Raw genomic sequence first — 72,089 nt, forward strand, 5'->3', positions numbered from 1 at the left:
TAGAGGTGGGTGGGAGACGACAAACTAAAACTTATATGCCCCTAGATGGAACTTGAAGGGAAAAAGTAGTAACGACTTAAGTGTGCATTTATATTTTTCTCAAAGTACCATCATATAGATTTTTTATTTTATTTTTATGACAACCATAAGAGGTAAATTGGAAAAATATTATTATCCCTGTTTGCCAGGCAAGAAACCTTAGGGGGTGATAGGAGGAGCATAAAGCGACTTGCCTTAGTAAGACCCTGCCTTATATGCCCCATGGCCTTGTCCCCATCCCTTGTCTTTCCTTTGCAAGCTTCCAGTAAATCACTTTTGGATGTCCCACACTGACATAGCAGGACAAATATCTACGGCAATCCCAGACTCCAGCAGTTACCTAAAGTAAGTGATAGGAAGTCATGCCCCAGAAGGTTGAGGCTCTGTAAGTTATTTCATTCTTCGTATAATTTTATTCTCAAACTATTTTCTGGGAACAGTTCCTCAAGTAAATGGAGCAAAAATACCCTGGAGGAAGATAAAAAACACACACACAAAACTTTAGTGTGAAATCTATTATATTTTTTCTTAAAGTAAAAATGAGCAAAGTTCAGACAGAAACAGGGAAATTGAGCACCTGGGATGAGGAGGGGAGGTTTCTTTAGTTGATCGGTTGTCTTATCAGGACCAATGCCAATAGGATAGAGTTTGGGATATTCTCAAAGACAAGATGCAGCTTTTCTGGGATTTTAAGGGAGAGGCATTTGTGAAATTTTGCTTTCAGAGTTTTTTCTAAGCTCGGATCAGTGTTATCAGTCCACCCCTCCCCCCTCCCCTTCACTTCCTTGATCATTGAGCAGTATTTGCGGGTAAACACACATGGATTCTAGAATAAAGAACAAGGGAGGTAAACCAGTGGTTCTCTGGGTGTGTGCTGCAGGCACTACAGGAGGTTTATTTAGTGCCAGCCCTACATTCCAGTGGTTCTGTGCGTAGTCCTGCAGATTCTGCTCGCAATGGGCTGGACTACTATCCTCTTTGCAGTGGGTTCCTATTCCCCTTCCTTAGCTTTTGTTTTGATTTGTTTTGCTTTGCTTTTATTCTTTTGCTCTTAATAAGAATATTTGGCAGACTGCTGGCTTAGGAATAATTTAACAACCTAAACATGTGGGATACTGAAACATTATCACCTCACAAGATTGCATTGGTATATATATATATATATATTTAGGAGAATTACATGTTGTGACGATCACAATTCAGTCCTATGTGATGTGGGTACATAGCTGTGTATTTGTCCTGCGTGGAGGAATCCATGGAAAGGAGAGTTGGACTGTATTGTAAACCAAGTCCATAGTTGTGGTACTCTTTAATAGCATTCACCAGACCTACAATATCCTTGGCAATTGCATTTCACATAAATTGCTACTCTACCTATAAGCCTGCTCAAAACTGGGCCGTCCATATTACCTACCTAAGTGCTACATCTATTAGAGCTCGGGGGAAACAAGCTGAGTGAGAAATAAATCTGCTATTTATTGAGTATCTGCTATGGGCCAGGCCCCTCCCTAGCTAGCTGCTGTATATCCACTACTTCAAATTACGCTCACATCCAGTCCGTTCGGTGAGCAGCAGCATCCTTGTTTCACCAAAGAGGAAGCGGAAACCTACATGGACCAAACGTTGTGCTCAGGAGTATCCAGTGGCAGAGCTAGGACTGAAAGCAAGGACCTGTGACCACCAAGGCCCATCATTTTGAGCAGGTGTGACACAGTTCCCACAGGAGTGCTTCATTACCTCCCCAGGGCAGCGTTTACCGGCCTACGGTCATTCCATCAAGTGGGACCTTGACATCCCAATTGCTTTGAGCAAGCAGTTTGTTCCCACCGACTCCACCAACTGCTTTTGAAATATGGGTAACCTTTGTTCACTGTGCCTACAATGCAAATGAAGTAATTAATCTGTAAAAGGCTTTGAAAGCAAGTTGTAATTAAAATTCCAGACAGCTGTATAATACAGTGGTGCTCTGTCATTCTTATCCCAGAGCACGTGAGCAGTGGGAAATGGCTGCCCTGCAATCACAGATAAACTCTGGGTCTGACAGCAGAATTGAAGCCCATTATCAACACTGAGAAAACCCGCTGTTCATTACTAGAAAGATTACAGATTGATTCTATCTGTCCTACAACCTACTTTTTTTAATTTTACATTTTAAAATAACTTGTTACACAAACACATAACAATATCGATAGAATGCAAAAGAAAGGGAAGAAAATTACCCACAATCCTGATTCATTTTAAAAAATCTATTTTCATATCTCTCTATTCCCTTCCAGCACTGCTTCATACATATAATTTTACAGTGTTAAAATCTAGCAGAGCTATAATTTTGTATTCTACTTATGCTTTTTCAATACACATTAGAGTAGAAGTTTTTCCCACGTTGTTTCAGAATTTTCCACTGCTGTGGCTACGGCATGGCAGTGCCCACTTCCAGCCAAGGCCAGGCTTCGGGCAGTATCCAGGCCCCAGGAGGGTGATGGAAATGGCTCTGGGAGGAGCACCTGCTTCTTTTGCTTCCCATTATGTTTTGATATATCCATGTGGAGAAATGTGGCAATTGTTGATTCATTTTAACTGTTGTGAAATAGTTCAAAGTATGAATATACCACAGTTTACATATGCAGGGAAGAATCTGAGCAGATGGGGAGGGGTGACTCTGCCAAGGGAAATGATTCAATACTCAACACCTGGAGTAAGGTTTCAATACTCAACACCTGGTGTCTTTGAAAGCTTCCTACAAGGGTGTTGCTGTGGAGTTGAGGGAAAAAAGGGAGCATTCAGTAAACAAGCCAGGTTGTGTGTGGTATAAAATAGGCATCTGATTGTATTTTATTTTTTCATATAGATAGACGTTTTCATACCATTTATTGCCCTCTGTTCTGTGATGCCATCTCTGTCATATACTAGTTTTGCTTCTAAGTATACATGTGTCAGGCTCTGTACTTTGTTCTATTGGTCCATTGTCTATCTAGCTCCAAAACCATACCTGTCTTTATTACTAGAACTTCATAATAAGCCTTCTTAGTGGGCATGAAAAGTCTCTCCAATGTTGTTTCTCAAAATGATCTTAGCTTTTTGTTTGTTTCTGATGCTTTGTTCTTTCCTATTAGTTTAGGGTCATGTGAATTTGAAGATTGTTTGATTTGTTCTTCCAATTCTCATACCTCTTACTTCTTTACTTTGTCTTAATAAATTTCCCAGGACCTTCTGTTTAATATTGAATAAAATTATCAATAGTGAACACACTCATGTTGAGACTGCATCTACAGTTAATATTTGATGTAAGTTTTTTAGTAAATATTATCACGTTAAAGAAATTCTATTTTTAGTTTTCTTAAAATCAAGCATGAATGTTGAATTTTGTTGAATCTTATTTATTTATTATGATTAGTACATAAAATTTCTCTTTTAATCTCTATTAATGTATTTTTGAAGCTTATTGTCATTTCATAATAGGCATTGGGCTCACAAAAGCAGAGGTGCATCAGTGCAATGTTCACAATTTAAGAAACTGATCATAAACTGGTATAGTTCTTATTTCTCCTGAATCATTTTATAAAATGTTGCAAAAAGCATTGTAAGAACTTACATTTTTCAAAACATTGAATTGAAATAATTTAGATTGAGAAGAAATTTATCATTTTAAAAGCTAAGGAATGACAATATTAACTCCACTAGTTACTTATAGAAGAGAGTCTTAATAATCGGCATTGGAAAAGGCAGCTCCCCCAATTGTGTTTGTCTTATCACTTATCACTTGGCTCCCAAATCATCACCACAGTGAGTCACTTTTTCTAATTGTAAGACATCATATCACTCAGGTATGCTGAGATCAAGAAATATTGAAGATCACATTTTAAAATGAAACGGATAATAGCCAAAAGAAAATATGAGATAATAATAAAAAAGACTCATAATACTGAGTCAAAAATAGTTATCTATACATAATTGCATGTATTAATTTAACATTTAAATAACTCAAAATCTGCACTTGCTAATAAAATCTATCCCTGACCGGTTTGGCTCAGTGGATAGAGTGTCGGCCTGCGGACTGAAGGGTCCCGGGTTCGATTCCAGTCAAGAGCATGTACCTTGGTTGTGGGCACATCCCCAGTGGGGGGTGTGCAGGAGGTAGCTGGTCGATGTTTCTCTCTCATCGATGTTTCTAACTCTCTATCCCTCTCCCTTCCTCTCTGTAAAAAAGAAAAAACCAATAAAATATATTCTTAAAAAAAAACAATACAAGAATTCTCCAAAATAAATGATTTGCTAAAAGAGTTACATACCATCTACTTAGAGCCATAGTATAGAAAGATGTCCAATGAAAAATCTATCATGATGAGTAAGAAAAGGGGAGTATCCTATCTAATAAAAGAGAAACATGGTAATTAGACGTACATCCGCTACCCTTCCCATTGGCTAATCAGGGCGATATGCAAATTAACTGCCAGCCAAGATGGTGGCCGGCAGCCAGGCAGCTTGAAGCTAACAGGGAGGCTTGCTTGCTCCAGTGACCGCGGACTCCAACGTTCCCCACCTGACTTGCTGGCCTCTCAGCTGCAACTCTAAGCAACTATGTTACAAATATAGAAGCTAAACAAAACCCCAGAAACCTGCTTTATTCAGCCGGGCTTCAGCCAGCAGGACCGCAACATTGTATCAAATACAGAAGGTAAACAAAGGCCAGAAACTTGCTTTCAGCAGCTGAGGCCTCAGAGCTAAAGCTGGCCCAGAATAAAAAAAAAAAAAAAAGGAGCAGTTGGGAGCTTCAGTCACTCGCCAGCCTGAAAACGGCCCTCAGCCCCTCAGCCAGACTGGCCAGGCATCCCAGTGGGGACCCCCACCCTGATCCAGAACACCCTTCAGGGCAAACCAGCCAGCCCCCACCCGTGCACCAGGCCTCTATTCTATATAGTAAAAGGGTAATATGCCTCCCAGCACCGGGATCAGCATGACAGGGGGCAGTGCCCAAACCCCCTGATCGCCCTGTGGCTCTGTGTGTAACAGGGGGCGGGGCCACAACCTCCCTATCCGCCCTGCTCTGTTCATGACAGGGGAAGGCGCCCCAACCCCCTGATCAGCCCTGCTCTGTGGGTGATAGAGGGCAGTGTCCCCCCACCCCCCCCACCGGCCCTGCTCTGTGTGTGACGGGGTAGAGCCATAACCTCCCCATCGGCCCTGCCCTGAGTGTGACAGTGGCGGCACCCCAAACTCCTGATCGGCCCTGCTCTGTGTGTGACAGGGTGCGGCGCCCCAACACCCCCCCTCCCCCCCAAGGGCCCTGCTCTGTGTGTGACAGGGTAGAGCCATAACCTCCCCATCGGCCCTGCCCTGAGTGTGACAGTGGCAGCGCCCCAACCCCCTGATTGGCCCTGCTCTGTGCATGATAGGGGGCAGCGCCCCAACCCCCTGATCTGCCCTGCTCTGTGTGTGACAGGGGGCAGTGCCCCAACCCCCCAATCGGCGGTACCCTGAGCGTGACTAGGGGTGGCATCGCAACCTCCAGATCCGCCCTGCTCTGTGCATGACAGGGGGCAGTGCCCTAACCCCCCAATCGGCCCTACCCTGAGCATGACTGAGGGTGGCATCGCAACCTCCAGATCCGCCCTGCTCTGTGCATGATGGGGGGCAGTGCCCCAACTCCCCAATCGGCCCTGCTCTGAGCCCGACCAGGGGCTACACCTAGGGATTGGGCCTGCCCTCTGCCACCCGGGAGCAGGCCTAAGCCAGCAGGTCATTATCTCCTGAGGGGTCCCAGACTATGAGAGGGCACAGCCTGGGCTGAAGGACCCCCCTCCCCGCCGAGTGCACAAATTTTTGTGCACCGGGCCCCTAGTTTAATATAAAATGCAATAGTCTCTGCTGTGTCTATAGAGAATCTGTGTAGAAATGATGTCTGATCTTGCAACTTTCTTTGATCCTGCTTCAGAAACTTCCAGGCTTGTAATTTACTTCCAAGATTTTTATATGGAACAAGAGTATCATTACCCATCAACATCTATGAGAGCCTTTGTAAGTTTCTATGTGAGAACTTTGAAAGATTAAAATGGTTCTTCTATTTGAAACACAATTCTAGCACTTCCCGTGTGGCCTTCATTGTATAGGTGACATAGTTAATGCCAGCAAAACTGGAGACAGGCAGAAAAAGTTATTACCACAAGTAACATGTTTCAGCTAAAGCTTTGAGATGTTCTTGGAAAAGAGCCTTACTCTTCTCACCTTTGGAACTAGTCCAACATCCAGAAGGCTACAGTCAGAGAAACAAAACCACTCAGAAAAGAGTAGACATGTTCTATCTGATACTTAGATATCAAAGTCTGTAGTTTCCAAAACAAAATTGTCATACATGATCTGATAAATATCAATGAATTTAGGGGCCCATCAGGAAAATATTTGAAGCTGAAACCAACCTGAAAAAGCAAGTGACTTTATATACTCTGGTGAGAGGACAGCTTTGTTATGGAATTTTAGTTTTTTTGTTCTCTTGGTTCTGAACTTTTAACCTATTCACTATCTTTGATTTAAATGGTGACCTATTCACTATCTTTGATTTAAATGGTGAGCACTTTAGTGAAGTGTCTTACTTTTAACAGCCCATAAAGTACTATACAAACTCACATAAGAAAATGTATACATCTATTTCTGAGGGTTAAACTGAGGGCAATTTTGCAATGTGTTCTAAGTATCCCCTCCCATTCTGTGGCTATTTAATAGAAATGGTCTTGTACAGGGACATTTCCAAATAAATACCAAATGAACTTGAAAAAAGTTAAACATAAATAGTCACTGGAGAACATTAACTTAACAACATGCGCATGTGAAGAGTCATCTGTTCTAGAATGGTAATAGCTGGAAATACCAACATGAAAAAGTAGAGCAGGATACTGTCTGGAGTTATTAGTTTTTTTAATTATTGCTTTTCTTTTCATTAAAAAGTTTTTTAATTGAATTATGAAAAATAAGTATGAAAATAAATTTTGCCAATCATCTAAAATGTAAAATTTTATTTACATTTGCTTCCATTTCTTTGTTGTCATTTTTAAAGAAATAACACCTAAAACTATATGATTTTATTAACGAACTAGAGGCCCAGTGCACGGATTCATGCACCGGTGGGGTCCCTCAGTGTGGCCTGTGGGAATTGGGCTGAAACCAGCAGTCCAATGCTGCCTGCCACTCCTGCCTGCCACTTCCGCTCATCCCGGCCCTGCTGTGCCTGCTGCAGGCTCGCACCCAGTCAGTCTCAATCAGGAAAGACTCGTGCCACCACAGCGGTGCTTGCCAGCTGTGAGCCCTGCATCTGATGCCCATCAGTTAGCTGAATGGCGCTCCTGCTATGAGAGCGCACTGACCACCAGGGGGCAGCTCCTGTGTTGAGTTTCTGACCCCTGGTGGTCAGTCCCCTAGTCTTACAGTCACTTGGTCACTTAAGCTATAATATATACAGATGTCACCCCAATAAATTTAAGTAAAAGAACTAAAGCATTATAAATATGCTTTATTCTAATTCCCTCTTCTCAATACCCAACATCCCAGTGAACATTGCTTTTCTCTCTTCTTTCTTTCTTTCTTTCTTTCTTTCTTTCTTTCTTTCTTTCTTTCTTTCTTTCTTTCTTCTTCTTTTTTTTTTTTTTTTTGCCTCTACTAAAAGCTGGGGTTTGGGGGACGGAGTGTGGATGAATAATGAAATACATTATGTAAGAATTGAGTCAGAGGAGGGATTTGTTAAGAAAGGAGGTGCAGGTGTAAAATTTGGAGGAACTGAAAAGAGAGCAATCCTTTTTACAAATGAAGCAAGTTTTCTTCTGCTTTCTTTTATGCTTTCCTATTTTTATATGTTATCATTGCTGAGGCTCTAAGCCATGTGTATGCTTCTTTAAATAAATCTCACAAGATAAAAACCAAGTGCATCAAAATCACCAGGCATTGATGCCTGTCTGTAAAATATAATCACATGCTAATCATGGAGCATAGATTTGCTTTCTTCCCCAAGGCAAGTCGCTCCCTGGCACCTGTGGAGGTGAGCCCCGGCATGAATGATCTGTTTTTGACAGTCTTTTCATACATGAAAGCTTATTGATAAGTCACCTAGGCACACAATTTAACAGTCTCAGTTGGCATTTGTGTTGGCTATGAAATTTTACATCCAGAAAACCTAGAGGTACTTCTTTTACCACACCCGAGTTTATTGCCACCCTGAAAAGTCTAACTCTGCTGTCTGATATAGTATCCCTGATGACATACAGGTATTTACAAATCTGGATTTTCGGTCACACTAGTTACATTTCAGATGCTCTGTAGACATATGTGACCAGTGGCTACCATATTGGATAGCATGGATATTGAACATTTCCACCACAGCAGAGAATTCCACTGGTCAGCACTGGTTCAGGAGGCAGTGGCTGGTGACATATTGCACATGATTAAGAGTCTTCTGCATGCACAGTTCTTCCTGGAAAAGGGTGGATCAGGTGACAACTATCCTTCTGGACGCTGGGGACTCTGTGGATGAGAACAAAGAAAAGATTAGTTCTGTGCTCCTGAACACATCTGATACTCTAGCACAGCCGTGGGCAAACTACGGCCCGCGGGCCGGATCCGGCCCGTTTGAAATGAATAAAACTAAAAAAAAAAAAGACAGTACCCTTTTATGTAATGATGTTTACTTTGAATTTATATTAGTTCACACAAACACTCCATCCATGCTTTTGTTCCGGCCCTCCGGTCCAGTTTAAGAACCCATTGTGGCCCTCGAGTCAAAAAGTTTGCCCACCCCTGTTCTAGCACATAATTTCTCATTTACCTGAGATAAGAAATGTAAAGGACCAGCACATATAGTTGCTCAGCAAGGGTTTTCTTGGGCACCAGATAGGAGACAGCATCCATATAAATTATAGGAACTTGGATAATTTAATACAAAGAATCATTAATAATATATAAATTTGTTAACCAACTAAATAAGAGATCATGGAGACAGGAACTAGTTTTTACTGCTAGGACTGAGAGAATGGTGGTAGAAATTGGAGTGCTAAGTCTTACAAACTTAGGGGAAGGCAATCTGGTGGGAAACAGGTAGAAAGCACGTCAGAGAGGACTAGAACGAGGAGGAGAAAAAGAGGACGAGGACTGAGAAACATGGAAGGATGCTAAAGGCTAACTTGGCTGAAATGACTACAAGGCTTTTAAAAATATGGATGCATAATATTTAATTTCGAATGTTTATGGTTCCAGATGTAAACCCCCATGCTATTGGTGAGGTCCTTGCCAATGATGTTTGTGGATGGGCGATAGTTGTTTTGTTGAAAATCAGAGTCTTTTTTCATAAGTGGATCAATAACAAGGATTTTTTTTGTCCCCTCAATCCTTGACCTGTATTTAATTTGGAGGTATATTTTGCTGAAAGATGGGGCATCAGCTAAGAAATATGGAGAAGACTGGTAGAGTCATGGAAAACCCTACGTGGTTTATTTAAAGGACAGAACTAGGAGCCATTTGAGAGGAAGTCAACTGAGGACAGGAGTCAAGTTAATCCAAATAATAGCCTTTTTGTTGTCAGGGCCATATGTGGGGTGTGTGTGTGTGTGTGTGTGTGTGTGTGTGTGTGTTTAGAGTGTCATTTTAAATAAACATAATAGCCAAAACCGGTTTGGCTCAATGGATAGAGCGTCGGCCTGAGGACTCAAGGGTTCCGGGTTCGATTCCGGTCAAGGGCATGTACCTGGGTTGTGAGCACATCCCCAGTAGGAGATGTGCAGGAGGCAGCTGATCAATGTTTCTTTCTCATCGATGTTTCTGGCTCTCTATCCCTCTCCCTTCCTCTCTGTAAAAAATCAATAAGAATATATTAAAAAATAAATAAATAAATAAACATAATCTACACTAATAAAAGAGAAACATGGTAATTGGCGTACGACCGCTACCCTTCCCATTGGCTAATCAGCGTATCCTTATGCAAATTAACTGTCAGCCAAGATGGCGGCCGGCAGCCATGCACTGAAGCGAGCAGGGAGGCTTGCTTCCTCCAGGAACTGCAGACTCCGATGTTCCCCGCCTGCCTCACTTGCCAGCCTCTCAACTGCAACTCTAAGCAACTATTACTATGTTGCAGTCAGCCCCGGACCGCAACATTGTATCGATGTTTTCAGCAGCGAGGCCTCAGAGCTAAAGCTGGCCCAGAATTAAAAAAAAAAAGAAAACAAGGAGCAGTTGGAAGCTTTTAGTCAACTGCCAGCCGGAAAACAGCCCTCAGCCCCTCAGCCAGCCTGGCCAGGCACCCCAGTGGGGACTCCCACCCTGATCCAGGACACCCTTCAGGGCAAACCAGCCGGCCCCCACCCATGCACCAGGCCTGTATTCTATATAGTAAAAAGGTAATATGCCTCCCGGCACTGGGATCAGCGGAGCAGCGAGGCTCCCGGCACTGGGATCAGCGTGACAGGGGGCAGCGCCCAAACCCCCTGATCAGCCCTGCTCTGTGCCTGATAGGGGGGGAGCTCCCCAATCCCCCGATTGCCCTGGGGCTCTGTGTTTGACAGGGTGCGGTGCACCAACCCCCTGATCGGCCCTGCTCTGTGTGTGACAGGGTCTGGTGCCCCAACCCCCCACCCCCACGGGCCCTGCTCTGTGTGTGACAGGGTAGAACCATAACCTCTCCATCGGCCCTGCCCTGAATGTGACAGTGGCGGTGCCCCAACCCCCTGATCAGCCCTGCTCTGTGGGTGATAGAGAGTGGCGCCCCAACCCCCTGATCGGCCCTGCTCTGTGGGTGATAGAGGGTGGCACCCCAACCCCCCTCCACGGGCCTTGCTCTGTGTGTGACAGGGTAGAGCCATAACCTCCCCTTTGGCTCTACCCTGAGTGTGACAGGGTGCAGCGCCCCAACCCCTGATCCACCCTGCTCTGTGTGTGACAGGGGGCGGTGCCCCAGCTCCCCTATTGGCCCTACTCTGTGAGTGACAGGGGGCAGCGCCCCAACCCCCCTGATGGACCCTGCTCTGTGAGTGACAGGGGGCAGCGCCCCAACCCCCTGATGGACCCTGCTCTGTGAGTGACAGGGAGCAGCGCCCCAACCCCCTGATTGGCCCTGCTCTGTGAGTGACAGGGGGCAGCGCCCCAACCCCCTGATCGGCCCTGCTCTGTGCGTGACAGGGGGTGGCACTACAACCTCCCCATTGACCCTGCCTTGAGTATAACAGGGGGTGGTGCCCCAACCCCCCAATCAGTCTACCCTGAGCGTGACTGAGGATGGCATTGCAACCTCCCGATCTGCCCTGCTCTGTGCATGACCAGGGGCTGCACCTAGGGATTGGGCATGCCCTCTGCCACCCGGGAGCAGGCCTAAGCCAGCAGGTCGTTATCTCCCGAGGGGTCCCAGACTGTGAGAGGGCACAGGCCAGGCTGGGGGACCCCCCCCCCGCCCAGTGCACAAATTTTTGTGCACCGGGCCTCTAGTATAGCTATAATTTACCAAGTACTTAATACTATGTTTAACCTTCAACATCTCTCTTTCTCTCTCTCTCTCTCTCTCTCTCTCTCTCTCTCATCTCAGGGTACACACTGAAACAGCTGATAGCTCAATTTTGAAAGTGAAATGTATTTTAATAAACAATGCCTTTATAATTATTCAAAATGTGTGTATACAGTTTAGGGGACACTCTATATATGTAAGTATATATATATAAAATAAGTACATCTCCTCAAGGTTATCCAGTTAGGACATAGGTTTGAACCAACCCAGGTATGTGTGATTCCAAAGAGACACTTGCATTATAGCACCTGCATGATGTCTATCTCTTGAATCTGCACCTGCAGGTGAGAGTCAGAACTAGTAAATGGCATAATATAGAGGATAACATGGCCCCATTTTAAACAGTGGTCGATGTGGCCTCTAATATTTCATCAACCTTTCAAACTCTTTCTCCTACCTATTGCAGAACAAGATCTTGTTTAAAAAAACTGTAATAACAATATCAACCTGTTCACTTAAAAATAGCAACAGCAACAAAAATAAATAAATACTTTTTTTCCCCAAGGCCTATTGACTGCTGAAGCAGAGGCTTGGCCCTCGACACTCCCAGGCCTTTTTTTATTTTATTTTTTTTGCCGTGGGCTTGGATACTCCACTTCACCATGTCCTTGGAACAGTCCTGCCCTCCTACCTGGAGGCTTTTCCTCTTCCAGCTGACCATATGGTGGCTGCCCGGCTGGCCTGCTGCTGTCCGTCCTCTGCTCATGGCCATTAGAGCAGTGCTCGTGCAAAGAGACAGCAAGGAGCCTTTTTATACTTCTCTCCCCATCTCATTAGTGTTTGCTTATATTATATACTATATTATGTACAGCATTTATAGTTATAGCTATACAATATATAAATCTTATCTATGTCTGTATCTATGTATAGTGAGAGAAGGTGGGTTCATTCATTTAAGAATATTTTTATAAATAAGGATTCTATTTGTACTTCAAATAAATAAAACACCTCTCCTCCCATGATTGTATAATTCTGCATGGGGAAAATAGTTCTGAAATGAAGAGAGAAAATAATGTATGTTTTTAAGTAGGTATTGAGCTTTGATGCTCACAGTTATCTCTCTTATTCAGCTGACATTGATTAGGCATCTGCTATAATAATAAATTATTTATTAAATTTCTACAATGTGACAGGCACTCACAACTCTACAAAGGAGAGATATTTTACAGATTAAGAAACTAGGGTTCAAATAATTTGCATAATTTATTTAATTTAGTACAGTTAGCAAGAAGCGGGGACCAGATTTGAACTGCTATCTCGATGACTCCAAATATGATGTTCTTTCTATTCTGCCTGGCGGCCTTTTTTCTGCCAGGCACTAAGTGAGGTGGGTCACAGAGATGAACACATCCCCAGAGGACACACAGCCTGGTGGGGAAGGTAGAACATGGGTCCCTCCGTTGGTATATTTTCTCCTTCGTTGGTTTAGTTTTTCTACATAGTATTTCAGACGATCAGCTGGGAAAGACACACCAGGTGCTTTTGCTCCCATTCCCTCTCGGAAGGGATGGCCCATAGAAACTAGCAGACATGGTCTGTTGGGAATACTAAATGGGATGAACTTCTTTTCCATTCTCAATCCTTAAGTTTTGTTTTTAAATGTGATCTTGCCCCCCCCTGGGGGTTCGTCAACTGCAATCTGTAGCAACAGAGGAGAAGCTAGTGAGGGTTTCGAAGAACAAAACACACAGAGCCACAGAGGAGGGCATTGTAGAGCAGGGGCTCTTTTCTTTGGGACAGTGCTCAAGGGGAAGCCGCACAAGATCAGCTCTAGGGCTGGAGGTAGAAAAGCAAAAGCAAGCCTTTCCGTGCAGATGATTCTAATTCACAGTCAGAGCTCTGCAAGCCAGGTCCCATCCCATGAAAACTAGGAGACATATCCTCTTCACTAGCGTGGTGGGGAGACAGCCCTACCCTGATGATTTCACTTGAGAGGCATTATTCTGGGTTAAGGAAAATCTCAGGATGATTGATGCTGGCCATCTTTGGACATGGCTTCTCTTGAGAACACTTCTCATATTGATTTGTCAAGACTTGCTGTGGGATCCTGTATATAATGTATATAGTACACACAATTAAATTATACAGGGTGTCCCAAAAATTTATATACACTTTTACAGATGATAGCTCAATTGATGTTTCTTTCTTTTTTTTTTTTTTAATATATTTTATTGATTTTTTACAGAGAGGAAGGGAGAGCGATAGAGAGTTAGAAACATCGATGAGAGAGAAACATTGATCAGCTGCCTCCTGCACATCTCCTACTAGGGATGTGCCCGCAACCCAGGTACATGCCCTTGACCGGAATCGAACCTGGGACCTTTCAGTCCGCAGGCCGATGCTCTATCCACTGAGCCAAACCGGTTTTGGCAATTGATGTTTCTTTCTTTTTAGACTTAACCCATTGGAATTAATAATTATTCAAAGTGTATATACATTTTTGGGAACACCCTCTATATATATTTAAAACTTTTAAAGTTAATTTTTAAAATTAGGTGTGCATTGACAGTGTTCTGGGCATTGTATTAAGCATATTGCTCACATAATTTCAGTGACTCTTCATAAGGTCTCTATGAGTGTATTATCACTGTCATCATTTTACAGATGCAGATATTGAAGCTTATGATAACTAACTTGCTACCCCTCCTTCCAGTTATAAGAGGTTGAGTCAGGACTACTTTATCTACATTCATAGCTCATGTCCACATTATATAAATGATCAGGATTGTGTAAGTAACAATAAATTCCTCTCACTAGATTGCAAACTATTCATGTTTGTATTTCCTGAACATCTTGCAGAATATTGGCACCTAGTAGGAACTCAACAAATTTTATTTTATAATTCATAATTATGAGTGAAAGAATAGATAAGTAAGTTATTGCAACTGTTGTCTTTATTAATGTTTATTTATGAACTAGAGGCCTGTTGCACAAAAATTTGTGCACATGGGGGGTCCCTCAGCCCGGCCTGTGCCCTCTCGCAGTCTGGGACCCCTTGGGGTATGACCACCTGCTGGCTTAGACCCGCTACCTGGTGGATTAGGCCTAAGCTGGCAGTCAGACATCCCTCTGGCAGCCTAGCAGACCTCAGGGGATGTCCACTTACCAGCAAGGAGCAGACCTAAGCTGCAGTCGGATATCCTTAGTGCTGCTGAGGAGGCAGGAGAGGTTCCCACCACCACTGCTGTGCTGGCAGCCATCAGCCTGGCTTGTGGCTGAGCAGAGCTTCCCCTGTGGGAGCGCACTGACCACCAGGGGACAGCTCCTGCATTGAGCATCTGCCCCCTGGTGGTCAGTGTGTGTCTTAGTGTCCAGTCGTTCCCAGTCGTTCTGCTGTTAGGGTCAATTTGCATATTACCCTTTTATTAGAGTGCCTGGCCAGCCTGGGTGAGGGGCTGATGGGTGTTTGCAGGCTGGCCACAGCCCCTTCAGAGTGGGGGTTCCCCCTGGGGTGCCTGGCCAGCCTGGGTGAGGGGCTGATGGCTATTTGCAGGCTGGCCACAACCCCCAGCCACCCAAGCTTCCAGTGGAGGTTGGCTGGAAGCAGGTATCTGGGATTTATTTGCCTTCTATAATTGAAACTTTGTTGCAATGAGCAGAGGCCACAGCCGGCTCAGGGCTGGTGGGAAGCTTGGCTTCCTCCATCGCCTGGGCAACCAAGCCTCCTCCTTGCTTCAGCTCCGTGGCTGCCAGCTGCCATCTTGGTTGGGTTAATTTGCATATAGCCATTCTGATGGGCTGGTGGGCGTGGCTTAGGGCGTAGTGAAGGTATGGTCAATTAGCATCTTTGTCGTTTATTAGTGTAGACTAGAAGCCCGGTGCACGAAATTCGTGCACTGGGGATGGGGGGGGAATCCCTCAGCCCAGCCTGTACCCTCTCACAGTCTAGGACCCCTTGCTCCTTACCGCCCACCTGCTTGCTGCTCCTTACCACTCGGCTCACTGCTCCTCAGTGCTGCTGCAGAGGTTCCTGCCACCTCTGCTGCACTCACCAGCCATGAGCCTGGCTTCTGGATGAGCAGCACCCCCCCTGAGGGAACTCATTGTAGCTCCAGGCCCTGGTTGGTGTGGATCAGTAGTTAGAGTGTCCTCCCACGCATCAAAGGGTCATGAATTCGATTCCAGGTGAGGGCACATACACAGGTTGTGGGTTGCTTGGGCAACTGATCAATGTTTCTCTTTCTCTTTCCCTCTCCCTTCCTCTCTCTCTAGAATCAATGAAAAGAACATATCCTTAGAGGAAGACTTAAAAAGAAAAAAAAAATGCTGGTTTCGTTCAGTGGATAGTGCTTCTGCAGGCAGACTGAAGGGCACCAGGTTGGACTCCAATTGAAGACATATACCTGGGTTGCCGGCTTAATCCAGGGCCCGGGTCGGGGATTCGGCAATAGACAACCATTTGATGTCTCTCATATTAGTTTCTGTCTTTCTCCCTCCCTCCCACTCTCTGTAAAAAAAAATAAATAAATAAACAACAAAAAAAAAATCAATGCAAAAATGTCCTCAGGTTAGGATTAACCAAAACAAACAAACAAACACCCATTCCCAGTGTGATTATTGAAGGAGCATATGAAGTATTTGTTGAATGAATGGGAAGGGATGAGACTTTGCTTTCTAACTGTTTTAGCAACTCTGCAAGCCAGAGGCTGTATTTTTATTTTTTAAAAAATATATTTTATTGATTTTTACAGAGAGGAAGGTAGAGGGATGGAGAGTGAGAAACATCGATGAGAGAGAAACATCGATCAACTGCCTCCTGCACAACCCCTACTGGGGATGTGCCCACAACAAAGGTATATGCCCTTGACCAGAATTGAACCCGGGACCCCTCAGTCCACAGGCTGATGCTCTATCCACTGAGTCAAACTGGTTAGGGCCAGAGGGTTTATTTTTTATTTTCATTTTTATTGATTGATTATTTTAGAGAGAGGAATGGAGCGAGAGAAACATCAGTGTGTTGTTCCACTTACTATGCTCTCTTTGGTTGCTTCTTGTCTGTGTCCTGACCAGGGATCCAACCTGCAACCTTGCTGTATCAGGAGGAGGTTCTAACCCACTGCTCAGGGTGCTGCCTGTCAGGGCCCCTCAACAAAATCCCTCTGGTGTGCCCTGGCCCCTGCTGTGGGTCGGAGCTCCTCTGCCACAGCAAAGGTTTGGGTTCCATTCTGTCAGGTTTTGGGTTTGATTCCTGGTCCAGGCTGACTGCTGCTCAGCAAGTGACCGAGGACCATTGAAGTCAATGTGCTCTAGTCATTTGGCGGGGACCCGGGGTTCCATGGCTGACTTGGCCGACTCTGATCCCTGCTACCCCCAATCCTCCATCCAGGGCCACTTCAACTATAAAAGCTGCGTGGCCTCCAGGTAGCTCGCCCTCTCCATGGCTCACCAGGCTTGGTTTCTCCACAGTTGCCCTGGGAGGCTGATTTCCAGGTTACCAGGGAGAGTGCCCTCCACTCCGAACTCCCAGGGAGAGCCGGTTGGGGGCATGAGTGCTGGCTGACCTCTGTGGTCGCCCCATCAGCCCCGATCTCCCCTGCCTGTGGCCCCGCCCCTCCCTTCATGATAGCAGATCAGAGGGCTGCAGGCACAGTTGCACCCAGGATGCTGCCATGCCTGCTGCTCCACCCCTCCCTTCTCCATTGCAGATCGGGGGCTGCAGGTACGGCTGTACCTGATGCCCTGGGTGGCGTCATGCTTGTGGCCCTGCCCCTCCCTTCGCATGGCAGATCAGAGGGCTGCAGGCAGGCTGCACCCTGGGCCTGCACCCGGTGCTCAGGGTGCTGCCATGCCTGCTAACCCGCCCCTCCCTTCCTGATCACATATCCGGGGGCCTCAGGCACGGCTGCACCTGATGCCCTGGGTGCCGCCATGCTTGTGGCCCCGCCCCTCCCTTCACGATAGCAGATCAGAGGGCTGCAGGCACATCTGCACCCTGGGCCTGCACCCGGTGCTCAGGGTGCTGCCATGCCTGCTAACCCGCCCCTCCCTTCTCCATGCCACCATTCTTCCGTCTTTCCCCTTTTGCCACCATTCTTCCATCTTTCCTCTTTTGCTTCCCATCATTGCACCTATGTATGCAAATTAGCTGCCATCTTTGTTGGCGGTTAACCGCCATCTTTGCTGACAGCTAATTTGCATATACTCACCGATTAGCCAATGAAAAGGGTAGTGGTCGTACGCTAATTATCATGTTTCTCTTTTATTAGTGTAGATAATATAACAGGAAAAGTCAGATTTCCTAGCAACTATGGTAAGTTATAGCTCATGATATATAGACCTAGAGAATATTAATTAACTATGTCACATTATTTTTCTAAAGATGAAGAGAAAAAGCACAGAGGGAATCCACATGGTAATAATAGCAGCATAATGCTCTAAGAAGATGTTATTGGATTTACTACAAAGCTGTCCCAATATATCTTAATGTTTTAGAACTTGGTCATTCAGAATTAATTAAAACAATGAACCTGGCATAAGTGATAATTTTGCAGTATAATGTATTACTATATTTTATAGAATATGTATTAGTGACATGGAAGGCTTACATACCTGTTTTTATGCCTGTAATTAGTTGTGAAACTTATGTTATTTTACTAAAATTTGTTAGTTATTTAAAAACTAAATTGTGCCCTAGCCAGTTTACTCAGTGGTTAGAGCATCGCCTATGGACTGAAGGATCCTGGGTTCAATTCTGATCAAGGGCATGTACCTCTGTTGCAGGCTCATCCCTGGCCCTGGTCTGGCCTATGTGGGAGGCAGCCAGTTGATGTGTCTCTCTCACATCGATGTCTCTCTCTCTCTCTCTCTCTCTCTCTCTCTCTCTCCCCCTTCCTTCCACTCTCTTTAAAAATCAATGAAAAAGGTATCCTCTGGTGAGGATTAAAACAAACAAACAAGCAAACAAATTAAATTGGAAATATATTTTAAAGAAAAGAATTACCTAATTTTTAAGGCAATTAGTAGAATTATATGCACACACACAAAAGTTAGAAGTGCATATGTGTGTGTACATATATGTGTGTATGTGTCTGTATTTACATATATGAAAGAAATCATATTGTGTATTTTTAAAATCTTGAATCTGTTGGATCTAATATATGTATTTCCAAGGGATTTGGGAGTAAGGAGACATAACAGCAGAATATCCATATTTAAGGTATTAGCAGAAATGTGCTTGGAATGAACAAATAAGCATATGTGCACCTGAGAGCTCCTGAGTTCACATGTGCTCTCTATACATGCGTATATCTGGGTGTCAGTTATGTGTCATGGAAAACATGAGTAGCCAGTGTTTCTCTAAGTTTAGAGGGAATATTTTGGATAGTAAGACTTCAAATAAAGGATGTATGGCATGCAAACTTCAATTTGGAATTCTGAGGGGCACCTCTAAATCAGGCAGTCACCTTCTCACCTTCTGTAGGTGACCAGAACTGAGATGGCCCATAGGTGTGAAGGCAGGATGCAAAGTCCCAGGAGCAGACCCTCCAAGGGAAGCTGATCCTCACAGGGGCAGCTCTGTGTGGCAGTTCCAGAGCTAGTAGCAGAAGAGATTTAATAAACCGATACTAGCTACTTTTCCTCCTAAGCTTAGACTGGTAGTCCAAGCAGTTTTGGATAAATTGATAGTGCTGCTCTAACAGGCTTTACTATTTGTGAAAAAATAATTGAAAAAATAAAAAGAATTCTTCAATAGGGACAGTTTTGAACCTATTTCCTTAATTCATTCTTCACTTTGGAATAATGTTGCTACTTATTTTCTCTTCCCTTTTTAGTTTTAAGAATAAAACTTTCCTATCAAATACCCTCCAAATGAGCAATTCCACTAATGCCTCATAAAATAACTGCTTCTGGGAGTCAGCCAATCAGTGGTAGACCCAGCTTCTGAGAGTCAATCAGCAATAGTTGCACTCCAGTGACAAGGCTTCTGGACTTAAAGGCCAGCAAACCTCTAACCTGTCTCTTCTGGAAGCTCACACTTCTGGTCTTTGCACTTCCCAACACACTACCCAGTATCTGTGCCCCTTCCTTCCCCAGCAAGCTACAAATTCAGCTTCTTGTTTCAGATACTGTAGTTGGGTCTGCTTCTTCCTCCATATGCTGATGGCAAGTGACACCCCTAATAAGGGGTTGCAGGAAAGAGAGTGCAGCCCTTTCCTCTTATCCACCAAAATTCAGACCTGTTATAGACGTAGCCTCAACATTAAATTAACCTTAGAGCATGTTGTGTACATATTAATTTACTATTTGCTAGCCTGTATTCTTCCTGTTTCCAAAAATGATATGCATGTACTAACTGATGGTCTGGGGAATCATTTTGCTAGTTTACAGGTAAACTTAATTTTTTTAGTATGTATGTGCAATCTTTTTAAAAAATATATTTTATTGGTTTCAGAGAGGAAGGGAAAGGGAGAGAGAGATAGATACATTAATGATGAGAGAGAATCATTGATTGGCTGCCTCTTGCATGCCCCACACTGGGGATTGAGCCCGCAAGCCAGGCATGTGCCCTGACTGGGAATTGAACGTGACTTCCTGGTTCATAGGTTGATGCTCAACCACTGAGCCACACCAGCCGGGCTGTGTGTACAATTTTTAACATGCATTTGAAAAATGTAAAACTAGTATATAAAATCAGTGACTTCAGGAATATTATTGCTTACATCAAAGCTAATATAAGATATAAATTCAAAAACTGGATCGATGTAAACACAACTACTGAATAAACAATAAAGGTGGTTGATGCAGTAAAAATAATCATGCTAGTATGCAAGTGCTTGAAGTTTGGGAAATATTGCACTATGTCTTATAAGCTCTTTGAGGTACCAGACTAGCCCCACCACTTTTTCGTAGTACAATGTCTAACATACAGAAAGTGCTAAGTGAACATTTGTCAACTGAATGGGTAGCATTGCAGATAAACCTCAGAGTAATGAACAATCACATCAGGAACACACAGTGATGGCCACAGAAGGTAAGGGTAAATGTAGAGCTCAGTATGATGCCCTTCAAGAAGACTTTCTTGAGTATTCATGCCTAGAATGAACTTCTCATTCAGACTTCTCTGAAAACCCTTAGCATTTATCTTCATTACCCATCTGACATTTAAGCATATTCTCTTTTATATTAACAGAAAGAACTTACAATTGTTTGGCATTTCAATCCACAAAACAATTTCACATATATTATTGATTAGATTATTTCAGCAACTCGACGGGTTAGGCAGGACGGGATAGGCAGGATATGCTTTGCTATTCTATGAGAAAACGAGGGCTCCTGGAGGTTAAACGACTTGCTCACCGTGAACAAGTATTTGTTAAGCAGTTAGGCTGCGCAAGGCTCACGTGGCTGGAAATTCCATAGGAAGCTCATGGGGCTTTTGGTCTTTCATTTTGCAGAGGATTCTTAGGTGTTGGGTATATCTAAATCCTGGATTTTCTTTGTGTCATAATTTTTCTGATAATATATTAAAACTAGAATTAAAATCTTTAACTCCATAGAACTACTGTACTTCAAATGTTGGGGAAAGGCTATGTGTTTTGGGTTTAAATAATAGCAGAACCAATATCTTAAGTCTCTATGTAGATAATGCTTTCTTTAATTTCTATTTTGTTTAGGTTACATCATAGGGATTGTTGACTTTTTAAAAAAATAAAAAAAAAATATATATAGATAGATTTTTTACAGAGAGGAAGGGAGAGGGATAGAGAGTTAGAAACATCAATGAGAGAGAAACATCGATCAGCTGCCTCCTGCATACCTCCCACTGGGGATGTGCCCGCAACCAAGGTACATGCCCTTGACTGGAATCGAACCTGGGACCTTTCAGTTCGCAGGCCGATGCTCCATCCACTGAGCCAAACCGGTTAGGGCAGGGATTTTTGACTTTTATCAGATAGTTTTTCAGATACCATTTGTCTGTTTATACAGTTTATTTCTTCAATTTGTTAATTCAGGGAGTTCTACTGATAGACCTCCTGATTTGAGGCCATTTTTAGAATCATGGAACAAACATCTTTAGTCATCGTATCTTTCCCCACCATCTACATTCTGTTTGATTATATCTTGATAATTTTTATGTCCATATTTGTTAGTGAAATTGGTCTGTGAATTTGTTGTTTCATATTCTTAGTAATTGGTTTTGGTCTCAAAATTATAGAATTGAGCTGCAGACCACCTTTATCTAAGAGCTGTAAAGTAGAAGGTAAGCTCTTTAAGGAGAGGAACCTTGATTTATTTAATGTTGCACCCTAGACCTTGCAACAGTGACTGCCATATATTAAGCACATCATGTGTTTGTCTAAGGCAGTGGTCAGCAAACTGCGGCTCGCGAGCCACATGCGGCTCTTTGGCCCCTTGAGTGTGGCTCTTCCACAAAATACTACGTGCGGGTGCGCATGTACAGTGCGATTGAAACTTTGTGGCCCATGTGCAGAAGTCAGTATTTTGTGGAAGAGCCACACTCAAGGGACCAAAGAGCTGCATATGGCTCGAGAGCCGAAGTTTGCCGACCACTGGTCTAAGGTATGAAGGAAGAAAGAAGGAACAGGAAAATCAGCTATAATGTTATCAGTTGCTATTTTTGAAAGAAAATATTTACACTCTTTCAACCTCTTGTAATATTACCTGGTCTATTTATATTGGGCATTTTCTCTAGGTGTTTAAATTTGTTGCCATAGAGTTGCATGTAATATTCTCTCATATTATTTAAATTTATTCTCTTTCTAGATGTGGTTATGTCTCCTTTCTCATCCCTAACCTTGTAGATATTTGCCCTGTCTCTCTCCTTTCCTCACTCCCTTTAATTTGGAATCTAAGATGTTTATTTCTTTTAGGCTTGTCAAAGAACGTGCTTTTGTGTTTATTTCTCCTACTATTTTCATTTTGTTTTGTTTTCTAGTCCATTACTTTCAGATTGCATTAAATTAATTCTCTGTTCCTCCTCTGTTTTGGTAGGTTTTACTGTTTCACATTTTTTAAGATGAATGTTAACTTTCCTAAATTTAATTCTTTCTTTTTTAATATGAAGGCATTTAAGATTATAGCTTTTGCCATGAACATTGCTTTTGCTGTTTCCCATAAGTCTTAGTATAAAATGTGTTTTATTTTCATTCCTTCTGGATAGAATGTAATTTTAGTTTGACTTCTATTTTAAGCCAAAGGTTACATAAGAAAGTGATTCATTATTCAAAGAGGATACAATTTTACCATTAAACACTTTTTCTTATTTTATTGAATTATTTTAGTGTGACTTTTATGATAAAATTTTTTTATTGGAGATGTATTTACATCCAAATATGTGATTGATTTTTATAAATTTCTATTGAATGTAAGAAAATGTTATTTATTCCTAAAATATAAGATTCACCATACCTATTAAAGTTGATTGACTATATTATTAAATTTTTTATGTCCTTGTTAATATTGTGTTATACCAGATCAGACCAATTCTGAAAATATATAAATTGAAATATGCACCATCATCTATTCTCCTGTCACTAATAGTTTTTGTTTTATTTCTTTACTAGAGGCCCATTGCAGGAAGATTCCTGTAAGAATAAGGCTTCCTGCGGCCAGAGCGAAGCAGAGAAGGGAGCGAAATCTGCCAAGGCGGGCTTTGCTCCGCCTCCGCAGCCCCACTCGCTTCGCTCCGCCTCTGCTGCCCCGCTCGCTTCCCTCTGGCCTCCACTGCCCTGCTTGCTTCTCTGCAGCTTCACTCCCTTCTGCAGCACTTGGCTTTCTTCTACGTTGTCTTCAGTCTTCGCTCCATGCCTGCGTATGCAAATTAATCACCATCTTTGTTGGGTTAACTTGCATACTCATCTGATTGGCTGATGGGCATAGCAGAGTGACACCAATTTGCATGTTTCTCTTTTATTAGTGTAGATCTTTTGTGTCATTTGGTATCTACAGATATCTGATTTGGTATCTATGATCTTTTTTAGTTATACCTTTTAATGTTATGTAAATCTTTATTTTTCTCTCTAGGGATATTAATTTTAAAGCTAATTTTTAGTCTGATATTGACTCCCTTGCTTTGTTTTATTTATATTTTTCTGGACTTTACCTACCCCTTTATTTTCAAACTTTATCACTTCTTTTTTTTTTTTAACCCTCACCATAGAAGAGGATATTGTCCTCATTGATCTTTAGAGAGAGTGAGTGAGTGGCAGGGAGGGAGGAGGGCAAGAGGAAGGGGGGAGAGAGAGAGAAAAGTAAACTCGATGTGAGAGAAACACATCGATTGGTTGACTACTGAACTCGCCCCAACCAAGACTGGGAATTGAACCCGTGACTCTTTGATCCTTGGACTGATGCTCAAACCACTGAGTGAAAACGGCCAGGTCTTTATCACTTCACTTTTAACTGTGTTTCTGGTAAATAGTTAACATGATATTGAACTCCAGTCAATATATAAAAATTGATTTCAGAGAGGAAGGGAGAGGGAGAGATAGAAACATCAATGATGAGACAATCATTGATTGGCTGCCTCCCAAAAGCTCCCTTCTGGGATTGAGCTCACAACCTGGGCATGTGCCCTGACTGGGAAAAGAAGCCAAACCTCCTGGTTCATAGGTTGATGCTAAATCACCAAGACACTCCAGCAGAGCTACTTTCTGGTCTTTATGGGAGAAGTTAGTCTTTTATGGTTTGCCTCATGACATACTTGATTTTATTCTATACTTCATATTTATTTTTTATTTTAACTTATTTTCTTTACTCTTATGTTTGTTTTATGATTAAGTTTTTAACTTTATTAATTGCTTAGTTCCCCTTATTGCATAAGTTCTATTATAATTGTATCTGTCATTAATGTTTAACTTCCTTTCCCTTATGCTCACAATTATATTCATAATTATTTAATATTATATCAAAACAAGATCATAACTCTTCCCCTATTAGTGATCTTTATTCCCTTCCTGCTTCTCTTCCTCTTCCCAAAAAGATGAGACATCTAGAATATTTTCACTTGATCATTTCCCCTACCCCATCTGTACACCATATGAGATTACTGGAATGCTTTCATTTTACTCTTCTTTTTCCCATCCAAACTTATTCTTCAATAATTTAATACTTTTAGTTTTATACAATTATTAGAATTTTCCTTGTAGTATACCTCTTTTATTTTAAGGATTTTTGTTTATCCATTAATGTGCAAATTCCCAAGTAGCTCATCATTATCTATAATAATAAAATAGTAATATGCTAATTAAACCAGACAGCCAAACGACCTTCTGGATGTCATTCTGGACATCCTTCTGGATGAAGCTGTGGTGGTGAGGGCCAAGGCAGAGGCAGTTAGGGGTGATGAGGCAGGCAGGCAGAGTGGTTAAGGGCGATCAGACAGGCAGGCGAGTGGTTAGGGGCGATCAGGCAGGCAGGCAAGCAGTTAGGAGCCAGCTGTTTTGGAGTGCAAGAGGGATGTCCGACTGCCGGTTTAGTCTCGATAAACCGGCAGTCGGACTTCCCCTGAGGGGTCCCGGATTACGAGAGGGTGCAGGCTGGTCTGAGGGACTCCTCCCTTCCCCCCATGCAAGAGTTTTGTGCTCCAGGCCACTAGTTCAATTATATTTAATTATAAATCTATTACCAATTATTTGCTCACCAGCTTCACCTATTTTTTTTTTCATTTTAACTATCATGAGGTTCATTTTATTATTCTCTGGCTTGAGTCCTTTCTTAAGGGTTTTCTCAGATGGGGTATGTGGGTGAAATAATCTGCAAATAACATTCTTGTCTAGTCCTGTATTCTAAAGCATCTGTAGGTATTATTCCATCACCTCAGAGCTTTGAAATTACACAAATTCATTACCTACCAACATAATTACTGTTCCTTTGTAAATTACTTATTTCTGTCTGGATCCATTAATTATTTATTTGTCTTTATTGTTGGAGTTCAATAATTTGATAAGGACACACCTAGGTACCATCTCTCAGTCTGATTGGAATTTGATGAGCTATTTAGATCAGCTGACCCAGATCTTCTTCAGCTCAGAAAAATTTTCTTCCATCATTTGTTTAATTATTGTCTCCTCCATTTGTTTCCTTTTCTTAATCTGGAACATATATTTTTCTCATCAATCCATTTTCCAAAATGGGCATATTATCCCTCTTATTTCTAAATAGTTTTCCCCTTTACCCTCCCTCTAATTTAACATATTCTTTCACCTGGTCTTCCAAGGCACCCCTTGAACATCAATCATGCTAACTCTCTATTTTAATTTATCTAGTCAATTTTTAAATTACAAAAATTATGTGGTTTTAGTGCCAGGAACTGTGCTGAGTGCTATATTTGGATCTCTTTCCATGTTCCTCCACTCTTTTAAATCCAATTTTAAAAGAAGCACTTCTCTTTCTTTAGTAGTCTACTCTGATTTTTCTGGTTATTCTGCTCTCTGACTTATATGCCCATTTAACAGGCTGTCATTTTTCTGTGCTCATTCAGGCACCTTACACGGGAGCCCTCCTGAGAGCTCTGGAACAGGCACTGGCCTCTACCCCGTGGTTCACTGCATGTGCAGCATACTGTCCATCGCTTTTCCCTTGGGGCTCAAAGGTAGAGCTGCTTTGCTATGTGACTTCACTGTATTCTCCAAACCTCAGTGATGAGTAAGCCCAACTATTTACCTCCTCCTCATTCTTAGGGTCAAAGAGACCCTGAAGTCAGGAGAGCTAAAATTGACTTTCTCCCCAAGAAGGACTTTTTTCAGTTCCTTGCCTTGGGCTTTTATACTGACCCCTAGATTACTGACCCAGAGGGGATAAAGTGTGGTAAACCCCTCCTGGCCCACAAGTGGCGGAGTTGGAGCCAGAGCCCTGAATGGAAGGAGATGGGATGTCTCAAGCCACCGGAGTTCACCCCGAGTTCTCTAATTTTCTCTTTTTAGGGCAGTATTTTTGAAAGCTCAGCAGCATAAATGTATTATTAGTCCTGCCTTTGCCACTGATTATCAGTGCAAGTTTGGACTACTCACTTTTTCTCTGTGGGCCTTCAGATTCCTTTCACTGAAATGGCTCGACTTGTTCCCTGAGTCTAACATGCCCTCCCTCTTCCATCATGTTGCTTGGCTCTGTTTTGTAACTGCCATATAGTCAAGTGAGAATTGCCATTCCCTGTATCAACTCTGGGTAAGAATATTATTTTGGAGTAAGACTTGGCAAAACAAGATTTTGAGTTGCCAACAAATTATTCTGCAAGATTTCAAAACATTAAGTTTTCACATTCACTCTTAAAGTCAAGCCAATTTTGCTTAAAGGAACACTATTGTTTGAGTTGAAAAAAATAAAACCTAAATTGTGGTTATGCATCTGGCATTTCTAATATAAGTATGAAAGCAATAGATTTGCCTGGTTTGTGGTTTTCTTTTTTCTTTTCTTTCTAAGTCGCATGGGCTGCAGAAGTATATACACATATGGAATTTCTTTTCACATTCAAAAGTTAAAGTCAAATGGTAACTGCAGAGATTTGTTCCTTAGAAATATGAGGGAAAATGCCTAAGGATTTTTATGGTGCATTACTCTTTTGTAGAGATAGCTTTTCCCTTTGTTTTTCATTGCCCCTTTAGGTGGTATTTAACCATAGACACTTATTGAAGAAACCACAAATCTAACTGCCAGGTGTGCGCTCTTACTGCCTCATATGGAGCACTTGAGTACAGTATCTTTTTGACTTTGCTACACTCTCTCTGCTTGAAGTGTCCTTTCTGCCACCTTCCTGTTCCTGTCGTCCCAGGGTATAATGGTCTTTCAGTTTCCAGCACTGGCTCTAGATTCCCACGGCCTCAACTGCATAATTATAGCCAGGCCAGTCAGTTCTACAGCCACTTTGAAGCATCTCGTATTTATTATAGTTGCATGTGTAATCTTTTGCTCTCTTCTATCAGATCATAAACAGCTTAAGGGTGGGATTTGTGTCTCTGTTATCTTTGATCCTAAAGGAACAGGAACAGCCCCTTATATAATAGATGTTCATTAGCTTGCATCAAAATTATTTGAATTATCGTATATTTTCTGTTTACTCACATATCCTTAATTATATATCTGAGCACACATGAACTAAGGTTAAACTCCCCCAAATTATTTATAGTTAATTAGACTAATTTCCATGATGCCCAATCAGAAGAGTAAATGACATAATCCAAAGATCATGGTAGGTAGAAAGAAGCTGCTGTTCCACAGACGCAGCTTAAGAATGCTGACCATCACCTTCACTATCACTTCATCACTGAGTGTCCTCCAACAACATTAACCTTTCTCTACCCAACAGCCAAAGACTATGCTAAAAGTCAAAGAACCAAGCCAAATTGTATGATGATGTTCCTTGACCTGGGATGGATAAAGCATTTCTTTAAAAAATTTTTAAATTGATTTGAGAGAGAGAAAGAAAGAGATAAACATCTATTTGTTGTTCCACTTATTTATGCATTCACTGATTGATTCTTGTATGTGCCCCAGCTGGGGATCAAACCCTCAACCTTGACATATCTGGACTATGCTCTAACCAAATGAGCAACCCAGCCAGGGCCAAACAAAGTGTACCTTGATTCAAAAGGGGGAGGGGGGGTTGTTGTGTTCCTTTGTCATGTGTGTGTGTGTGTGTGTATGTGTGTGTGTGTGTGTTTTGTTGTTGTTGTTGTTTTTACCTCCTGATGTCTCAGATTGTAGTTTAAGTGATGGATAGTTTGGAATCAATTGTTCACACTCTAACTATCCCTGCTATTGCTTCCACACAATTGTGCTGGAGTGGCAAATGAAGGATTAGAGGCTAACTCTCTGGGGCAGTGAAAATACCCATCAATCTGCTGCTGCTGCAGATAATATGAATGATGTAAAGCCCAGGTAGCCAAAGATCACAGTACACTGTTCTTCTGGAGGCAAGGGTCATCTTGAGGAAAAATAACAATAACAACAACTATTTTGTTTTCATCTGTGGCTGCCTAACAGCCTCTCACTCCTTTCCCAACCACACACACACACACACACACACACACACACACAGAGTGAGAGAGAGAGAGAGAGAGAGAGAGAGCAAAATATAGGCTCTTAAGAATTATATAATAAGCTTGATTGATTTCAGATTGCTTTAAAATACAGAATATGCCATTTCATCTCCACCAGCATAGAATAAGTTGGACAAGGAAGGCTTTTGAAGTTAATTCTAGGGGGTTGACATCTTGTGAAATCCCCTCCCTCGTTCACTTCTGCTGTTGAAGAAGAGAAGTGACTTTTTTCCCCTATGCAACTCATAGCAATTATGGAGGATCCACTGGGGGTGTTACCAGCAGGAATGTTAGCCAAACTAGTGAGTGCGAATTCTAGAAGAGGAATTTCCTGGGGATTTTCAGAAGTGGCAGTTGATTTGTTTGTTTGGTTTTTATTGCCATTCCTCTTGAGGAAAGAAAGAAAACAGCAGCAGGGGCTGTTTGGGAGGTGGGAGCTTCCCTCTCTTCTCTCCTTCCCTCTGCGGACTTTGGAGCACCCACGATCAGAGCTGAGACTGAGAGGGAGGTGGGAGAGCACTGCTGGTGCCTCAGTGATCGCGGAAAAACACAGCTGAGCCGTCAGGAGAGGTCCAAGAACGCAGAGCATGGGTCCCACAGAGTTAAGGCAGGGAAAAGGAAAGGAGACCTGGGGGACAAGACATTTGCTTGCCTTTTGAGCTATCCTGAATTAGCAGACACATTTAATGTTTTCTGTTTATTTTGTTTTGTTTTGTAGGCATATCTGTGTTTTTGGTCTTGGGTTCAGCTTCCATATAGCATCTTCAGATATCATATTTCTCAGTTTATTTCCTAAACTTGAGGCCCGGTGCACAAAAACTTGTGCACTCAGGGGGGTCCCCTCAGTTTGGCCTGTGCCCTCTCGCAGTCTGGGATCCCTCGGGGGATGACCACCTGCTGGGTTAGGCCCGCTCCCCGGTGACTGGGCCGAAGATGGCAATCAGACATCCCTCTGGCAGCCCGGCAGCCCTTGGGGGATTTCCACTTGCCAGTGGGGAGCAGGCCTAAGCTGCAGTCTGACATCCTTAGTGCTGCTGAGGAGGTGGGAGAGACTCCCACCAACACCACTGTACTGGCAGCTGTCAGCCTGGCTTGTGGCTGAGCAGAGCTCCCCCTGTTGGGAGTGCACTGACCACCAGGGGACAGCTCCTGCATTGAGCATCTGCCCCCTGGTGGTCAGTGTGTGTCATAGTGACCAGTCATTCCCAGTCATTCTGCTGTTAGGGTCAGTTTGCATATTACTCTTTTATTATATAGGATAGAGGCTTGGTGCATGGGTGGGGGCCGGTTGGTTTGCCTTGAAGAGTGTCCTGGATCAGGGTGGGGGTCCCGCTGGGGTGCCTGGCCAGCCTGGGTGAGGGGCTGATGGGTGTTTGCAGCTGGTCACACCCCCTTCAGGGTGGGGGTCCCCACTGGGGTGCCTGGCCAGCCTGGATGAGGGGCTGATGGCTGTTTTCAGGTTGGTCAAGCCCCCCCCAGTGGGGACCCTCACCCCATGGAGGTTTGGCCAGCCTGGGTGAGGGGCTGATGGCTGTTTGCAGGCTGGCCAAGCCCCCCGGCGACGGAAGCTCCCAGCCTCTCCTTTTTTTCTTTTTTTTAATTCTGGTATTTATTTACCTTCTATAATTGAAACTTTGTTGCCTTCAGTGGAGCTCAGAGCCGGCCGCGGCAGGTGGGAAGCTTGGCTTCTTCCATCACTGGAGCAACCAAGCCTCCTGCCTGCTCCAGCTCCGTGGCTGCCGGCCGCCATCTTGGTTGGGTTAATTTGCATATAGTCACTCTGATTGGCTGGTGGGCATGACTTAAGGTGTAGCAAAGGTATGGTCAATTTGCATGTTTGTCTTTTATTAGATTAGATACCAAGGCCATAAAAGCTAGTCAAAAGCATGAGCATTGGAGGCAAAAGGCCTGGATTCCAATCCCACCTCAACCATTTAGCTGATTTCAGTTCTCACTCTGCCTGCCACTTACTGCCTGAGTGACCTCAGGCAAGTTGCTTAACATTCCTAAGTACTAATTTTCTCATCTGTAAAATGTAAATCACAATAGTACCTAATAGCAGGGTTGCATTAAGGATTTCATTAAATAATTCATGTGCACTTACACAGCTTTTAGGACTGAGGTTTATATACAATAAATGCTCAGTAAACATTAACATTGTAAATTTCATTCTATAAGCTTAACTATGCATGTATGCCTGGGGAGAAAATTTGCCATCTACTGTAGTGTTTATTTTGAGTGACAAGTGAAGTATAATATCTCTTTCTTCCATGCCCCAAAGCACATGCATGTGCACACACACACACACACACACACCCATGTGCACACATTCTTTCTCTTCAGAAATTTCAACCTTTATAGCAGAAATGCAGATTTATGGGTTATGCCTATAACAGACCATAGTGCTGACTTCAGTACTTGAACCTAGGGATAATCAAAACCGTTCCCTAAAACTGGAATCTAGAGTAGTAAACATTGCCTTAGATGACCTCCCTCACCAAGTATTTGCATATGAAGAAGTCAAATAGTACTGTTCTCATCCTCTGTCAAATCTTGGCAGCCTACTGCCAAAACAAACATTAATTAATAGTGCCATTTGAACCCCCTCATTATGATTCTTGAAAGCCCAACTGAATGGTAATTTACTCATGTCTAAAAAAGGAGAAATAAGAGAAATGCTGATGACTTCTGTTTGCCCAGATGCTCTGGCAAACCATTTAAGTTAGGTTTTAATTACTATTGGTGACACTTCTGATCAAGCTGTAAAGAAGTATATCTGTACATATGTGAGACCCCAGGGGGGAAGAACTCTTAGAAACACTGAAGCTTTGGTCAGGCCTTCCTGGGAAACCACACTGTCTTCATGGACCACTGGGAATAGCTTTAGACTTTCACAGATGCGACTGCCTCAGAACGGTGACCTTCTCTTAGTTCATAGAATCAGTTCCAGCCAATTCTCCTTGCCTGATATTATTCCCCAGTGGGGAATATGCTTGTAAAAATCAGAAATGTCTAAACAAGAGAGGGAAGACATAGCATGAAGAGGGGACAGAGGATTGGGGAGTGAGAGAAGGAGAAGAGGAAACCATCTTGCTGTTGTTTATAACTGGCTTCTCAAAAATGTTTCAGTAAGTGCAATGTATCTGATTAATTTTTATAGTTTCTGTTCATTTCTTGAGAATATAACTACCAGTAGATCCTCAATGAAGCCTATCTCAACTGGTATATGACCCCTGCTCCTTTGTTAGTATCTGATATATGAGGACAGTGGCACTGAGCACAAAAGTTATTTGGCTTGTAATTTTATCACCCAAAATAATGTCAGCCTTTTCTACAACTGTGGCTGCAACAGATCAACTAACTGCTGTGGGCAAGTGGCAAAAATGCACAGTTTGAGTTTTAGGACTTGTTTATAACTTGTTCCAAGCAAGAGACAGGTGAGCTGTGGACAAAGGTGTAAGTGTGAGCTCTAAAAAAAAAAACAAACACAGAGAGGTTTTCTAATTATTTCCGTAGTAGACTCAAGCATGCGCAATGACATGCTTTGTGGAACTACACTCTTCGAGGCCAACTTAGCACATACGCACATTTTAATCCACACACACATAATACTGACAAGTCAAGTGGTAGAAGAGGAGATGTGCCACACAGGTGTCCCTTCCAGGAGAGACGGGTTGCCCAGCTGTGGGGAGTGTGGTCAGCCAATAGCTTCCAGCTATCAGCTCCGTCAGAATGGACGTCAGATGCAAAGATTCTCCCCACCTAAGGTCACAGCCGACACATGGTGATTGTGGTGAGTGTGTGTGTGTGTGTGTGTGTGTGTGTGTGTGTGTGTGTGTGTTGGGGGCTGGGGAGTATAAAGATCCAGCCATTTTGTCCCCAGTGCGTAGGGATAGCTCTGACAAGCAAGACATTTCCCCACTCCCACCCTGGCTTGGGTTGGCTCAGGCTTTTTGGACCTGCAAGATAGTTTGACATCTCTCTCTGCACAACTGTACTTCCTTCTCCTAATTTTCATAGGTGTTGATCCCTAGTAAACAATTTGTACCTCCAACACCCTGTTAGCATCTGCTTCTGGAGATATCAGTCTGCACCTCGACATGGTTGTCTACTAATTGCTCATTAGAATGTTGGTTTTCATTTCCTTTTTTCCGCAATTAATGTGGCCCAGGGCTCTAAGGTACATAGCTTGAAACAACTGCACTGAAAAGTAGAATTAACATGGATTCCCAATCATTCTGTTAGTATTTGATGTTAACTTAGTGAGAGCATGGTGAGTCCATACAGAATTAAGTGAGGACTGGGAAATTCATCCATCAATCATTGAAGACTTGCATGAGTATATGGAGCTGGGAGTAAAATACTGTATAGACAATATAATTCCTGACTTCAAGAGGAGCACAGTCCAGTAGAGGACAAGAGACTAACAAACCGAAGTATTTCTGGCAAAAAAGTAAAAAGATTATAAGATTTGAGGGAAAAGAGTCAGACAAAGACAGGGAGACAGTGGAGAACAGATGGCAAAAAGAGGAAATGGAATTAACATCAACTTTATATCTAAAGAACCAGATAATTCATTAGTGCAGAAACTTTTCCTTTTGAGTCAGTCTTTATATGTGTTTTGAAATTAGGTTATATTTCTTTAAAAAGTCATTAACATTGTGTATAAAAATGGGTAAAATGGGGGGAAAATTCAGGAAAATAGGAGGGGGAAACTTCTTTAGTCTCCTTTTGAGTGCTTGCAGGTGACTTTCCATCCAATTCAGAACAGCATCATTTTCTTGTGCCTCCTCAGTTACTGTTTCTTGGTTAGGCTCCCCCTACCTATTCCACCTTACTCAGCATGGAGTTCCTACTTCCACCCAAATGCATAAGCATCCCTTCTGTCCAGGACAGCCAGCTGTTGGCATTTCATCTCTCTGGCCTAGGCGGCCGGGAGCAATGTGGCCAAACCAGTACAGTCAGAGACTCCCATGAAATCTAGTTGACTGCCGGGGCCCTTGCATTTACCAAAGTGCATACTCATAATGTCACATAATAACATACAAATTAAGTGCAGACATGAGGCCCTATCAGAGGAAAAGAAGCAGTAAAACTGATTCTTTTAGGTAAGTAAACTAATTCGAAAGAATTTTATTTTAAAAGTAAGTTGGTGTTAAAGGAAAATAGCTTGAGTTAGTAAATATAGGGAAAGAGTCAGAGGGCTAATAAAGATTATGAAGTTAGACAAGAGAAGAAACAGATTGGAGAAATCTTAAAATTATTACTATAAAAGGTAGGAAAACTAAGACAGGATCTTAGGAAACTTTTATTGCTAAAGCCTTTTAAAAAAAATATATCTTTATTGATTTCAGGAGAGGAAGAGAGAGATAGAAACATCAATGATGAGGGAGAATCATTGATCGGCTGCCTCCTGCATGCCCTGCACTGGGGATTGAGCCTGCAACCTGGGCATGTGCCCTTGACCAGAATTGAACCTGGGACCCTTCAGTCCATAGGCCGACGCTCTATCCACTGAACAAAACCAGCTATGGCTAAAGACTTTTTTTTAGTGCACTTCAACCTACTGTTTTAACTTTTTTTCTTACGACACCCTATAAAAACTGTAGGGGAAGTAATTTTTTTTCACTTTTAAATGAGGATACTGAAGTTTGGAGAGGATAAAAAGTCCATTTTAATAAATGGCACCATTAGTTAGTGACGACACTGAGATCCATGTCCCATTCTCCTGAGTCTGAGCCTACGATCTCTTCTCATGACACCTAATGCATGTCTTCTAGGACCGAGGAGGTGAGCCATGAGCTACCAGGACCCCCATTTTTTTTACAACCCAAAGAAAACTTGAAAGAAAATAAAGAGCTTTGTCCTAAGAAACAAGCCATCTGGTACTGAGCAGAGCAAAACAGCCAGCATCCCTAAGCCTCACATCAGTCCTTCCAGGGTCTGGCTGTGCAGCCTCTGCTACAAGCTGTTTAATCTTTAATTTGTGTAAATCAGGAACAGTATCACCTGCTTTATGAAGAGTTTGGAGAAGTTTAGGACAAAGTAAATGCAACAACAAACTTCAGCTTAGCTCTAGTCAAGACAAGTTCTGAAAATTCTCTTTCTGGGACAGGTGTGATCCTGCAAGGTTTACCATGTACCAGTGCCTATATTACCAAGAAGAGTATGCATGCCATTGAGATTTTTTAATTTTTTGGTTAATCCTCACCCACAGATATTTTTCCACTGATTTTTTAGAGAGAGTGGAAGGGAGGGGGAGAGACAGAGAGAAACATCAGTGTTAAAAAGACCCATCAATTGGTTGCCTCCCATGCATACCCTCACCAGGTCGGGGAATCAAGTCTGCAACCTAGGTACATGCCCTTGACCAGAATCGAACCCGGGACCCTTCAGTACATCCGTGGACTGATGCTCTATCCACTGAGCCAAACCAGCTAGGGCTAGATTTTTTTTATTATTATTATTAACAAGGATGATCATTCTCACCTGAAAAGAAACATGTTAAAATCAGGGCTTATTATTATTTTTGTTTGCCTAACATTTTATCAATCCCTTATAATATACTCTAGGCAATATCAAGGAAGAATAGTAATGCATCTCTTTATTTCTAAATCTCTTTTTAACTCAGTCTCACCTATCTTTTTCTTTTTTTAACCATGGAAGGGAAATATATGAAAATGCTGCTTTGAAATTATTATAAAGAAGACATGATAGATCATTTCCAAAAGCTTTGCATTTTGCCAAAATAATAGCAGGACTCAACGATGAGCATTTTGTGATAAACAAATTGATCTATTTTCTCAAAATTGAACCTTTGAATGTCAGGCATGGTCCTGCCACAGGGATTTTGCAATTACTGTTCCCTCTGCAGAAACACCTTTACCATAGATACTTATCTCTCTTACTCCCTCACCTCCTTCTAGTTTTTGCTCCAAGGACACATCTTAGTTAAGTCTTCCATAACCACCCTATAATATAAGATTCTAACCTCCCCTAGCATGCTCTTTCCCCTCTTTATACTTAATTTTTTCCCACAGAAATTACATTCTAACATTCTCTGTAATTTACTTATAAGCTAGAGGTGGTAGACTGGAGTAATTGAGAACATGGACAGACTCCAAAGCTAGCCAGCCTGGGTTCAGTTTATTAGTCCTAAAATCATGGTCAAATTACTAAATATGATCTATTAAGTGGGCAAAGAAAGAAAATAATTATCAGGCTACTGTGAGGTTTAGATCAATGTCTGGCACATAATAGGCACCACATAAAAGTTAGTGATTAAACTCTTATTTCCTGCCATTAGAATGTGTGTTCTCTGCAGGTGGCTAATTTTGTTTCTTTTGTTCACCAATGTATTTTCGGTGACCAGATTAGTTTCTAGCACATAGTACGTGCTCGATAAATATTTATTGAAGGAGTTCAGGTAAAAAAAGATAAATGTATGGAAATGGAGCCAGTCCTTTTTGTGCACAGGGGTGGGGAACCTTTTCTCTGCCAAGGGCCATTTTGATATTTATAACATCATTTGTGGACCATACAAAATTGCCAGTTTAAAAATTAGCCTGCTACATTTGGTCAAACATTTAATTAATTCACCTCTAATGCTATGGCAGGGCCAGACCAAATGATTTCTTGGGCCTTATATTTCCCACAGGCCGGACATTCCCCACCCCTGAACCGTATTTGGCTGCACGCAAAGACACTATCCTTAATTTTGACTTTAGAACACCCTCAATGTGTATAAGGCAGATAATTGATATAGTAAACTTTTCCCATTTCATCCAGATATGTTGGTATCCACATTTCTGAGGGGAAAAAATTGGATGAAAATTTCAGAATCTGTAATTGCCACAATTTCCCTAAGGGTAGAAACTCCTTTTAAATGTCTACGTACCTGGGACAATAATTCAGCGGTGGGAGCACAGCTTCACCAGGGAATGGAAGGGCATAAGGACTGTCCCAGGAAGAGCAGGATGAGGAAGCTCAGTACCGAAAGGCCTACTTTCCAGAAAAGCATTCAAGGTGGAATTTAAACAAGCAGAACAAAACAGGTGCCCAGTGGATATAACTGGAGTCACAAGGTAATATTTCAATATATTAACCAACGTGTTTCTGCAACCGGAGCTCTTTCTCTGAGATGTCACAAAAGAATATGCCAAAAGCAAAAGAGAGGCAGAGTTCAGCTTTTGTGTCAACATAAAATTTTAAGCACTGGCACAAAGTGGTGTGAGAAAAAAAAAGGGTTATGAGCTTCAAAAGCCTGGGTTTTGCTCTTCAGACTCCACAGCCGAGGGACACAGGGCGTAGAGTTTATACACTAAGCACTAGATGGGACAGAATACAAACTCGGCAAGAGCTAGCTTTTCCTACCCAAGTTGCTCCCATCCCCTCCCAGAAAGGTTAACTTTTTCTAGGCTGGATGAGAGTGTTAAAACAGAGGAAAACAATATTTTTGACTTATGAGAAGGGGTCCGGTGCCCCTGCTGTTCCCTCTTGCTGAAAGTCTAGAATCCCAGTGGTCTGGGAGGCCTGATGGCAGGGTTGATTGATGCCTTATTTCCTTAGTGGACTCAGCCAGCTTCTCTCTGCCACACAGAGGAGTTGAGATGACTAGATAGAGTCTAGACCAGGGGTGGGCAAACTTTTTGACTCGAGAGCCACAATGGGTTCTTAAACTGGACTGGAGGGCTGGAACAAAAGCATGGATGGAGTGTTTGTGTGAACTAATATAAATTCAAAGTAAACGTCATTACATAAAAGGGTACGGTCTTTTTTTTTTTTTAGTTTTATTCATTTCAAACGGGCCGGATCCAGCCCACGGGCCGTAGTTTGCCCACGGCTGGTCTAGACTCTCACTTGGCATAAAGTAATCTTATGAAGTTGCTGGGTCCTAGGCATGGTGTGAGGATTCTCAGAACTTCACTGTGCACTGTGCAAATTCAGCCCTGAGGGCAGTGGTCTGTAAGGCCCTGTGGTCTGTAGTGGGGAGCATATTAACTTGTGTTTTTTTATTTTTTTGTCTTGTGATACTTTGGCATCAGGGCTTCGCTGATCCTGGAGGAACTTCTCCTCGTAGGGTGAGCCAGTTCCTAGACACAGTAAACAACTTGCCAGTCCAGCTACTCAGTGATTCAGATGCAGACCAACTATCCGGAGCCCACAGCTCAAATCATTCTCTTTACTTGCTGTCACATTTTTCACCTGCCCTAAACAACCCAGGGTACCAGACAACTAGGGAGAGTCCCTATGTCCCAGAGCCCAAAGAAATTACTCAAAGTAGCCAATCCTAAGCCGGCTTCACCTGTATCACCCATTTATTTATGAGGAAACCACAAAAAAATCTCTTGCCATGGTTCCCCCCTGCCCTTTCCCTCTGCCTCTTGACAAACCTGATACTTCCCTGTGTGGCCCCCATGGCGTGGCATGCCTTTCCTTTTGGAATCTGTGAGTATAAAAAATTATCTTTGCATTGGCAGTTGTCTCCTGATCTGTTGGCCATGGGCTACATCTAAATAAAAATAAAACCTAGCCCTAACTGGTTTGGCTCTGTGGATAGAGCGTCAGCCTGCGGACTCAAAGGTCCCAGATTCGATTCCGGCCAAGGGCATGTAACCTTGGCTGCGGGCACATACCCAGTAGGGGGTATGCAGGAGGCAGCTGATCGATGTTTCTCTCTCATAGATGTTTCTAACTATCTCTCTCCCTTCCTCTCTGTAAAATAATCAATAAAATGTATTTTTTTAAAAATAAATAAAACCTATATTAAAACAGGAAGTGCATAAATCAATCAACAGAAATGAGAAGGAATGTTCAGGACAGTGTTCAGATGAAGGCAGGCAACCAGTTCCCCCCTCCCTGATGCATGGCACTAGAGCAGTGGTTCTCAACCTGTGGGTTACGACCCCTTTGGCGGTCGAACGACCCTTTCACAGGAGTCGTCTAAGACCATCCTGCATATCAGATATTTACATTATGATTCATAGCAGTAGCAACATTACAGTTATGAAGTAGCAACGAAAATAATTTTATGGTTGGGTCACAACATGAGGAACTGTATTTAAAGGGCCAGAAGGTTGAAAACCACTGCACTAGAGCCTTCCAAACCACAGGCCCAACTGGGGAAAGAAGGGAACATCCCGAGTTGATGGAGATGGCCCTACAGTCAACAAGATAAGCATGAATTTATATGAAATAAGCTGAGCTGCATCTCAATCAGCATAAATTTAGTTTTTACTACCCACCAGAATGCAGGCCTGAAACAAATTAGTAAAAGTAAAGAAAAGTTATAGTTCCTGTACCTATGAGCTTGTAGACTTGCAGTTTGGATGCTGGGATGGGAAGAAGAAAGATTTGGTATAGAATAAAGAAAACACAGTTCATTGAACGGGGAAGAGGTTGGCAAACTGGCCCATGGACGAAATCCAAACTATTTTTGGAAATTTTGTTTATTGGAACAGAGCTACATCCATTCTTACATGTATTATTATGCTTGATTTCCAGCTATAAAGGAAGAGTTGAGTAGCTGTGACAGAGACAACATGTCCCACAAAGCCTCAAACATTTACTATCTGGCCCTTTACAAAAAAGTTTGCCCTGAACTAGAATACAACCTCAGCAAAGGCTAAATCAATCTTGTGATTGTGCTTTGCTGATATATGGTTGTTTACATTTCTCTCATGGGAATAAGCTCACCTCAGTGTCTGGGGTAGGTGGCCCGGTTACAAAGGTTATGAGAAATTTGAGAAATAGGAACATGAAATAGGGAGCACGTTAGTAGAGTTACTCTCAGCTCCTCACGTAGTCCTTATTATGCATGGGGTGTCTTTTTATACTTGACTTGGCTTTATATCTGAAAAGTGTGTGTTTTGAGTTATCTCTAGGCAGTTATGTCTATGAATAAAAATGATTATAGTCATTGGGTCATCTTATTTCCTGAGTTCACGTTCTCTAAGGATGAGATCACAGAACCGGAATCAGGTGGTAGAGGTCTTAATTTTGATTTTGTCACATGTTGTGAGGGCCTTGTTTAATTCATCTAAACCAGCTGTTCTCAGTGGAGGGGAAGTGATAGTTTGTCCTTCTATCCTGGGACATATGGCTATGGGTGGAGACAGTTTTGGTTTCCACAACTGTGCAAGGCTGGTGCTATCGGTAGGGTATAGGCATGTGGTACTAGGGGTGGATAGAGGCCAGCGATGCTGCTAAACATCCTGTAGGGTACAGGGTAGCCCCACACAATGAAGTCATCCTAAAATGGGATCTCAAAGTGATGAGCACATACATGGATGAATGGATTGAAAACATGTGGACAATAGAATATTACTTAGCCTTACAAAAGAAGGGAATCTTTTCATATGCGATGGCATGCATAAATCTTGAGGTTGGACAAATGCTGCATGATTGTGATTATATGAGGTATCTAATATATTCAAAATCCAAAACAAAGAATAGAATGGTGGTTGCCAGGTGTTGGGGGAGGGAAAATGGTGAATAGTTAATCAGTGTATATAAAATGTTTGCAACAAGACTAAGTTCAAGAGATCAGTTGTACAACATTGTGCCTGTACATATCAGTACTATATTATATGCCACTTAAAACTCTGTTAAGATGTGAGGTCTCACGTTAAGTGTTCTAGCCACAATAAATTTAAAAAAATATATATCCACCTTATAATAATAATCAGTGCTGAGATTGAGAAAGCCTGATTTCAATTTTTGGAGTTCAATTCCCCCATCTGTGTCCAACAATACACCAGTTTTTCTAAAATAAAATGAGATTAATATGTAAAAGGTCCCACATACTATGTGTTATTTTCATTATCCATTATAAATAACTTACTATAATAATATTCATTGCAAAACACTAAGTATTTCTGCCATGTTATTCAATAGGCCACAGTTTGATCTTTTACCAGATTATTCCATTTTACTGAATAGCCCTGATAGCCCACACCAAGCTCAAGCACATCCTAACCTGTATCCTCACAGCTCAGGGAGCATTACTCTATTTTAGCACGTGCATTATCCTAGTTACATACCTCCTTATGTGTACTATTTTTTAATGTTCTTATTTTATTTCATGTGTACTAATTTTGTCCTGGAGAATATAGTTTGTACCTCACTTCCTAAGGTGCTAACCCAAAGTTGACACTCAATAAATGGTAGGAGCAGGTGATTTGAAATGCCCAGTTCCGAGTGGATGTGAATTGTTGAAACCATCATGTCACTTAGGAATGCTTTCAGCTCCAAGTCGCAGCAAACTTGACCCAGTGGAAAAGGGGGTTAATTGTATACTTTGGCAAAAGTCTGAGTCTGGATGTAGGTATCACAGACCCAGCGGTGTCAGACGTGAGAAGTTAGCACTAACATCTCCCAGCTCTTCAGCTTTTCCCAGAAGGCTGGCCTTTCCATTTCAGCGCCAAGCACCTCTGACCATGCTCAAGGCAGAAAGTAGAGGGAAGTCAGGAACATTTCTTACGCTGCGTCTGTACTTTAAATCCAGTAAACAATAACTTTCCTAGGAGCTCCCCTGGTTGAATTTTGCATATGTATCATGATCTGGAAGGAGGTTAAATACAAATTCCCCTGGGCACAAAAGGCTGGAAAAGTCTCCATTGGAATGTGCAAGGGAGAAGAGGACTGGCAATGGCTTAGGGAAGCCATCCACACTAGATTTCTTGGGTATTCAGGGTATAATATTCCATTTTGGAATAAACATGCTATTCACGGAGCGTGGAATTAAAAAGGGAAGTTAGACATTTAAAGCATTTACAGATCTGGGAGATAATACTGACATCCTTGTTAAAGATGAAAGTGCCCTCTAATTTTATCTTTTCATTAAATATACAATGAGTTTCAAAAGGTTTATTGTAAAGCTTAACAAAATAGAGCACAACTAGAAAGAACACAGAATATTCAGTTTTGTGATTTTAAAAAGTATCAATATGCATATAATCTGTTCTTTTAAATAAAATCAGTAATAAAGAGTTCATAGCAAACCTCTGTCATTTGGAGGGACACGGGTATATAATCCCTTTCCCCACTTGGGAGATAACACCCCATTGGTACAGCCCTGGGGGAGACTGTCTCTTTCCTCCCGTCACTGAATCTTAGCAGGAAAGATGCTCTTCTCACGGCTTCAGGCAGAGCCACGTGGCCACAGCCCTGGTTTCTGCCAGCTGGACCTTCCCACTGGGTCTTTGAACTCCTCCATGAAAGGGCGGCAGGATTTATTCATGGTCGCTGCGGCAGGGACCAGTGGCAGTGGGTCTCTGCACAAGCGTCCTTGCCGGGCAGTTTCTGATAAAATATCCTCATTGCATTTGTTGTGCTCTTCCTGAAAAAAATAAAAAAAATTAATTAATTCCCCCCTTTTTTTAGTTTAAAATGTCCAAAATCAACTGTAGGCTTGCAAACAAGACCCCTGAGCAATGGCATAATTATTGGTGAATATGCATATTTATGCTTGCAAAGTTAAGGTCAAATGCAGTTTATGAAGTTGCAATGCAAAGATAGATGTACATCTTATATTTTATTTCTACTTGCAAACTAAAGGTAAAATTGTTAATAATAAATGAACATAAGTCCCCAGGAAGAAGAATGAAAATATGAAGTCTCCAGTCTGGCAGTTTGGAATCTGAGGCTTCTACTGTGTAAACAAAACAAACTCCTGCTGCTTCTACAAATTCTTAATAACATTTGGCCCTTAATTCCTTATCAAGCGATGGGTTTGTCTGTTAATTAAGGCCATGCACAAAATTCTTTCCCTTTGTTCCTCTTAGGTTTTTTCTTTGTTACAAGCTGAGAAGTTCAGAACAGAATCTCCTGTTCCACCGTAGCAAATGCACAAACCCAAAAAGAGCAGCTTTGATAAAACCCATGTAGAGGGAGCGAGGGCCTCATGAATCAGAGCTAACACACAAGGATAATGGAAGCATCTTATCCACATCTGATTTGCTCACACACAGTTATTTAGATAACAAATAACACATTCCTGGATATGGAGCCTCCGATTTGATTTCAATCACATCGCCCAAGTAAATATGAAATGACTGCCAACCCAGCAGACATAAATCTCCACTATCTCATTTTCATCACAGTTTCTGCGCCGAGAAAAATGTGAGTGAAAAGGCATTTTCTCCACCTTGTTTAGTACACAATTACATGTTTTAAAGAAGATAAGAATTCCAAATTGTTAGCACAATAACGTTATTCAAACGATTCCCCAAAAACCTAAAGTATCCGCCCCCCCAAAATGTAGGCACAGCAAAACAGAATCAGAAGGGATAAAAAGTAATAATTGCTCCATGTTCCTTAACTTTGGGCTTAATGACACAGGCTGTGTGCCACTGAGTAAAATATTCACTGGGAGAAAAAGAGTGTTGTGTGACATATTTTTCGATTAAGGACAATTTAATTCTAAGAAAATGCTTACTTCCTGTACATGCCATAAAATAAGCAACCCACTTGGAAACCAAATGAACACATATGAGCGATGTGGGTGAGGTATGATTGCCCTGGTGTCTTAGTTTTACTTTTCCTCTCCCTGGTAGGTCTAAATACTTCGGCATAGATACTGACAAACGGATATGTTTGAATGGTTAGGCCTGTGGTTTTAAGGAAATCCTGTTGCTGTGAAATGATTCAGCCCTCTGAGTAACAGGAACTAACATTTGCTAACACATTCAGTCGCTCCCCACCCCCTCCCAGTGCTGATGTCTGCTAATCCACCTGTTTCGCACTACCACCTGTTTATATGTCCTTGGCCCCAAGCAGGCAAGGCTTGCCACTTAGCCCATTGCTCCATGTCAACTTTCAACCACCTCGAGCCACTCCTCCCATCTCTGCGGTAAACTCATTGGTCTCTTAAACCCTCCCAGAGCAATTCCAGCCCATTCACATCATTCCCTTGGGAATATCTTTGCTGTGGCAGCAGTGGGTGGAGAACAGGTCCTGCCACTGTTTCAGGAATGTGGCTTGCTCCTGTCTTTTCCAGTCAATGAGAGATTCCCCCAGGACAGAGCCCATCTCTCCTTCCTTCTTCATGTCCCAGGATGACCCGGCAGGGATATAGACAATATAGCCTGTTAGGGAAAAGTCAGTTTTGTAGAACAGAATCATTCTTACATTCTATTTTCAGTTGCCCAAAGTCTTAACCTGGTTGGTTGCTGCTACTTGCTGAGAACTCTCTCATTTCTACTCTCTCTCTCCGCAGATCTCCTTGCATGTTAGAAAAAATCCAACAATTTACGGCTTTGACAGACAGTTGGGACTATTCACTCCTGGAGGTTTCCAACTGTTAGCAGAGAGGGAGCCATTTCTTCAAACTAAATCTCCTCTGTAATCCTAATAAAGCACTAAGCACATCCCAACTGACCTTTAATTGTGTGTTTATACGCTTACTACCCACAAGGGCTGGCCCATGTTTGTTTTGTTTACTTTTGCATCTCAAACGTGAGCCTAGAAACTAGTGGGTTGTAGATCCTGTTCCTTCATATATTCAGCAAGTACAGTCAGCATCCACTAAGTGCCAGCGCTCTTCCAGGTGCGGGCCAGACAGCAGTGAACCAAAGGCACACACCTGCCCGACCTCCTGAGCTCAGATTCTGCTTAATAAATGCCTTTTCTGTGCCCAGTACTTTTTTAGGTACATTAAATGCATTTTAGACATTTAATCTTCAGACTAACCTGTAAGTTAGGTATTATTAAATATCCCCAATTTTCAGATGTGAAAACTGAGGCACTTGGTTGAATAAATAAAATATATATAGTAATTATACTCTATAATATGTGTATAATGTATACATATACATATATAAACACATACATATGCATACATCTGCATATATAACACTGGTTGAAAATGAAGCCACTTTCATTTACCTGTGTGATGGCTGGGGTCTTCTGGGCTGTCCTCTCATTCTCATCTGCCTCCTCCATGTCCCCTGAGGCACCTCCAAAGAGCTCAGTTTGAAAACCACACATCTATCCCCTGCTTTTCATTTTTACATGTGGAGAGGCTGAGAGAAAGAGAGAGAAAGAGAGAGCATGACTTATTTAAGGTCCCATAATGGCTGAGCCAAGATTAGAGCCCCCCAATATTCAGTTGAAGAAACTGAAGCTCTGGAATGTTGACACTTACCCTAGAGTTCACAGATGGTAAGTGGTGAAACTACAATTAAATTATGATTTGCCTGGGTTCATTTTATTAAGTCCCTGACACCCTTGCCTCAACTTCCCTCCGTGGAGATAGCTCCTGGCATCTCTCTATGCCCGGCCTCCCAGTTCGTCATTCCCCTCAACGACTAAGAACCGGCGCTCACACACCTTGCCTTTCCATTTTGTTAATCCTCTTTTCTAGTCATCCTACAAGAATCAACACCAATATCTCTTCCTTTTGAAGCCTTCTCAATGCTTCACACCTGATCCTATTACCTCTCCCATGTGTGCAGTGCCAGCTTCATGGGTGTGCACCCAAGGGCCCTGAACTTGAGTTGATGCATTTTGAAATTCTAAGAATTTATGAATAAGGGCCTTGCCTTTCCATTTCGCACTGGGAACCTATAAATTACGTAGCCTGTCCTGCGTGCTTTCATTCATGTAAAACGTTACGCAGGCGCCTATTACATTGAGAAATAGTCTGTCTCCTTGCATGGACCATGAGCATTTTGAAGCCAGATACTTGTCTTATTCAACATTGAATAAGGACCAATGAACCAGTGCTGAAGCTCCAGGTTGAGTAATGCCCTCTTCTTCATTCCCTAAGTCTCTTGATAGGAATAAGTGCTTGACCTCTATGAGAGTGCTGGGCCTGTCGGCGATCTGAATATCCGCTTCAGAATGAGGATCATTGCTTTCCTAATGTTGAAAGTATTAGCACTCAAAACATATTCCAGGAACACAGAGAAGACATGTGCCTATATCTTTTGCTTCAATTGGGTTTCAAAATAAGTACACTGAGGAGAATAGGGAACATTGTAATCACATCAATTAGGTAAGCATGTTATAAAGCAAAAAGAAGTGATTTATTCCACTGGGTAGGGATTAGGTTCAGGGATAGGTTTGTGATATGATCAGCCAGCAACATTCCCAAAAATTATGACTGAGCAACACAAGGAAGATTTTTCAAATAAGTCCCCTTTGCTATCTAATCTAGTATGGATAGCTGGTCCTGTTTTGTTTTTTCTCATTGTTTAGTATATAGAGATTTCACATTTCATTTAGAAACAGAAAGAGGGACTGGAAGAGATAACCTGGTGCCAGAGTAAGGAACAGATTAGAAGGCAGAGATATGATCAAAGTGCTGTTATCACCTTGGCTTTACTGATAATCCCAGGAAGAACTAGACTGGCAAGATAGTGGAGCCTGGGTTGGGTAACAGGGCCCATGGCAGGCTCAGCTTGCTTGAGGATGCTGCACTTGGTAAGCTTCAAGGATCATGTCAGCTGAGCATTTATGCCTCACGCATGGTGAATGCTGCAAAGATGCTCTTTTGTCTTTAATGTCATCACCCATTATTCAATGACTTATTCAAAATTCTGACAATCCAGCCTCATATTAGGAGCTGGGAAGAAAGAGATAAGGAAAACATAGGCTCGGTCCTCAAAAAGCAATAGTGTTTATACATGGTGAAGGGCTGAGGGTCTGGGAACAAGCTCCTGAGTTTGAAACCTGGCTTGGCCATTTATTGATTGAGAAATCTTGGCTAAGTTACTTAACCACTCTGTGCCTCGATTTTCTCATTTGTAAGTTTGAATAGTCATAGCACTTACTACAAAGGTTTCCTGTGAGTATTAATTTGGGTTAATATGTAAAGTGAAAACCTGGAGTGATGCATAATGAACAGTCAATCAAATGCCAAACTTGGGCTTAGCAGCAATGGTTGTGGATCTCATAATTATGACATACAATCAATATCTTCTCTTATTTTATTTTGTTTGTTAATCCTCATCTGAGGATATTTACCCATTGATTTTTAGAGAGTGGAAGGGAGCAGGAGAGAGAGAGAGAGAGAGAAGCATTGATGTGAGAGAGACACATCAATTGGTTTCCCCCCTGCAGGAAGCAACCAAGGTACATGCCCTCGATCAAAATCGAACCTGGGACTCTTCAGTCCATGGGCTGCTGCTCTATTCACTGAACCAAACTGGCCAGGTGCCGGAAGCCGGTCCATCCTTGCTGCAGGGAAGAAACATCTGCACAGCATATGTTTCAAGGAATCTGGCGTATATGGCATACTGTTCTTAATATGTTTGCTCCCCTTCGTAGCGCTATGTGTTTTAACCAAGGTCACCTCTCCAAGAAAGGTTGTTTCCCCAGGTGGGGATTTTTTCCCTGGAGTTAGGGATTAACAGGACTAAGGAAGGGAATAATCAGTAAAACCCCTTAACTAAGTGCCAGATGGGTAGTTAATCACTTTAACTAAGAACAATCACGCTTAAGCTACATAATCCTTACTTAGGATAATCTCCTTCAGTTACTTCCATGTAGCTTAACAGAACAATAGAGTTATCTTGGAATGGAGATAACAAACGCCCTAACCATTGGAATAGAATGGATAGGATTAAAATCAACTGGTATAAATACAGATGTAACAGGAGAATAAAGACAGAACTTGGCAGGAGATCCTGGCTACAGAACCTGGCTACAGAACCTGGCTAGAGAACCTGACTAGAGAACCTGGCTAGGCTGCTGATCAACTGAACGCTGTCTCTGTGTCCTTTCTTCTTTGCCGACTCCGTCCACACCTTTGGGAACCCCTGGACCTGCTGGGGCTGGACCCCAACAGCCAGGATGATGTCTTAATAGACTTAATCTCTGGAACTTTTTGAATCACACATGACAAGGTTTTGGAGGGACTTGGCATGTACAGCAAATCTGGTCAGAGAGGAGAGGATAGTGAGGAGTGAGGGGTAATGCGGGAAGGCTGCCTCTAGTTCCTGATTTCAGGTCTGTATAGGAGAAGGCACCTTTATACTCTCTTCCATGTCTGTGTACTCGTTAGTAGAGAGGGATTTCTCTTATTCTCTTATCACTTTGTGGTTGGTTTTATTCCAGTAACTATCAACAAATATCAAAGGTCTAAAACAGAAAAAGGAGCAAATTGCCAATAATAAAATCTTCTGTGTCGCCCTAACTGGTTTGGCTCCGTGGGTAGAGCGTCAGCCTGTGGACTGAAAGGTCCCAGGTTTGATTCCAGTCAAGGGCATGTACCTTGGTTGCGGGCACACCCCTGGTAGGGGGTGTGCAGGAGGCAGCTGATTGATGTTTCTCATCAATGTTTCTAACTCTCTACCCCTCTCCTTTCCTCTCTGTAAAAAATCAATAAAATATATTAAAAAAATAAAATAAAATCTTCTTTGTCTCCCTAATGTCTAGCAGCAAATGTGGGTACATTGTGGAAAGGGCTGTGTCCTGGAACCAGCTTGGGTATCCACCCTGCTGTGGGGAGAGGCCACTCTGACTGGGCTGGTCTCCTCCAAAGGACATGAGGGGTGGACAGCAGACAGAGTGCCAGCACCTGGTCCTGAAAGGTTTCTGTTGTTTATGAGTTAATCTGAACCTTCCACGAATGAAAATGCTGTTGGTTCTCTGAGTCTAGTTTTTCTTTCTCATCTCTTCTCTCTTTTTCAAGACAGCCAGCTTTCCAATGAAATTCACGTCCTAGATAAGACCCTTGCTGCACAGGCAAGATAGCAGACATCAAGGCTTACAGACGATGTAAGTTATGGCCAAATCAAAACCACTGCTCTGTGTCCTGTCCAGCAGAGATACGACATTTATATTAATATTTGGCTAAGTTTCTCAATTAGTGATTGACGAACTAAAGCTCACGTTTGTAGTGAGATGATGTAATTTTCCTCTTTGGATGATATTTGCATCATGAATCTTTTAGAGGGCAGGAATGTTATATTCTCACCATGTAATAATATCTTAAAATAGGACTGTAGTAAGAGCAAGATTTTTTTTAATAGAGTCTGAGAAATAGTTCATTTCATATAAAAATTTGAAACAGATTAGGTGGGAGCCTGCCAGATAACTTGTTACTGCAGGAGTGGGAAGTGATTAACTTTGTGGGCCTACCAAGTCCCTAAGATCCTTGTGTCAGGGTGTGGCTATAATTTGGTAAATGCAGTAATAGGGAACCCTGCACTCTCAGATCATAAATGCCTTGTGAATAATTAGATGTTCCTTCTCTATAAAGCCTCATAATTTCCTTAGCTTAGCTTGTAAAAATGGATTTTATTTTATTTTTTCCTAAATTAAAGTCTTTCCATTTAATAGCAACTTTAAAACTCAATGGTTTTCATTTTGGCCACTTTGCTGTCCCTTTAAGCCCATTTTAGTGGGTGAGAATCCTAAGCAGAGAGTCATTATTTAGGAAAAAAAATTCTCAAATATCTTTGCCACAGGGCACCTTAGTCTTGGTGGACATTTGTCTGCCACTACATGGTTGTAATAATATTTTTAAAAAAATCCTCAATGTGTGTGTTTCCAGCAAATATAGCTGCTCTGCTCCATGTTGTCTTGGGTCTCCTCCCTCTACCACTCTCTACCCTGTCCTGAAGGAGATTACAAATTTGGGTTTCCAAATATAAGGGAGAATTTCTCCATACTCATAAGTGAGGCTCAAGTCTTGTAGAAATAATCTAAGACCCAAACGATAACAAACAGAGGTGATTAATTTAGAGCTCGCTGAAGCAAGTACCAGTCAGTCAGCTACCACCGCTTGTGTTTGGCAAAGACTCAAAGGCAGGCAGGGGAGTGGGAAAGCCTGATAGTGGAAAAAAGGGAAGGTTTCCAGGGGCTCTGATTGGAGTGTGTTGGTATGTGAAGCTGAAGGCAGCCCGATAAAAGTGGGCACCTTATGGGATTGATTGGGAAGCATATTTGACTTTCTCTGGTTGGTCCTGAGTTGGAAGGATGGGGCGAGGGAGGGATAGGGAAGTTGGCAATCACTGACCAAGTCCAGATCTCTTCAGACTAACTGCTGCAGATGCTGTGGGCTGGCTTCCTGGGCTTCTCAGGTGGATCAGAGTTTAGTGTCATATATGGTCTGGCCAATGTCCATCTTTGTATTCAGTCCCTTACTTACCTGCCCATGAAGGGTAGCACTGTGTTGTCTAGTATGGTCGGTAGTCACTAGTCTTGTGTGGCCATTGAGTATTTGAAAGTACTAATTCGAAGTGTGATGTGCTGTGAGTACAATACATGCCGAATTTCAAAGACTCCATATGGGAAAAAACACAGAAAAAGCACTCATTAATAATGTTTTTAGTGCTGAGTGCATGTTAAAATTATAATATTAAGATATATTAGGTTAGGTAAAACATATTAAGATTAATTTTCTCTCTCTCTCTCTCTCTCTCTCTCTCTCTTTCTCTCTCTCTCTCTCTCTCTCTCTCTCTCTCTCTCTCTCATAGTGGCCAGGAGAAAACTTAAAATTTTATATGTGGATCACATTTGTGGCTCACTTTGTATTCCTTTTGGACAGCACGGGAATGGAGGGTCAACATATTAAAGCCTCGGGGATGAGGGTGATGTTTACCCTAGGAAATTCTTTACAAATCTTGACACATTATTCATTTTCCACAACCAGGGCAAAGCAGCTCCCACGGAGAAGGCACTTTTCTGACTCAGAACTGAGGAGAAAAGACTTACCTGTTCATAATATTTCACAGGCATGGTTCTACATATCTTTGGGGAGAGCCTGCACTTTGGTTTAGAAAATCCTTTTAATGCACCTTTTAATAATATAAATATCAAATAATGGAAGAGAGGTATTGAGTGGAGGAGTCCCAGCTGGTATTAAAAATGAAAGGGCTTGCTTCTCTGAATTGATGAGATTATTGGAGCTTTAAGATTTTTCTCTTTTCCAGTGAAAAAAGCTCGTGGCCAAACGTGACAAGAAGAGGCTGTGTTTCCGGGAGAGGGAGTACAGTGTCTCTGTTTCTGAGGTGAGAGTGGCCCAGAAGCTGAGCAGGCAGTTGGATAGGGGTTGAGAGGAAGCTGTCTCTAAGGGACCTCTTAAGTGGGACTTGAGCAGTGATGCCTACTTTCAGCTCCTCTCTCTTTCTGCCTTGGGATTTCTTTTCATATTCTCAAATCTGTAGCAAAGTCAAGCACTGGGGTTGGGATTGGCATTTCCTTGGGGAATGAAAGGAAGGTCCACATCCACATTTTGAGTAGGTGAAGCACATTCATCAAATCCTCCACTTTCATCCAGGTCCTTTGTAGTGTGTTTGTTTAAAAACAAGCTTTTAAAAGAAGACACCCACTTTTAATACCATTAAGATCATTGCCCACTGTTGTCTTCTGTGAATCTTTTGTTTTCTATTGCCTCAAGAATGCAAAGCTGTAGCAAGTCTCAAAGGGTTCATACTGTTGAAAGGGCTGCTGTAGATTAAAAATAGCATGGCAGTTTATCTTCGGCTGCTGGGGTAATGGTTTACTTTTCTCACAGAAACAGGCTTTAATTACAGAGCAAGGAATAAACTGGACTTGATTGCTCCTCCGAAAGACTGACATTTTAGTCTCTCCCACAAAACACTTATTGATGTTGATGTGAGAGGAAGAGAGGAGTCAGAATACAAAAGAGCTTTGTGTTGCCAGCAGTTGGAAAAGCATCTTTTGTCTTCCCAACTTAGCAGTTTTGATAGGGAAGTCAGTGAGAGAGAATAAATATCAAACACAACATTGTCATTTTCCCAATCTCTTTTGTGGCTGTGCTTTAGAAAACATCCACAGTAAGACGATTGAAGTTTTTTAGCTACTGGAGGAAAAAAGAAAACAAAAACTGACCATGCTTAGGAAATTCATGCTTATGAAAATATATTATTTACAATAATTATAGCAGCATTTTTCAGGCACATTGAAAGGAGGAGGAGGATTTAGCATTTAAAAGGGAGAGAAAAACCCTCATTCAGATAATTGGTGACATATAAACCCCTCTGTGAAGGCAGTTTGGTTTTAATTAAGATTCATGTGGTGTATTTCAAAAGAAGAGAAAGTACTGGGTATTCAGGACTCAAGAGATGGGGAATTCTTTTCCAACCCTAGTGAGGGGTTTCATAACATTCCTTAGAGAAGCACTCCTTGCAAGAAGGTAAACACCTGCTATTAGCTAGATAAAGAAGATTGATGGCAAAGGATAACGTGTAAACAGAAAGAGATCCATCAGAAAACAACTCCTAAGCACACAGATAAAGGGGACAGTGATAGGAGCACCCAACAGAGGGGCAATGCAAATGAGGAGATCTGCATGAAGAACTGCTCTGAGCTAGAAATATTTTCTGTATTTAGATGAAAAATGCCAGCCTGTCAGCTTATTGGCTTGAGGTCTAACTGTTTTGTCACAGCAAGTCCCAACAAGATAGAATGGAAGGAGGTCTATTGTCACAGCAGGTCCCAACAAGATAGAATGGAAGGAGAGAGAGAAAGAATATCTTTCACTGATTCCAGAGAATACAAAGGCAGGACATTTTATTTAAACATTTTCCAAAATAAGAGAATTAAAGCAAACACAATATTTAAGAAAATAAAAAGGCAACGTGAAAAATCTCTGAAGTCCACACAATTTCTTAACATTCCTCAGGAGAGTGTGATATTGGTAGGGAGCTGTGAGGACTCTAAAACAAGAATTCACTCCCAGTCAGCTTAAGCGAGTTCTTGGCACCATCAAACCCGCATCATTCTTGTGTGCAGAAGGAATGCTTTAAATAACTCATAAAAATGGCAAAGTAGAATTTCAGATTTCAAAACATTTCAGTGAGAAGCAACCCAAAGGAACAGCATCAAAATCATTATTCCCTGTCAGTATTTCCCCCTCTCGGTCTATGGCAGAATGGTAGAATACAACACAAAGCAAATGGAACATAGTTACTTCTGCTTTTGAAAGACTGCCTCAATAATTGCTTCCTTTTTAAGTTGTGGTACTAAGTCAAGTGTTGTTGTTTTTTTATGAACTGGTAAACAAAACTGAAAATAAAGTTATTTTTATAAATAGTAGGACAGTAGCAACATTAGCAAGATAATCCAATGGTGAGACTCATTTCAATGACACATTTCTATAAGAACTTGGTAGTGCTGGAATTATGTTCAAGTAGTTTTTAATCTGAAAGACATAGTAATTCTGTAAGAGCATCAGAGATATTATTTATTTAAAGATGCTTAAAAATAAGTCAGAAATTATTTAGGTAATAGGCTCCCTGCTTTTGCTAAATTGAGAAATACTTTTAGTATTGATTGTCCAACTGTTCTAGGTCAACTGATCTCAGAAAGTGTGACTCCCAGATTCTGTATGCTATTATCACAGAATTAGGAGGATCAACCTGAGCCTCCCTTTTAAGTGGGAAACCCATAGAGGAAAGGCAGAACTGTCATTCTGGGAAGGTGCCTGGGATTCTCACTTTCTGGAATAATGCCATGGGTCTGAATTCACAGATGCTGTGGTACTATTATGATTACTCAACTCCCTAGGTTATAGTGGCTCAAATTCTGCCACTGGCATTTTAACCTGTGCCCCAACTGTTTTATTTGTCATATTGCCACCTGTGCACTCAGATCTAAATAGAAGGGATGGCTAGAAGCCATCATATTGATGGCTGAGGTAAAAAAAAAAAAAGTCATGAAATTTCATTGGGATGCCAGTGGAAAGAGTTTCTTTCGATGAACTCATCTCAAGGCCATCACTATCTTCTCATTAAAGAGTTATAAGTATGCCCTTAAAATAAGCGCACACCTGCAATAGACTTGCTTGTGCTGCCAGTCATTATCTTAATCTATAAGCAGTATTAACCACATGAAAAGGCACATTTGATGTAATCTCTTGAACTTTGTATATTTAACTCTGTGACTTAACCAGTAGATGATAGATGCTTAGATGAGATACCTGATCACATCAAAGCAAACAATTTCTCTCTCATTCAACACCCTACAATTTACAGTCATACTTCTGAGATATTGGGATTTGGTTCTAGGCCACTGCAAAAAAGCAAATACTTGCATGAAAACAAATCACACTTTTTTTTGTTTCCTGGCACCTACAAAAGTTATGCTTACATTATATTGTAGTCTATTATGTGTACAATAGCATCATATTTAAAAATACCTTAATTTAAAAATACTTTATTGGTAAAAATGTTAAGCAGCATCTGAGCCTATTGGAAAAATTGTGTTGACAGATATGCTTGAAGCAGGATTGCCACAAATCTCCAATTTGTAAAAAATACAATAAGCAAAGTGCAATAAAACAAGTGTGCCTGTATATCACTATTTTCTAATAATATGTAGTAAATCAGGGAAAATATACGGGAAAATCAAACTGGGAAGAATCTATTTTGACTTATAAAAATGGCTTATCTTGGTTTATAAAATGGCCAGAAAGAGGGCTCTTTCATCATGAGTTTTAGGGATGAGGCTTTGGAACATATAAACCTTTAATAAGAGAAAGGATCTTGGAATATGATCAAAATATGAAAACATTTGTGGTTTCTCTTACGAGACTAACTAGCAAAGTTGGCTCCGTTGCTACACATACAGTAGGAATAAAGTAAGTAATTGAAATTCATCCTTTACTCTATCATAAGGGCCAACACAAAAATCTAGCAGCAGGAGAACTTCTAAGTGGCAATAAACATTATATCTGCTCCCCGTTGAAATAGTGGTCTATTTCCTCAGAAAAAAATTGGAAGGTCTCTCTTAAAAGTGGGGGTCTTTTATCACTTTGGATCGTCCTGATCAAGTCACTTTACCTCACGGGACCCCAACTTCCATATTTAGAAAGCAAAGGAAATGCTCCAGTTGGTTTCTGAGTTTCCTTTTAGCACTGAGAGCCCTTGATTTCAAGACATTCCCAACTTCCAGCACGGAATCAGATTACTAAGAAAATGAGCCTGGCCATCATGACTCAGTGGTTGAACATAGACCTATGAACCAGGAGGTCGCAGTTTGATTCCCAGTCAGGGCACATGCCTAGGTTGCAGGCTTGATCCCCAATGTGGGGCATGTGGGAGGCAGCAGATCAGTGATTCTGTCTCATCACTGATGTTTCTATCTCTCTATCCCTATCCCCTCCTCTCTAACATCAGTAAAAATATATTTTAAAAAAAGAAAATTATGAGCAAAGTAAAAATATTAAAATAGAACCGATGCTTTATCTTCTTGTGACTTGGTCATTATCTTTGACAGTGGATACATGGCATTCTCTTTGTGTATCATGGAAAGTTACTAATTACTGCTTTCTGTTACGGCAAATGGAATCAAGGATGTCTTTGCAGGGAAGTATCTCTTATTAGTAAAACAGGCCTTGGGATAGGTGCTTCTTCTTTGTCAAAAGTAGGTATGAAATCTATCTTTTGGTGAAAAGTCAGTGGTGTAGGAATTGGTTCTACATCCGGAGGCTAAATCAAAAGATGGTTTTGTGTCAGTGGTACTTAATATCCTGAATTAAAACTTAGATAACTCTGTATTTGGCATACTTATCAATATGTTAACTGCATATAAAATCATGCTGAGAATGTGCAAAGAATTAACAGAACCTAATTTTTATAACACCGCATGAATTTCTCTGTTGAAATTCCATAAACTTTTAAATGGTCTCTAACCCCTTAGCATGTATTTGTGGAGATAGAAAGGATACCAGCCCTATTTTTCCTCTTCAGAACTAATAAATATCTGAGCCAAGGAAAGTTAGTGAAGGTCTGAGTAGCAAAGGGACTGAGATAACCAATTTTTGTTTGTTATAAGAAACAAGTCTAGCGTAACTCTCTGAGTGGTATACTGGCCAGAAAATAAATAGCTAGATTTCTGGAAGTTGCAAGCAGAGTTGCATTTGCAAAGTCTATAATAGGAGAGGAAATGAAAAGATTTACAAATGACACTTAACAACCAATTTTGCCCAATTCCAAAACCCCACATACCGTGAAAGTAAGACTGGGATTTTTACTTTACGCAAACTCTGTGTATTGGCAAAACTCTTCTTGGACTTATGGCAAGTATGCTTGCCTCTTTGAAAAAAGGAAAGAAAAAAGAAACTCATTAGCTGTACTCCAGGATAAGAAATCAGGATCCGATTACATAGTTTAGCTGGCAAATTAATTTGTGAATTTTCCAACATTTCTAAAAGCATACGTGTTGAAGTGCTGAACTCCTGCCCTGGCTGAGGCTTATAGGGCCCTTTTGAGATTCACAAATACAAAGAGAAAATATGTAAAATAATGAGAAGCATTTTCATGATATTTAGTGATACTTGCTCTCAGAATTCTATTAATTTAAGAGAATGACTTCTAACTGTTACTGCATTAAGAAACTTGGCAAGCACCAGAGTGTACTTATTTCTGCTACAGCACTGACACACACAAAAGAAAGGAAACCATTCATGGAATGTGTATGTGTATTTATGGCTAGTCTTGTTATTTATTGTGATTTACTTCCCGGAAATCTGCCCCCCTTCTTCCTCCACGCTGAAGAAGGAGGCATACACACATGGCAATTGGCATTCCGCTGAAGAGCTGGCCCCAAGTAAGAGATGCTGATTAGGAAATCTCTTAATGAATTTTTAGCATCTGATACCCCAAAGATGTAGCTTTTTCTTGACTGTATTCATCAGTGTTTGCGTGATGGCAAAGCAGGACAAATCTTCATTGTGTGAGATTGTTCTGAGCCAGAGATGCTTTCCACTTTCACTCCTGACCCACAAAATGCCAAGAGTCATCGTGACTACCCAACACACCCCATATCTAAGCTCTTCCTCTAAGTCTCTTTTTGCAGACCACTGCAAGATCTTCAGGTCATCATGGGGTGGCCTGGGGAAGGGCTGCCATACTAAGCTTTCTTTTAGGATGCCTCTACTAATTATGTAGAATGTGGAAAATTCAAAATGCCTCCTCTCCCTAGAGCCTTCTGCAGTATGCTTTATTGTTAAAAGCACTTGCTCTTTGCCTCGTGATTTGTGACTGAGTTTAAGAAAAATAAAATAGTAGCACTTTCTTTACTGAACCATTTGGCTGAATCACCTCACCCTAATACTTCCAGAGGACTTCCCTAGGAAGGGTAAGATTAAAGAGTTATTTCAGAATCTCTGTCCGTCAGGACACAGATGTGTGTTGTCTTGAGAACCAGGAAGGACTCCTGTGATGACACTAGGTCACAATGTATGTTTGAAACTGAGTCAGTAAGTCAGAAATTAATTAAAGAAATGGGGACACATGGAGACAGGGATCAGTCCAAGCTCAGCTCAGCTCAGCTCAGCGCAGCTCACTAAACTGAATTAACACCTGTCAAAAGGTTAGGATTTCCGATAAAGTCTGGTGTTTAATTAATAGTAATGTACCAGTGTCAGTTTTTTACTAGTGCTAGTACAGTGTTATTTATCTGAGACACCATGTTCAGTATGCTGCTCTACATTTTATACTTTCAGCAAACATACTACGGTATGTAAGGTGTTAACAATGGGGGAAACTGGGTGTATAGAAACCCTATGTGCTCTCTTTGCAACCTTTCTGTAGTTCTAAATTTGGACCAAAATGAATAGATTATTTTTTTTAATTGCACTCTAAAGTCATTCATTTTACTCACAATGTCCCAACTCTTCCCATTTTCATTCTTTCCCCTTCCCCGTCCCCAATACTTTATTCTTCAGCTTCCCTTCTTTTTTCTAGACTCTCAGATCTACCTGCCTTCCTTCCTGGATTTGCAGAGTTCTCAAAACCCAGCCCTGCTGTCCTTCTGTGCATCTGTTTCTCATGCTACTACAGTTCTGGCCCTCTGCTATTTTTTGCTTGCTTGCATTTTTGGATTCTCTCTTATTGATTACTTTTTAAATTATAGAGGTCTTTATAGTTTACAAATCAGCTTCTTATGTACTCTCATTTGATCCTCTTAACATTCCAGTGAGTTGGTCAAAATTATTACTTCCACTGAATAAATGAAAATAAGGAAAGTTCAGAGAGATTAAATGATATGTGATTAGCTCAACATCATCCATCATCAATAGCAGAGTTGGGACTCCAAATTTAGAAATCTTGACTTTTTCAATTATATCACATTGCCCAAAAGTGAACTAATGATTTTAATTTTTATTCTATATTTTCCCACTACTTTTTGAAATTTGGGAGGAATTTTTAAAGAAAAATGCAGGTTCAGCCCTAACCAGTTTGGCTCAGTGGATAGAGCGTCGGCCTGTGGACTGAAGGGTCCTAGGTTCGATTCCAGTCAAGGGCATGTACCTTGGTTGCAGGCACATCCCCAGTAGGAGATGTGCAGGGGGCAGCTGATCGATGTTTCTCTCTCATTGATGTTTCTAACTCTCTATCTCTTTCCCTTCCTCTCTGTAAAAAAAAATCAATAAAATATATTTTTAAAAAATGCAGGTTCAGTCAGTCTCTTATCTTGATATGACATACAACATAATGACAAGTAGATGAAAAACAACACAATTACTAAAGTTAAAAATAAGCTCATTCCACATGAATGTCAAAGTGAAGTCAGATTTTCTCATTGAATGTAATACTCATAAAAGGGCAGCATTGGAAGGTTGTCACTATTATCTAGTTGACCATGCACCTCACAGATGATGAAACTTGTGAAAGAGAAATGAGAGTTCACTAATTTATTTTAAACTTTTCTTGGGCACACAAGAAGATGAATTTGCTAATTCCCTTTAAACCTGTTTGCTGCTGAATTCTGTCAGATGGAATATAGGCAGAAATGGTGTTCATCACTTCTAGGCCTTACCATAGAATGTCTTGAACAGCTTCACTTTTTCTTTGTCCCCAGTGTGTGCTGCTGAAAGGGAAGGACTTCTCCACTTCAGAAAAGCTGAAGAGCATTGAACGTCACGTGAGTAAGAAACTGGCTCTTCTTGTCTTAAACCTGGGGATCCTGGATAGCCTAGCCTAGCTTGTCTTGACTAACAAACTGAGTCCCTAGCTGATAGAGCCTGCTTTGACTTGCTCAGATAGTAAACTGTCTGCTACTGCAAGTGATATTAGACAGGTGTCCCAGTTGAGTCTTTGATCTTTACAAATACTCAGCTGTGTCAACATAGACAGACCTAGCTCCAGAAGTTTTCTTTTTTCCCCCTTGATCTAAATGTGGATGAACTCACTCCATTCAAATTTTCAGAAGCCCATTGTTACACATATATGTATGTCAAAGCATAGGAAAGGGCCTTGAAATACTGGTGCAGAAAAGAATGGGATAGGGTTGGGGAAGAGGGAGGGGAAGGAAATAATGATGCTTTGACATTACCAACTATATTATTTAAATATTATACATTGAAAGTGTATTTATGTGCTACTTTAAAACATTTAAAAGAGAAAAAAGCCAAAGAAATCCCAGATCAACATAACCACTCATGCAACTGCTATGCTGTGTCTTTCAAAATTTATTGAAATTCTATCAACCCTTTGAGTCTCATTCTAATGCTACTTTTCCTAACTTTTTTCAGAAGGAAGGATATTTCCTTCTTGTGAATGCATATAGAGATCTGTGCTTGTTTATTTGTGCAGGGCCTTTGTCTTTGTCTTGTATTTTAGTTAGGTGGGTGCAAATTCTATTTCCCTTATTAGATGGGACTTTTTTGAAAAGTAGAAAATATCCTGCTCTTCATATAACTTGTCAGAAAAGAAATATATCAAAATAAAAATCATAGCATTTCTGGAATGACAGTGTGACTAGCTTGACAAATCCTCCCTCCAAAAGCAATGATAAAACTGGAAAAGGATGATAAAAATGACCATTTCAGTGCTACAGGCATACAACAAATTGAGAAGCATTTATTTATGAAAAGCTACTAAATTTCAGGTAAGAACAGTGGGAGTCTGTGGTGTTATAACCTGGGGCAGCTCTCAGTCCCCAACTATCACCACCTCTAGTTTTATAACCATGATAGCTCTACCATTGCTGGAAAATCCATGAAAGCCAACAACTTGATTGGTGAAGTGGCTGACTTCCTTGGAACTAAGTGAGGCAAATTCCAAGCTCCAGAAACAACCCAAGTACTTGTCAATAGATAACTAGGCAAATGTGTGGAGGCACATTCATACAATGGAATGCTACTCAGCGATACAAAAGGAATGATCAACTGATGCATGTAGCAATGTGGATAGACTTCAAAATAAGTATGCCAAGTAAAAGAAGACTGACAAATAAGCGAATGTACTACATGATTTCACTTACATAAAATTCTAGGAAATGAAAACCAACCTATCATGACAGAAAGTGATTCAGTATGGATAAGAGTGGAAAGGGAAGGGAGGGATTACAAGGGGCATAAGGAAACTTTTTTCACTATCTTGTTGTGGTGCCAGTTACACAGGTGCATACATTTGCCAAAACTTAAGAATTATACACCTGAACTAAGTGCAGTTTATTGTATGTTGATTGTGCCTTAATACAGATGTTTTAATTTTTTTTACCCCCCAAATTGTTGCGTTGCATCAATCCTTCCTGAAATTGATGTCATGTATAGTCTGTGGCTCCATTCACCATTGATACAAAGCTTTAAGTCCCCAGGGATGTATAAAAGCTATAAGAAGCACGATTTAGAGAAACAGAATTACTGTACTTAAGACACAGTGGTTCCATGTTTTATAAAGGTAAAAATGGAGTGTTAGAAGTAGAGCTCAATCATCTAGCCTAGCCTTTCATATTATACTTAAGGAAACTACACTCAGAGAGAGAAAGGAAACTTGTTGAGGTCAATTGGCACCTAAATAAAGATTTTGAAGACATGCTTTTTTTGCTGTTAGATCATGGAAATCATAGGAATCAAATACAGACTTTGCCAACTTATCATTTACTTGGACTTTCTGTTCAGAAGGATCATATGGCAAGAACCACAATAAAATATTATTTTTTTCTCAACTCTCATTGGCTTATACAAAATGCATGTAAAGCCAAACCTGTATTTTGAAATGTTGTCTTCTATTTAAGCATTCTTTCTCATTTTCATTCTGACTGCTTTCATATAGCTTAAATCTTTGCAGAAGTTTCTTTAAATTTCTGACAGAGCCAGAACCAGCTGTGTTTGCTATTGAGGGTGGAGAGAGAAACAATATTTACTAGCAAAACCAAGATCAGACTTGAGAGGGAATAAAATCAATTGACAACAGGGAAAAGAAGAATATTTGCTAATCTAAAATGGTTTTTTACTCCATCACTGATTTTACCCTTGGCCGAGGAGGTCCAAATTAATTCTGTAAGAGGAAAGGGGCCATTTTGTGCACATTTCAAATGGATGACTAGGAAGAGGCACAAGAGGAATGCCTGCCCTTGCTCTCAAATTGAGGCGTCAATTATAGTCTAGTCCTTTCCATGGCAGTGGAAAATGCATAGGCAGTGAAGTCAGACATAACTGAACTCAGCTCCTGAGACCTCCACTAGTGGGTAATTTTCTCTCTCTCTCATTACTTCCTCATCTATAAAATGGAGGTGATAGTGTCTACTTTATAGTGGAATTCTTATAAAATTTAGAAACAACATGTGTAAATTCCATTTACAGTGCCAGACTTACATAACTGACATGTGGGTGCTCAATAAATGATAACTGTTCCTATTTATTATTTAAAGACTTAGCACATAACCATGAAAAATGCTGCTGCTGGGAGGGGGAACATACCTGCCACGCTTGGCAGTTCCTGTTGCTCACACTGGAGCTGCTGATACTTGCCCCTCAGTGTCCAGCTGTTTCCTTCTGCTGTAGCTGAGGCGGCATAAGACATTTCCCTGTAGGTTTCTGCAGAGGCAGCCAGCACTCAGTTGTGAAACTTTTCTTGAGTTGGGTGAGAGATTTTTTTTTTTTTTTCTGCTTTCACGCTTAGAAGGACATACTGCTTTCTCAAACACAGGGAAGAATTTATCTGACTTTGAGACCTTGATTAACTCATTTAATTAATTTTTCTTCGTGAGTTAATTATAAATTTTACATAGGTATAGTTATTTTCTCAATCATGTTTCTCTAGCCCTTTATAAATATTTTTGTCATGGTAATTATCACCATGTATATGGGTATTAGCTTATGCTACTACTGAGTATGCACAGCTGAATTTTGAGTTTCTCAAGGACAGGAAGTACATTATTCCTTTGTGTGTTCTCAGCACATAACACAGTGACTGCACATAGATGAATCTCTATAAATGTTTGTGGAGCAAGATATCAGAAATCTCAACTCTACTAGATCAAATCAGCTTATGTCCCCTTTAGAATATTAGTCATGTCTAAAGTTTCTGTGGGCTAAAGTGACAAACACAGCGCTCCAGTGGCTTCCCTTAATTAAATGGAACAGATTTAAAAGTTGGAAAATGACTTTTTATTGAGTTTGAGTTTAGACCTAAAAGACTACAGTATATCTAATTTTTTGAGGAAGGATAAATGAAGATGTGTTAGGATCACAGTTAGAAATGATAGAATACTATACCGTTCAATAATATGTTGGACTTGGGTGAGGGTTAAGGGGATAAATCTTTCAAAATTAGTTTGGGGAAATAGAAACATTGGCCATCATGATTAATCTACCATGTGTAAGTCACATATTATTCCCAAGGAAAGCCAGCACTATTCAGACACAACTTTGTAGAGCATCTACTTGATTACATAACCATCCATCTGAATATCTCACAAAATTAGTTGTGTGTATCTAAATGAGGTATATCTTCTTAAGGGTTTCTTTCAATTCAAAACTTTATAAAGCAAAAGAGGTTTAACCTAAAAGGCCCGAATCTACCCACTAGGATCCTCTAATAAGTAAACAGTTAACTTCAGTGTAACTAATTTGGTGAGGAGTCTGACTTTGTTAGGTGCATGGGAATAAAATGATTTTGTTCAGCTAATAACAGTTACTAACTGTATTTAGTTAAAGTCTCCTTTCCAGCTGGTAGATGGTAGAAGATTCCCTTGGTAACCTCTCTTCCGATCCTTTTATTTATTTAATTCTTGTCTCTTTCAATTACTAGAAGAGTCTCATTTTGGATCTTAAACCTTTGTCCTGTTCACGTTAATACTTTATCAAATGCATATGCAAATTAAGACCTTTCTTTTCCTCTCCCCTGTCTCTGCATCATCACAGGCCAAAATGCATGCCTTTGGGGCTTGGTAGGTGAGGACTCCCCCTCATCTCTGTCCACTGTCCTCCACCCAGCATGCTCTCCTTGGGGTAGGAATGCAGAATGAGGGACTCGGGAGGCAGGGCCTCCTTTAACATGACCACCAGCGTCAGATACTATTGGAAGGCTATCCCTTCACTATCATCGTTGGAAAATAAAACTTCCCCTGCTTTGCTTTCAGCTGGAGTGCCAAAGTGGTCCACTCCTGGCTCATGAGACAGATATTTGCTATGGGGCTTCTGAGGACACGTTTAGTTTCCCAAAAAGGAGAACTGACTTGGTCATCTTCTTCTTCCTTCCTTAAATGTAGTCTGGATGCCTGGGGTTCACACAGCTACCTGGCAGCCACAGGGGAAAGCCTGAAAGAATTTTAAAGCATTGAAACCAAGGCCAGCAGCAACTTCCCACCGCACACCTGGTTATATAAGTAAAATAAATCTCCATTTGTCAAGGCCACTGAAAAGTAGGCTTTGTATCACTTGCAGCCAAATGCAGCTGTCACCTAATTGGCCGTAACTCTGATCTGCCATCATGGGCTTTTTCTAGAAAGGTTGGCATCACCAATTAGCCTTGCAATTGCCTTACTTCTTAGCAATGCCCCTGGGTATTGGTAGTCCCATGAGACGTTTGTCCGCATCTGCCCGCTTAGCCCAGCAGGGGGCAGTACTGTGCCTCATTCCTCTATTGTCTGTGTCTCTTGGCCATTCTCTGTGATGTTTCCCTGGTCATATGCACCTCAGCAACCTCCCTGCCCCGGAGCCTGCAAGCATTGGCGAATCCCATATTCTGTGCCTCTGGAGCATCTAGAACTTGAGAGAGCTGAACTTCTACATGAGCCATCCACCGGACACCACCTCTCTCCTGCTCTAGTGGAAACAGACAGTAAGCAAGGTCAAGATGCTGAGTAGACCTGCAGGCTGCTGGGTAAACAGGAGTCTCCCTGCATTTGTGTGAGTGGTTTTCCTGGGGCCTCAGTCACAGAGTTTCATTCCCCTTAGGGAAGCTGCGGAAAGGAATATGCTTTCTCCATGAATATTGCACTGCTTTCTCCCTACACACAGGGGACTTCCACGTCCCTGTGTCTGCTCCTTCTTCTCTGTACCAGAAGGGGGCAGCAGTGGCAGTTCTGAATTGGCATCTGTCAGTAAACCCTGTCAGGAGGGGGCTGGCCCCATGAATAGGATGGTCTCTAAATTTAAATGTGGCCAGCTTAAGTGGTTTCTGTTTCCAGCTTAGTCCCCCATTCTGACAATTGCCACTTACTATCATCATACATATTCACAGTATATACCTATATGAATATATTTTTATTGATTTCAGAGAGGAAGGGAGAGAGAGAGGTAGAAACATCAATAATGAGAGGGAATCATTGATTGGCTGCCTCCTGCACATCCCACACTGGGGATGGAGCCCACAGCCTGGACATGTGCCCTTGACTGGAATCGAACCCAGGACCCTTCAGCCTGCAGGCCAACGCTCTATCCACTGAGCAAAACTGGCCAGGGCAGTATATATTTTTATGGACCTAAATCATGGATACTTCTCTGCTTCTATCTCCAACACTCCATGTCATACTGCATTTTTCTTATATCAGAGACCTGCTAATTAAAATTTATTTATTTATTTTTATTTTTTTTTTATTGCTTAAAGCATTACAAAGGGTATTACATATGTGTCCTTTTTTTCCCTGCCCTTGACAATACCCCAGCTTCCCCTCCCCCCCAGTGTCTTATGTCCATTGGTTATGCTCATATGCATGCATACAAGTCCTTCGGTTGATCTCTTACCTCCCTCCCTTCTGCCCCCCAACCCTTCCCGGCCTTCCCGCTGCAGTTTGACAATCTGTGTGAGGCAGCTCTGCCTCTGTATATATTATTGTTCAAAAGTTTATAATGGTCTCTAATATCCATGAATGAGTGAGATCATGTGGTATTTTTCCTTCATTGACTGGCTTATTTCACTTAGCATAATGCTCTCCAGCTCCATCCATGCCATTGCAAATTGTAAGAGTTCCTTCTTTTTTACAGCAGCATAGTATTCCATCGTGTAGATGTACCACAGTTTTCTAATCCATTCATCTACTGATGGGCACTTAGGCTGTTTCCAGATCTTAGCTATGGTGAATTGTGCTGCTATGAACATATGGGTGCATATATCCTTTCTGATTGGTGTTTCTGGTTTCTTGGGATATATTCCTAGAAGTGGGATCACAGGGTCAAATTCAAATGGGAGTTCCATTTCCAGTTTAAAAGTCTCACTCTATTTGTCTTCACTTGGCTTGTAGTTCAGTATTGAGTTCACATTGTCTTCATTTTTTATAGAGGGTTAATCAATTGTGCATGTATTGCCCTACTCCTACCAGCTATATTATGAACCCACAAAATGCTGCTTTGTTGCATACATGTTTGTTAATATCTGCTATGAAAAGTCTTCTGTGAAATGCCCGCTACAGCCATAGTAGGAAGTGTATATACAGACCACCTTGTCTTCAGGTATTCAAAGGACATATTTCAGGATCCAAGCCACCTGGAAGCCTCTCTAACTCTAGAGTCTTTCTCACCTTATTTTTTTTAGTCTGTTTGTTTGCTTGGTTCCCCCGCCCCCTCCACTCTTACACATTGATCCCAGGCACCTGTTGGATGGAATTAACAGTGTGCCTCATTCAGCCTTGTTGTTTGCTGGGTAACAATTTCATGCCCACTTATGTTTCCTCCACTAACCCTAGTCAATCCTTTCAGTAATAAAACAGTCAGACACCTGACACAAAAATTCAGATGATAGCAAACAATCAGAAAACCTTTTTTCCCATAGAAAAAAAGAATTGGTGGCTTAAGACTAAGATTGAATACTTGATCATCCCAATAACTTGGGAAGCACATTTTTACAACTTTAACCATTTCCAAACTCCTTTTGAACTGTTGTCTAAGCACAATATTGGATGAATGCTTATTCCCCACCAGGAGATTATACCTCATTGAGAGTCTTTAAAAAATTACCAATGACATCCATGAATTCCAGTCATTAATTGAGTATTTTAATATTCTCCTGTAAAAATATCTAAAGAAAGTTGCAGAGACATTTTTTGAATTTAGAAAATGTTTATTTCCCCTGTTATATAAAACAAGTACTATGGTAAAATCTAAATCTTATCTAGGCCATTCAACTATGTGCTTAAAAGACAAAGATGAATAAATGTTTGTCTCACATTTGGAGATGCTGAATTTGATGTCACAGTTACATAGGAATAGTAGCTTTTATTGTTTTATTGTTCCCATTAGGAGTGTGAATAATCACTTGTTAATTTTTCTGTTTCCTCCAAATATATTTTAGGCAGAGTCTACTTATATTATGAATACATTTAGTGGAAATGCTTTCCTCCCTCCTCCCAGCGCCCCCCCCCCCCGCCCCCCGCAAGCCTTGGCTACAGATGCATCAAAAGGTCAAGTGTCCTGAAGTTTGCTAACAATAAGTCTGATAAAGCCAATGTTTTGGTGTCACATAGACTGTGGTTTGTGAGTCATAATGGCTTTCCAAATTTGTATTTTGGTCACTTCATTCCTGGCAGCTGAACTGTCTCACTCACTGACAGAGCTGCCGTGGACTATGTGGCTCCTGGAATATCTGCCCACCTCATTTCTACTGGCTGAAATCTTACTCTAATACGTTTCTTTCTTTCTTTAAGGACTTTGAGCCTCATTGCTCTCTGACAGAGTGATGGGGTCAGCGTTTCTAGTCTTTTCGTCAGATCATCTATGATAGCAGGAAAGTTTGCCACGCAAGTCTTTAAAGGGGACCTCAGGTGTGGGAGGTGATGCTTAATGCGAAAATTGGATATCACCAAAGTGATTTCTTCATTATTTTGTCTAAATCAGATGATGACTGGAGTAATAGACTCATAAAGGTTATGTCTGATCTCTCTGATTGTTTACACAGAACACAAAAATACCCTGACAAGGCAACACGGCAAAGCAAGCGTTTAGGAATGATTGCTTGCTGAGCACAAAAAATTAGAGGATTTAATCTCACCTGACAACCCATAGAAGCAGAATACGGAACTTGTCCCCTGCTTTAGTCCATCCACTTTCCCTGTCTGCTTCCCATAGTCTTCTCTCAGGACTGACTTGGCCAATGGCTATTTTTTAAAGTGAGTTTTAAAGAACCGAGTCTAAGACACTAATTGCTCAATAAGGTCACTAATACATTCTGATACAAATGTCTATTTAACATTACAAATACTTACAAAAACACTGAAAAAAATCCAATAGATGTTAATGAGATGAAGTTTTTAATGTGTGTTATGTTCCCTGGAAAAAAGATCTCTGGCAAAAGCACAGAATGTTTTGCTTCTTTGACGTTACCTTCTTTCCATTTTAACTTGCTCCTGCCTAATAAATACCAGCAATTCCCTACTCACGCCCTCAGTTCTAGTGCTCCTTTGGAAGACAAAGAAGCTGTGTAAGGGACCAAAGTCACGAAAGAGCTAATGTTTACCTGACAGTTTTCTTCATGTTGGGGCACCTCCTGGCTTCCATTCATCTTCCCATGAATTGTACAGAGTTAAAAATAATAAGGTCTACTTTCCAATGCTTAAATTATTATAAGGATTGGTTTCTATTTAAGAGAAAACACCAGTGATTTTTGACTAGGGTTAAAATGTAACTATTGCATAGTTCCCTTAAAATTTTGATTTTAGCAACCTTTGTTTTAGTCATAGTCAAGACCAAATGCAATAATCTCAGACAAAAAGCAAGACAGCAACTGCTGGCATTTTGTGCTTGGAGGGGCATTCTGAAAACTCATCCCTCATCACTGTCCCTCTCCTCCCAATCATTGAGGGTTCTGAAGCTCCACCATTATTTGCTCCTTCAGTTCTTTTTTGGCTAAATGGTCTTCAAGGGTTTGCAGTTAAAATGCAGTTGCTTCTGGGAGAATTAGACATAAAGCTTTTATTATTACACACCTTAGCAAAGTCTTGAGAAGTTGATACCTAACACTGTCAGTATGGGGCTGAGGGTGAACAGCAAAGAAGCAATAGAAACAGAAGTTTACACATGCAAGCTTTTTTTGTATTAATTTGTATATTTATTGAATTTATTAGAGTGACATTGATTAATAAAATTACATAGGTTTCAGGTGTACAATTCTATAATACATCACCTGTATACTAGATTGTGTGTTTACCATCCCAAGTCAACTCTCTTTCCATCACCATTTATCTTCCCTAGACCAGTGGTCGGCTAACTCATTAGTCAACAGAGCCAAATATCAACAGTACAACGATTGAAATTTCTTTTGAGCAAAATTTTTTAAACTTAAACTATATAGGTAAGTACATTGTTATTAACTCAATTAGGGTACTCCTAAGGCTTAGAAAGAGCCACACTCAAGGGGTCAAAGAGCCGCATGTGGCTCGCGAGCCACAGTTTGCCGACCATGGCCCTAGACCCTCTTCTACCTTCCCCCACCTTTCCCTCTGCTAATTACCATGCTGCTATCTGTGTCTATGAGTTTCTTTTCATTTTCTTAATCTATTCACCTCCTTTACCCAGCCCCCCAGCCCCTCTCCCCTCTGACAGCTGTCAGTCTGTTCTCTGTATCTATGAGTCTGTTTATTTTTTAGTTTATTTTGTTCATTAGATTCCACATATAAGTGAAATCATATGGTGCTTGTTTTTCCCTGACTGGCTTATTTTACTTTGTATAATACTCTCCAGGTCCATCCCTGTTGTCACAAAAGGTAAGATTGCCTTCATTTTTATAGCCAAGTAGTATTATATTGTGTAATTTTACCACAGCTTTTTTTATCCACTCTTTACTGATGGACACTTGGGTTGTATCCAGACCGTGGCTATTGCAAATAACATTGCAATGAGCATAGGGGTGCATATATTCTTTCTAATTAGTGTTTCAGGTTTCTTTGTATATATACCCAGAAGTGGAATCACTGGGCCAAAAGACAGCTCCATATTTAATTTTTTGAGGAGACTCCATACTTAAAAAAATTGGCAAAGGACCTGAATAGACACTTCACCACGCTCAAGTTTTGACACCTCACAAAATTGCTGAGAACTCACCCAGCTTCTCAATATCTTCACACAATTTAAAATATTCACTGGTTCAAAAATAATCCATGTGTGAATTATTTGGTTGATTCACTTAATTTAATTTAATTCTACCTCCATATTTGTTAGGTATATTCTATATACCAACTAGTGTGCCAAGTCTGAGAAAAGACAATTAGGAGATATGTGTCCTGCCCTTAAGAAAATCTCAAACAGAAGAGACAGACATTCAAAAAAACTTCAAAACACGCTAATATTAACATACAAGGCAGACAACAGTAAATGCCAGATAGTGACAGCAAGCTGTGGGGAAAGAAAAAAGCTGTTCCTTCTGTTTGACAGGTTAGAAAGACACTCACAGAAGTGCTGGCATTCGATTTCAGTTCTGATTGATAAGTTATAAGTGGGTAGAGAATAAGGGAAGAACATTCCAGGCTGAGGCAACAACATGGAAATAACATGGAGGTCAAGACTGGAGGTTTAAAAGTCTGTGGCTCTTTTGAGAACAATCTGTTAGCCTGTGTGGCTTCCGCTCTGGGTATATAGAAAAATGTAGTGGGAAAGATCATTCATTACGTCTACAATTGTTTCATGTTTTTATCCATATGCCTATGGAATTCAGCTGCAAAATGACAGAGAATACACAAATGGTAAGTTACAGAGCAACACACACAGAGGACTGTCTTATTTTCTTACAACTTTCCACACTGCAGCAGGTATTTCCTTATCTTTTAAACTTCTAGAGGTAGAATAGGCAGGGAAATAACAGGTGGCTAAGGGTCGCCGAGAAGGGCTCACAACGGGCGCTCCAGTGTGCTCCAGAGACAAACATGGGAGAGAGCTGAGCCCGTAGCTGGAGAACCTTCCTCCCTTCTCTGAGTTCTGGAGACACATGTCAAAGCAGATGTTGCTAAGTCAACAAAAATATGCCATTGCCCTACTGAGTAGCAACCATGGGCCTCAATCCTGGGAATACAATGGCATATGAAATTAAGACTGGAGTCATGTTTGGGAGAGACATATGAACTAATAACAGCAATAGTGAGTAAAAGCAATAGTTAAAACCCAAAGTACTATACAAGCCAAAGAGTTTTTTATCCTGCTATGGAGGCCAGGAAAACTTCCTAGAAATGCTGACAGGCAAAACGAGTGTTGAAGGATGAGCAAGGTTTTCTCACGGCCAAGAAGAAGGGGAAGATGTCTCATAGATGCAAAGGCAGAAATTGCGGGGCTTATTTGAGGAACTGTTAGCTGAGGAGAGAGCAAATAGAGATATGTGAAGAGAGAAATAAGGATAAGAGATGGGTAGCAGCCAAATCTTGAAGGACCATATATGACATACAAAGGGATTTAAAATTTATTGTGTAGAAAATGGGCTTCATTAGGAAGTTTTAAATAAGGTATTTAGGTGAGCAGGGTTAACTTTTGGAAAGCACTCACTGGCAATCTTGTGCAGGATGGATTGAATAAATCACTTTGGGAAGATAAGAAAAAGTGAGTCTACCTGAACTAATGGAGTGTCAGAGGAAATAAAGAAAGGGTCAGGTTCAAGAAACATTTCAGAGGTACAATAAATAGAACTTAAGGGCCAATCACATGGTGAGGAAAAATTTAAGACTAGAGAGAGGTTTAGAATGGCATATGCTTTTTTGTTTGTTTGGTCTTTTTAACTTACAAACATAGAGACTAATTGTTAGATATATCTCTGAACTTATGTTCTTCCAAGACAGCTTGTGGGCAGTTTTTGACATCCACTTCTCCATGTCATCTTGAGTCCTACCATCTAGTTTAGCATTTCTCTACTTCCTCACAAAGAGGTAGAAAAAGTAGGTAATTCTTCATCCCCATTGTGCACAAATTTTAGTAGAACCAGGATAACTTTATAATAAATGCACATAAACTCAGTATGTATTTGTCAGAGTCACAGAGGAAAACAGACAGAAAATTCCATACGTTAGCAGAGGGGTTTTTAAACCAAGGAACTAATTACACAAGTCTTACATGATCAAGCAAAATATTAACAATAGTAGAAGGTCACCACTACCCATAGGCTGAAGGAACGAGAGGAAAGGGTCTAGTCCAGTGATGGCGAACCTTTTGAGCTCGGCATGTCAGCATTTTGAAAAACCCTAACTTAACTCTGGTGCCGTGTCACATGTAGAAATTTTTTGATATTTGCAACCATAGTAAAACAAAGACTTATACTTTTGATATTTATTTTATATATTTAAATGCCATTTAACAAAGAAAAATCAACCAAAAAAATGAGTTCGCGTGTCACCTCTGACACGCGTGTCATAGGTTCGCCATCACTGGTCTAGTCTGCCTCCTTGGAGTTAGACTATGATGGGGGGCTGCCCTGTATACGGGGAGACTGGAGGAAAGGTAAGCCGCTGTAGACAAAGCCACCCAAAGCAAAGAGAGGAAGAAAGAAGCACCCTATACACTGCCTTTGCTCCAGGTTCTCATTTCCTGCCAGGGCCTCCTTTTGCATTTACCTGGAAGCTCATTGGAGATGGAAGCTGGAAAATGTAGTTTGCAGGGACCAGCCTCCTGCACAAAGCTAAGAAAGAGAGGCCAAGGGATATATCTCACAGCAAATAGGTAACTAGCACATACAAGTATGGGTTCATTTACCCTGAGGTAAAATAATATATTGCATACATAAAAACAGACATATAACTTATATGATCTCAGACACAGAAGATATATTCTTCATTTCCAGATACTGTCAGATAGAGTTATGCAAGTGTAAATATTTTATTCATATTTCTTTCTACATAAATTCAGAACAGGATCAGAATGTCAAAATTCGAAATATTTTATACAAAGATCCTTGTGAGTTAGTTATTGGTTAATTAGTTTATTTTTCATAATGTAACCCAGTTTTTACTCACATAGTCCTCTTAGTCTAACTTGGCACATGGGCTCATTTCCTGCATTATGTAAGTGCTGAAAGACAAATATTCTTTCTTTACTTGCACCCCAAGCACCCCAGTGCCTGGGGTACTAAATAAACACTGCTTGATAATGAATTCATAGAAGTAGAGCTTGCAAGGTGATAGTTTACTTTATTTCTTGTTTCCATTTGCTTTTCTTTCCCCAGCAGTTCTCAGTAACCTTAGAAATGTATTCCATGTGAAGAGTTCTACCACAAGGTTAATTTGTGGCAAGATGAATATGTTTTCCCTTCATCAAGCTACATTTACTTTAAAGTCCATAAAGTAGTTTTATTCGTGTTGCTGTTAATTGTACAACTCCTGGTAATCTGCCAAGGATAATGACGTTTGCCACTTTTGATCAGTGCTCTGCCGTAGAACAACTTGTTCAGACTTTTGCTGAGAAAGAAAAACTT

The sequence above is a fragment of the Myotis yumanensis genome, unplaced genomic scaffold (genome assembly GCF_028538775.1).
Source record: "Myotis yumanensis isolate MYYU_CA2020_CCGP unplaced genomic scaffold, mMyoYum1.0.hap1 SCAF_12, whole genome shotgun sequence".
In the NCBI taxonomy this organism is placed as follows: Eukaryota; Metazoa; Chordata; class Mammalia; order Chiroptera; family Vespertilionidae; genus Myotis; species Myotis yumanensis.